The following is a 69,969-nucleotide window of genomic DNA, read 5'->3' on the forward strand; positions in this document are numbered from 1 at the left end:
GACTGCTCAGAGAGCCTTAGGAAGGGGCCTGGAGGGAATGCCCCATGGTGGCTCCAGGGGACGGCTGGACAGGCCAGGCCATCACTTTTCACAGCTGGGCAGGTCCCAGGATCTAGTATGTGTAGTTCAGGCTTTTGTGCTCACTTTTCCACTGGCTTGTTTAATGCCTGGGGGAGCCAAGTTGGGAGCTGAATTATTATTTGCATGAAATTAGAGCTAGAAGCACCAACTGAGATATGGCCCCATCTTGTTCTGGTCTTCACACACACAATGGGAGAGGGGGCCTGCTCCAAAGAGCGTCCAGGCTCACTGGCTGAACCAGCCAAAGGCTGGGAAAAAGAAAGGCTTATTCTGGCTCTTTTAGGGACGGGGAATCAGAGACACATGGGATTAAATGACTTGCCCAGGGTCACACACAGCCTCTGTGACAGCCAGGCATGGAACCTAGCTCCCCTGGGTGCCAGTCCACTGCCTTACGGTACAGTGCTTTTCTCTGTTGTTAGGGGGATGAGAGCGTGGGTTACGTCAGCCCCCAAATAGCATTAAAAAAGCCCAGTAAAATGGAAATGCAGATTGCAAACTATTCCCGCCCTTTCTCCACCGACTGCTCCTTTCAGCTTTGGTTAGCGCCCAGCGGCACAGGAATCCACAGCCCTTGTGCCAGCCAGCCTGAGGTGCCTGAAGTGGTTCAGTGCCTTGCAATTCTGTGAAACCCACATGCAAAGTGAACGTGAAGAGCAAAAACCAGTTTTGCAGTAAGAATAGTCTCAGCCGTCCACGTGCGCACACGCACACACACACGCAAACTCTCTCAAGTAAAAGACCCAGGGCTGAGGTTGAGCACCCATGACTCTGCTGCTCAGGCTCAATATGCCGAATCTAGTTCCCAAAATAGGAGACTCAGCTAAAGTGGTCAGGGGGACAAAGATGGTTCTGCTGCCTGCAGGCCGGGCGTATGATTCTGCAGGTGGGTGGAAGTAGGAAAGCCAGCTGGCGAGTCTGACCCAGCGCATAGTATAGCCAAGCTTTGGTTCGAGGGCTTAGTAGCGCCCAGGAAGGAGAAGCCAGGTTGCTAGCATGACTCAAACTCAAAATACTGAGGGAAACTAAAGCAGGGCTGTAAGATGAGAGACTGGTGTTGGTGAGGAATCCACTGAATGGGAGGGTTATTTTGCAGCATGAAAATAAGTGCCATGAAACATCCTGCCCCAGCACCCTTCTGCCCAAGTGCCCAGTGGATAAGCCCTCCCTCGTGGGACACGGGAGCAGGGTCAAAACCTCACTCTGCCTGATTGGGAGCAGAAACTTGTGCTTGAGCCTACTGCCGTGGAGACAAGGGGCCAGATCCTCAGCTGGTGTGACCTGGTGCAGCCCCACCGACACCTGTGAAGCAATGCAGAGGATCTCATACACAAGCTCAAAGCTTGCACAGTAATATACCTGGTGGTGCTCACTAGTGCAAAACCCCAAAGATCACTCTCTGCCCCAAACCAGCCCAGGCCCCCCAGCCTGGTGAGGACAGATGGTTTAATAGTGGAGGAGAGCACTCAGGGGACATGTGTTGTCTCTGTGCTACAACTCTAAGTGGTTTGTAACCAAGGCAGCCTGGGCTCCCAGCATGCCTGAGAAAACGCTGAAGCACAAACCCACAAGGGAAGCATCCAGTTTGCAGCAGTGCCCCAAACCAATAGCCAGCTGCAGAGCCAGGCTCTGCCCTTTGCCCCTGAAGGCAGAGATGACCCTCAAGCCCTGTTGAGACTGGCAGCTTCCCCAAAGGGATCTCTCTTCATAAGCAGCTGGGGGGGAGGGGGGGAAGAGACCCAGAGCCAAGGAATGAAATGCCAATTTCACAAAAAGCAGCTTTATTGAGGCACTTTGTGCTGACACAGCGAGGGAGAGAGACCCCCCCCCCGAGGATCCCGGCAGAGCACCCCGATTCAGCAGGGGTGCTCCCGATCCAACTGGCGGGAGGGAGAGGCTGCCCCTGCACTGGATAGCAGGGGTGTCAAACAGCATGGAACGTCACAGCGCAAGGGGAGGGCTTCACCAGCAGGGGGCTGGGCAGCACGAGAGCTACATGTCCCTGAAATACCCTGTGCCCCCAAGAGCCAACCCCATGGCCCCATCACCGCTCGGGTTCACTAGAGCCAACGCCAGCTGAATGCCAAGCCAGGGCTCAGCACGGCCTCCGGCTCAGACAGCACCATTCCCTGCAGCAAGGGCCCTCCCTTTGCTGTGCCAATGGGCCTTGCAGGATGAAGGGGATGTGTCCCAGACTTGGCTGGGAGGGACCCACTGTGCCCCCAGCTTTGGGGCCCCTCCCCATCTAGGGTGAAGTGTTCAGAGCTGGCTAGGGGATTAGCACATCTCCCACGTGTCAAAATCCCCTAGCCAGCTCTGAAATCCCAGCCTAGGGGCTTTCACAAAATACTGGCTGGCAGCAGGACAGGTGCTCATGTGAGGCTGGGGGCCAGTCAGTGCAGCTTTCCGAACAAACACTGCATGCTGTGAGGGAGCCCAGAGAGTCACCCGGCGCTCCCCACGAGGAGCAGGGGAGCCAGAGAGCACCGGGGCAGGACGCGGAAGGGGTCAGGTGTGGAGAGAGGCGCTCAAAGGGCACAGTGGGGGTGGGTAAGGAAAAGGCAGCCAGGTGCAGGGTGCTGAGGAGAAGGCAGTTGAAGAGCAGAGGCCAGCACGCGCCCCTGCTGAACCATCGGCCTAGAGGGCGAGGGGGCATGGAGAGGGCCAAGGGGGCCAGCCTCAGTTTGAAAACGGCCAAGTCTCCTCTCATCTGTGTATGGGGCCGGGGGTGGAGCAGACACACAGCTGCTCTGGGCGGATCTCAGTGCAACCTGGCCGGCCATACAAACACTGACAAGCCATGGGAAGGAAAGAGTCATTCCCCCATGGGGTCTCTCCAGGGGAACGGGGCTGGCCTGGCTCCCACACGCTGCTCGGGAGCTGGAGGGAGCCTGCAGCGCAGCGCTCGGATTCGCCATCCCGCTCGGTCTCCACGGCGACGGTGCCCCCCGCCTCCGCACCAGGCACTAGACGTTCAGCTTGCTGGCGACGGTCATGAGGACTTTCAGGATGGGCATGAAGCCAGACACCTCACTGAAGCTGCTGCTGCCCACCACCTGGGTGTGGACCAGCAGGGCCTGCTGGTAGCTGCGGGCCTCCATGCAGCGAGCCATCTCGTGCAGCCCCATCAGGATGTGAGGGGAGAGCTGCGGGAAGGAGCACTGCCGCCTCAGCCTCACGCTGTACCCGTAAGCCCCCCACGCCAGCCACACACCAGATGGGCACCTATAGCTGGGGTAGGCATTGCTCAGTGACGGGGCCTGAAGGGCCATCCCCACCCCTCAGCCTCACCACGGCCCTTGGGACCCTCTCCCTGCTCCTCTCTGGTGGATCAAGCTACCCAGTCCCAGCCTTAAGCCAAGACCCTGCTGAGTCACCTGTCAGGGAGTTTGCTTCCTGCCCAAGGGGAGGAGAGAGGCCAGTGGCCTCTGACTGGTCAGTGGCTGTCTGACATACACACGAGGAGTCTCTCCTGATGCTGTAACAGCAGCACGTTGCACCCCGCCCCAGCCACACGGCTCCTGCACCCCACGCTGGCCAGAGTTGGCGCCGTTGTGGGGGCGCTGGGGAAGAAGGGGAGCTCAGCTGGTTTGAGGGATGGGGTGAAGGAGTTAAAGGTCACGGATCTCTAGGGGGCCACGCAGAGAGCACAGCTCTTTGCAAAGGGGGCCAAGGATGGGCACGCAGGAGGGCGCTGGAGCCAGCGGAGGGGTTTGCACACTTACGGCCTGCTCCCGGAGCTTCTCGTACAAGCACTCCAGCCGCTGCGCCGCATCCTCCAGTTTCCTTTTGGTTTTCTGAAGTGAAGAGAAATCCTCACCACGGGCTCTGCCAGGGGCGAACCTTCCATGCCACATCTGCTCCCATCTCCTCCCAGGCTGCTCTGCAAACAGCTGCACCCCTGGCTCAGCTTGAAACAGTCCTGGCATGGACCGTGACAAGCACCGCCAGAGCACCCCCTGGCTGTGCCCCATGGGAAACATCCCCCCACTGCACCTGCCAACAATGCTGTGCCTGCAATGCCACTGGCCCATTCCACCCTCTCCAGAGATGCAGCCCAGACGGCCGCACTGCAAGCCCTGAGCAACCACCCTGTTCCACAGCACGCAGGCCACAGCAGCTGCTCGAGAAACAGTCCGGCGGGCCTGACGGCAAGGCTGGACAGGGGCAGCCTCTGCCCGGCTGCTCCCAGCAATATCCTGCCCTGGCCTCACTTCTCCCCTGCCCATTCCCCATCCCTTCTAGAGACCCGTGGGGAGACAAACAAGCCCCTGGGAAGGGCCTGTGTGGCAGAGGCTCAGCAGGGGCGGAAGTATCCGCTCTGCAGGAAAGGAGAAGGGCATAGAAAGACAGTAGAGCATGGGGGGGTGGGGGGGAGTGAAGAGGAAGAGGAAATCCCCTGGTAAGAGAAGCAGCACCAGTGGATGGAGTGAGGCAGGGAGAGAAGTCAGCGGCTGAGCTGGGACAAGACCCCAGTCCTGGCCCTGTGCTTTAGCTATGAGATCAACCCGGGAGGAAGAGCAGCTGCAAAGGCAACTCACGGGATCGGTGGCGACGGCACTGCAGCGCTGCACCAGCCCTTCGAAGGTGGTCTTCAGCCCCTGGTGCTCCGGGGGCAGCTCCTTCCTCTCGATTCTCTCTGTGGGCAGCTGGGGAAACTGACACCAAACGAAAAGCAGCCAACGGCAGCGTGCTGAGCCCAGGGCAGGTGAACTCCACACCCCATAGCTCACTCCCCTGCCACTGTGGGGAACACATGGCTGCACTTGCAGCTTGTTCCCCTACAGCCTGCAGCCCTCTGGGGTCCTCTTGACTTGCTTACGCAGCATGGCTCACTCCCTCCTCCCCTGCCCTGCCCGAACGCAGTCATTTCCTACAAAGCTCAGGGAGCGGTCCCTGGGGTCCTGGCCATGCTACGGTGGGGAAGAGACAGATCCAAGCCCCAGTGTCACCAAACGATAAAGCTCTTACAAGCCAGCTTGCTCCTCACACCTGCGAGGAGTCTGGGGTGTGAGTGATGCCCCTGGGTTACCTGCATGCTGCCTTCTTTGGGTGCTCCCGGGGGTGCCTGGCCAGGTTCCTGGGATCTGGGAACCTGAGGCAGCAGGGCCCGTGGCTCTGTAGGGAGGCTCATTACTGGAGCTGTGATTGGAGCTGGAGGGGTGAACTTCTCTGACAACTACCAGGGAACAGAAAACAGCAAAAGAGGATTCAGTGCTGCCACTGAACGACTTCAGAGAACCGGGGGGTTGCCTGCACTTTCCCAGGCCAAATTCATCATCTTTGCTAGCTCAAGAGCCTGGGAATCTGCAGAGCAATCCCAAACGAGGAAACAATGTGCACCTCTCTCTAAACCCCGAGGGCCCTCAGAATGAGAGCGGGAGGCCCCCAATGCCCAGCCGGTGACCAGGGCTGCACGGAGAAACCCCTTGGGCTCTCTGAAATCGTTCAAACGGATGTGCCGCAGCAGGCACCGCTGCTCCCCAGAAAGCCGACTCGGCTCTGCCGCGGCACGAGTCATGAATGCTGAGATTAGCCGCACAGAGCGCCAAGCCTCAGGGAAAATCCCAGGACCTGGGGTGGTGGGGGAGCGTCTCCTGCAGACACTTCACCCCACCCCCGGAAAGCCAGGGAGTCAGGACAGATTCGCTCCAACCAGGCTAGATCAAAAGGAGATGGCTTTAACGAGAGGCTAATCCTGTTGTAGTGAGCACAGCCTGAAGCAGGTTCCCAGCCAAGCTGCCAGAAAGCCCCCGGCATCTGCTCAGCACAAAAGGGGCGGGGGGGGGGAGTGTGCCAGAGGGCTGCTTATTGCACCAGCCAGCAGGAGGCAGCGATGGAAATGGTGTAGGAGCATTTGCTGTGGGGGATCTCAGCTCACAGATCCCGCTGAAGGAGTCACTGCAAGGGCCACTTGGCTGTGGGAGAGCTCACAGCAACTCCAGCCAAAGGTCTCCCGCAGAAGGCAGTAAACCGCACTGGTGACTGGGAGCTCAAGGTTACTCCAACAGGAGGTGCTGTAGGGGTGGTGCCGGGGCACAGCCAATCACCATGTTTAAATCTGGTGGTGCTAGCAGGCTTCTAGCCTGGTTTCTCTCGTGGACGCAGAGGGAGGGGCTTTGGTCTGAAAGCTGTGTTTTAGCGACAGCGCCATTCTCAGAAGAAGATCCTGGCTCCCACCGAGGCGGGAGACCGCGCTAGCAGCCTCCACCTTTCCACCCAGGTGCTATAGCAGAGCGGCACTCACAGCAGGGAGAGGGCCAGCAGAGAGGATGGTGTTCGAGGTGCCATTGTAGGGAAATGCACACTGCAAAAACACTTGTCCTGGGAAGCCAAGCGAAGACGGCTGGCACCCTGGTAGAGGAACTATGCGGGCAGCTGGGAGACCTGGGTCATTCACTGCATGACCTCAAGCAAATCAATTATGTCTCTGCTCCCCTATTTGCCAAGTGGGGACGGTGATAGTGACACAGGGACGTGGAGAGGGGCCATTCATTCATTCTGCGGTCCCTGGAGGTACAGTGAGGCAGATGCTTTGGCCAAGGCTTACCTTTTTTTTCTGAAGGCCTCCCCTGAGAGCAGAGGGATCGTTCCAAGATTCCTGACCTGTGGGGACAAAAAGCAAGACACAGGCATGAGACTAGATGAGAACTCCAAGGTGGTGGGGTTCAATCTCTTACTGCTCTGTAAGTGGAAGGGCCTGGGCCTAGACCCACCTCCCCTTTCAACCCCCATTGTTTGGGTTGCAGAACATTTCGTGGAAAGGCTTTGTGGTCAACTTTGGGTCCACAGGCCACAGTCTGAGATCCCCTGCTCCCCCCGGAGGAGTCCCTTAATTCTGGCTTCAGGCACTGGAGCACATGTGTGGGCTGTGGATTGTTTCCATGCTATGTCTCATGCCACTGGCGCAAGAAAAGCACTTCATAGACTCTCAGGGTTGGAAGGGACCTCAAGAGGTCATCTAGTCCAACCCCCTGCTCAAAGCAGGACCAGTCCCCAATGTTTGCCCCAGATCCCTAAATGGCTCCCTCAAGGATTGAACTCACAACCCTGGGTTTAGCAGGCCAATGCTCAAACCACTGAGCTATCCCTCCCCCCACTTCAACTGTCCGCAGCTTCCAAATCTCTACCCTGGCTTCAAACTTCTACCGCCAAGACTGAACCAACATGTGTGCAGTGTTCAAGGGCTCCAAGGTCCAGAGCCAAGTTCCAGGCTTCCCACAAAACCAGAACATGGCCTGTGCAGTACCGGGGACACAGCTCCATGCTGTGGGTGACAGCGACAGCAAAAGGAACACCACACAGGGGCAGTCCGGAGCACTGGCAGAAATGCGGGCAGGTGGGGGAAGAGAGATTTTCTTTTTCCGATAGCAGGCTCGGGACCAGCCCTTGGGAAAGTTTACCCGTTCCCACCCGCAGTGTAGATTTCACCTCAGTAGTACATTCCTGGGGCAGTCTCTCTTGATTAGTGATTGTACAGTAGCTATCCGGAAGGGGGCCAGAGAATTGACTGGAGCCCTTCAACATTACAAGCCAAATAGCCCTCCTACTAAGAGAAGAGCTGGTGTGGGTACAGCCTCGTTTTAAGGCACAAAATCGAAGGAGTCAGTGGAGTTAGAAATAAACGACAGCTTAGTAAATCACCCCAATCCTTATCTGCTCACAGGAGGTGGCTTGTTAATCACTTGGGAAAGATGCAAAGGTACTTAGTGCATTGAATGATTATTAGAATACTTCTGCAGCCATTCCTCCCGGCGGGTTTCAGGGATCACTCTCGGAGGAGTTCGGCTCAGTAGCTTAATTAAGTCTGCAATTATTTCTAGCTCTGGTGATTCCTAAGAGACCGTGTCTTAAAATGCTGCCATGCCCACAAGGACACTTGAGGCTAGCACATTCTGGCACTGCTCCAGGGCTTTAGACCAACCCGATTCTCAGCCCTTGCATGAACTCTGCTTTACCCAGAAGCCTTTTACTTCACTCTGGGCAACTTACAGTCAGCATCAGGCTCTTCTGGGTGCACCCTGACCACCTTGTTTCCTGCGGTCTTGGGAAGACTAACCCTGCCCAGGACGGGTCCAGGGATTCTCCTTTGCCATGAGCAGGCCCCCTCCAACAGGCTTGCAGCCCTCCCCCTGTTGCTGAGGAGCTCTGAGAGCAATGGAGATTTCTCCAAACGACAGTCTGGCGCTCTCTAAATCTAGTTCGGCCACCCTTCACTAGCCTAGGAATCGCTGGGTGAAACACTACCGCCAGTGTGACGCAGTAGCTCAGGCAGGATGATCCGACTGGGGTCTTTGGGCCCTAAAATGGGAGGGGGAAGCCATGGGGCACCGACTCCAGAAATCAGGAACACACTCTCCGGAAAGCGTATTTGTATGCTATCTGTGTACACCCCAGCCCCATTAGCACTAACCATCTGTGCCCTGAGATACGAGACCTCGCACACTTCATCCTCAGCCCAAATCCTGGGGCTTTCAGCCTGCGGATCTCAAATGGCCCAATGCCAAGCTTGGTGTTCCTATTTGTGCGAAGCCCCAGGGCTGTTTGTGCCTCTGTCGCAGGGACAGTAGTGGGGACCCTTTGTTCCTGCAGTTCTGCCCTACATACTGTACTGGCCATTGCACAAGAGCCCAATGCCCAGGCAGGCAAAGCCTCCCACTGCTAAGCTCCAGAGACTGGCCCAAGGGATTCTGGGCCCGCAGGCCCCTCTGTGCAGATGGCTCCTGCGGTCACCTAGCATTACACTCACTAGGGATGACTGGACAAGACCCCCTCCCCACAGCAAGAGCCGCAAAACAATGCCCAGGAATGCAGCAGGGGCTGACGCTTCACAGCAGATTGTACCCAGGAACAGCGACAGACATGGGACTGGGACTTAGACCTGCCATCACCCCCCGGCCATAGGCACCGACTCCGGGGTGCTCCAGGGCTGGAGCACCCACAGGGAAAGATTAGTGGGTGCTCTGCACTCACTGGCAGGCAAGCTCACCGGCAGGCAAGCTCCCCGCCCCGCCTCACCTTCTCCCCTGAGCGCACCGTGTCCCCACTCCTCAGCCTACCTCCCAGCACTTGCCGCCGCCAAACAGCTGTAGCAAGCTCCGGGAGGGATGGAGGAGGAGCGGGAACATGGCGCATCTGGGGGAAGAGGCGGGGCTGGGGGGCAGGGGATATGGGAAAGGAGTCAGAATAGGGGCAGGGAGGGGGCAGAGATTTTGGGGAAGGGGTTGGAGTGGGGGCAGGAAGGGGGTGGAGTCAGGGCAGGGTTGGAGTCAGGGCGGGGCCAGGGGCAAAGGGAGGTCGAGCACCCAGTGGTGCCAGTAGAAGTTGGCGCCTATGCCCACAGCCCAGTTCTCACTCCTGTCTGCTGATGGAGGGTGGGGAGCTGGCAAGCAGCTTTAAACTGGCTTTCAAATTCCCCTGGGAAACCAGCCCATCCATGCCTCCCTGACAGCCCTACCCACAGCAGAGACCTGCCTCCCCAGCACACCTGGGAAGAGCCTCGGGGAGCCTGAGATGCATAGTGCTGGGCTGGAAGGAAGATGAGGTGTGGTATCTGCTGTCAGCTGTGCAGGAGGACGAGGAGCTGCTCCCCAGCCCAGCTGACACCAGGGTGGGGAGAGGAGAGAGACAGAGGGGTCATGCTCCAATCCCTCCAGGGCTGGGTGGGAAGCCGTAGAGGGGCTGGAGGCCAAGAGCCCCTCTTTACATTCCTGGGCTCCAATTGCATTAGGTCTGCAGCATCTTAATTACATCTGCACCTCCCACAAACGCATGCCGGGCACTCCCAGCCGGCCCCTCGGTGCGGCTTTCCAGTGCCAAGCCGCAATGCTGACACCTAGGTTCCTGCACAGCCACTGGTACAACTGCCCAGGCGTGCGAGGCAGACACCGCACTGCGAGGGAGCACGCGCGCGTGCAATCTCATCATCTCACTGGAAGCAGCGGGACCACCTCCCCCCACGCAGAGGTAGGGGGCTGCTCTTCGTACTGCCTGCAGGATCTGGGTGGGGATCTAGCCAGGGGAAGACACCTGAAAATCAAGGCAGGTTTTGGAGTCAGAGTCACCATCAAGCTTCTAGTTCATCAGTAACATCCCAACAGCACCCAGTGACCATTTCAGAAGGTTTGGTCCATCCTGAGCTAAGGGGGCAAGAATCTAGCCGCTTACCCTAGAACTTTTCCCTTTCAGCTGAGGCTGGATGCCAGGTTAGGGGATCCAAGGAACCCCTCCTTCAGCACCCCAGGGTGAATTTGGTTCCGAGGAGCAGTGCTGGATTGACAGCTCTTGGAGGCCACGCTCCTGGCTCTAGCTCAACACAAGATACAGCTCAGGCACAAACACTGCAGCCTTCCCCTGGGCTCCAACAATGTGTTGCAGTCATGTCCTGCAGGGACTACCCCTAGGATGGTCTCCATGACCTTCATTCATCAGCCTCTCCTCTGAGGCTGCAACCCAGTGTGATGGTGTCACAGGCAATGCAAACATCTGTCCACCAGGGACCAGTCAAAGACCACCAGCTCGTTTCTCCTGGGCCAGCAGGTGGCAATGACTTCACATCACTCTCCAGCTGGGCTGGATTCAAACCAGCCACCTGGTGGGAAACAGCTCCATCCATAGGTGCTGGAGCACTCACGGGGAAAAATTGGTGGGTGCTCTGCACCCACTGGCAGCTTCCCGCCCTGCCCTGCCCCTGCTCACCTCCGCCTCCTCCCCTGAGCGCACCGCTGGGTCCTGCTTCTCCCCCCTCCCTCCCAGTGCTTGCGCCGCAAAACACCTGTTATGCACGGCAAGCCTGGGAGGGAGGGGGGAGGAGGGGGAACGTGGCACACTTGGGGGAGGAGGCAGAGCCGGGGTGGGGATTTGGAGAGGGATCCAATGGGGCAGGGAGGGGCGGAGTTGGGGTGAGAGCACCCACCAGCACCGACAAAAGTTGGTGCCTGTGGTTCCAGCACCAGAACCCACGAACAACCCTCAAGGCCCAGGATAGTCTGAAACAAGTGGAGAGCCCCTTGGAAATGGGGAGCGAGGGGAAGCTGGAGTGCCGCAGAAGGAAGCATTTTATCCCACAGCCAGGTGAGCGAAGATCTCTTCCTTGGAGAGAGAACCCACCACTCCCAGCACTTCTAAGGCACCCATCATCCTGATTAGCTAAGCAGGGATGCCAGTGGAGAGATGACCCCTCACCAGGGTCGGAGCATGAGTGTGGAGTGTCCCCATGGAAATGCAGCTGCCACCGAAGCAGTGGTTTCCCCAGCGCACACTGGGACCGTGCCGGGCCAGCTCCTCCCAAGGTTGTCGGGAGCAGGATGGAAACGCGGAGGAGCCTGAGTGAGTCAGTCTTCTTAACAGTGTTTCACCAGAACTGGGGGTCTCAGCACTTCAGCGACCCCAGCCCTAATGCCACGAGTTCTCTTAGCCCATTCAGGGAGCTCCAGCTGCCAACTTCCTGGTACAACAGACCCTCGTTACCAGATCCCATGTGGGATGGGCATGGACGAAGACACACAAACTATACTCACCGGTGGGAGGGGGAGGGATGCTAGGAGCTCCAGGGCCCCCCTGAGGGTAGCCCACACCCGGGGGGCAGCTGAAAGGAGCTGAAGGGAAAAGCATAGGGGACTGCCCCGCCATGGGGAGAGGACAGGCTGCAGCAGGATGCTGTGCAGGGACCGAGGCTGGAGGGAAGGAGGTTGATCCTGGTGGTGGAATGCCAGGGCGTGCAACAGGCCCAGGCTGTCCTGAAATAGGAGGCTGATTGGGAAAGGCAGCTGGTCCAGTGAATCTGGCTCCTGGCAGGCTCAATGGTGGAGGCTGGGACAATGCTGAAACCAAGGAGAACAGCATCAGCTGGCGGCCCCTCTCCTACCAGGAGGAGGGTGTTTCCCATGCCCTCCCTCCCGCTTTGGCAAGCGCCCTCCTCTCCCAAGCTATGCCCTCAGAAACATGCCCGGCCTTCTCCCACATGCCCATCCTCAAGCCTCATCCCACCCCGCAGCTTACCGGAGGCCTCTCCCTGGGCTCCTGACCGAGCCAGGAGCACATGGCCAAGCTGCAGCGAGGTCTGTGGGATTGGCAGTGCACGGGAACTCGGAGCAGCCTGCTCCCCAGCCAAGCTGCAAGCACTATGGCATGTACAGAACAGAGTCTGACATGGGCCCAAAGTGCACACCTGCCGCTCCCTGCCCTAATGGACACAATGGCTTTATAGGCTGTGCCTCTGGCGCATTCTCACCTGGCCCTGGAACCGTAGCTGGTGCTAAGCCAGAGGTGTACTGGCTGTAAGGGGGCTGGCCTCCTGCTCTGGAGTATATACTGGTAGGGGGGGCAGTGCTGGCCTGAGGAGGAGCCATGGGCACTGGCTGAGGCGTGAAGAGTGAAGGCACTGAAGACTGAACTGACCCTGGAAGGGTGAAGGATGGCTGGTACATGGGCTGTAATGGAAACAGAGACACTGCGGTGAGCCCCACCTGGCAGTCCCGCTTGAACAAGAGCTGTGGCCACTCCGGGCGCTGCCCCAGCTCTCTTGTGACTAGTGGCTAGTCACTAGCCTCTCCTGCCCAAAAAGGGCACACTGGAGACTCCAACAACGGCTGCCCTGCTCAGCCTGGTCGGGCAGCAGGCACTTGGCTTGGCTCCACTTTGCCAGCGCCGCGGCTGCTGGCCGTACCAGTGCAGGGCTTGGCTGCTTTCTTTCCCCATCAGAAGGCCCAGCTCTGCAATGGCACCACGCACTCATCCTTTGCCCTCTCTTAGATCCCCTTCCTTCAGGCTACGCTCCCCTGGGAGAGGGACCAGAGCAACCCCCTTAGCTACGGGCAGGGCCCTACGATCCCCCGGGAAAGGGACCAGAGTAACCCCCTTAGCCAGGGACGGGGACGCTGATTCCCTTCCGGCTGGGTTCCTGCTTTGACCTGGCTCTGGAGGACCTGGCTGCTGTGGAAGGCAGTATTTTCAGCCCGTGACAGGTGCACCCATCCTACTGAAAGCACAAAGGAGCCAGCTGCAGCCCCCCACATCTTCAACACAGAGGTGCAGCCTGCAGGACCCCAGGGCACTGCAGAAAACATGCTGTCTCAGGTCAGGAGGTCTGGACTAATGGGATCCAGATGGACCATTGCATGCTGGGTATGTCCTCTGTGCAGGCCACACTCCACGAGGAAGAGGACGCTGGGTGCGCGGGAGAGACCAGTGCCTTGTTCTTTGGTCACCCGTGTGCCCCAGAACTGTCGAGTCTTTCCCCAAACTCTCTTCAGCCCATCAGCACTAGGAAGAGCCCTCAGCTAACGCGGTTCGTACCATGGAGCTGGGGGTGCCCTATAGTCAGCTGCGCCAAGCTGCCCGAGGGCAGATGCCATCCCATCAGCCTCCTTTAGCCGTCTTCTTCCCTCTCCCCAGTGCTTCTCTGCCCTGGGCATGGCACTAGGCTTTGAGACTTACCTTCTCTGGATGCCTGGGACTTGGTCTTTGGGCCGACGCTTCCGGAGCTGAGCTGCTCTTGGCTGCTGGCAATGGGTGGCTAACTGGTCCGACGTGCACAGGAGCATAGGGGAAAGGAGGAGGCTGCTGAACGCCCATGCTCTCCCCTTGAGCATGGAAGAGACGGTCTCGGAGCTGCTGGATCAGAAACTGAAAAAATGAGACTTAATGAAGTGCCTCGGGAGCCACAGGTGGAAGGCTCCCTAGGGTTATGAATAACTCCTTAGGCCACTAGGTGCAATACACTGGCGGCGGCATGAAGCCTTCATCAATACACAGCAGCTGATAACCAATCCTGGGGGCCTAAAGAGAAGCTGCAAGCTTCAGGATCCAAGACACCACCCTGATCTCCGTTCGGAGAGCTCTCTGAAGCCGTGCCAAGGCTCCCCAACCTCCAGGGCTTTCTCCCTCTTGGGGGCCCACCAATTTTTTCCCTTCCTCCAAAGTGGATCACCAAACCCTGTGAAGCACCCTCCCACCCATGCCTGCCCCACCAGAGTGACAGCCTTTTGGTTATTAGCTGCCAAGAACTGCAAAGAGCAGCACGGAGATCCCCTCACCTGCCCTGGCCTCTAGGGCGCCAGAGGAGACTCTTTGAGGCAGATGATGCTCCCAAGGAAAACGGAGAGCACCACCCCCAAGGGAAAGATTCCACCTTACTCAGAATCGACAGCTTCCTGTTGGAAGTTGCGGTGTAGAGAGCCAGCATACAACACTCTCCAGCACCTTCTCCGCCTATCCATTTTTCACCTACCTCATCAGAGCTGCGGGGTAGATAGCTCATTGCTGCCGCCAAACACCCCTGTGATGCCAAGAGGCTGGCATATTGGGTGACCCGCTCTGCCAAGACAGGGCCCAGGGTTGGCCCCGCAGAGCCTCGGAGCATCTCAATGGACCTGCTCAGCACCATCACTTTCTCCACCAGGTCCTGACAGGGCGGGATGAAGACAACATATGCCATAAGCACTCCACTGAGCGTGAGCCTTGCTTTACTATCCATCTCGTTCGGACACACACCCCGAGGTGGCATAGGGCCAGAAGTCAGCCCAAGGGAGAGAAGGAAGGTCTCCTTGAACACGCTCGGGACAAGAATGAATTTCATTCAGCACCACCTATTTCAGAGCCAGGAACACAAGAGCAGCAGCACTGCTCGGGTGTGAGATCTGGGATGGGAAACTGACTGGGCTAGTTTCCTGGTAAGGAACCAAACCGCACCTGCCAGCATCTCTTTAATGGGCTTTCCTCAGGGCATCTCCATGAGACAGAAAATCCCACCTTGGGCATGAAAGCGTTAAACATTGTCCTGAGAAGGGCTCTCCAGGGCTACAGGACCCAGCAGCAGAGCCAGCTGCGGTGATCATCAGCTGGCCCTTCCTGGGACGTGAAGGGGTGTCCTGACTCCCAGTTCAGGAGGGGAAAGGCCAGCTCTGAACAGAACCAGATGAGGCACTGAAGACACACACACCACTATCCTATTTGTCGGGCACAGAGCAACAGGGCTGAGGGCCATTTTGGCAGAGGGGTGTCCGTGGGCGACTCACTGGATGACACCAAAGACACCGAGGGTTGCCCAGGTAGGAACGATGGTCTAGTGGACAGAGGTGCTGGGCTGGGACTTGGGAGACTGGTTTCCATTTCCAGCTCAGTCACAGACTTCCAGGGCTTCAGTTCCCCCCACACCAGGGAAAGCACGGCCCTGCCTCTCAGGGGGGAGAGGATGATGCGCAGAGGTGCTCAGAAACCATGCTGGTAAGTGACATCTAAGTTCCTAGACAGACAGATCACCACCACGCCCTGTCCATCGCACAGCAGCCCATCCTGCCACTGAGCACATGCTGATCCAGGCCCTCTCGTGCCAACAGACAACTCCTTGCAACTTAACACAAAGCTCCTTTAGCCAGAACCTAGGCTAGGAGGAGACAGCTGGAAGTTGCAGGACTGGAGAAGCTGGAGCTCAGGCTCCAATCTGTTTGGGAGCCTGCAGACAGATCCTAGCCTATAGAGGTTTCATGCCCACATCAAAGCATCTGTACCTGCAGAGCTAGGGGCGATGTGGTCTCATGGTTTTTTACCCAGCATTTTGCCAACCTCTCCACATTGCCAGATGAGATGTAACATAGGCAGGCTTCGCTGGACAGCAGCCCCTCGCCTTCTGACTCCAGACGGGCCCCCAGCATATCTAAAGGGAGGAGGAAAAGGGGCAGTTTCCACTTATTTGCTCCCATCAGCTCCTTCTCCCCTTGCCCAGCTCTTAGAAATCGTGCAATAGCTTTGCACACTGGCAACTTAGGAGCCACATGCAGAGAGCTAATGTGCCATGATGCAGAGGCTGGTGTCACCAATGAATCCATAGCCAAGAGCCTGGCTAAAGCTAAATAGGGAAGGAAACAATATAGCAAACCCCTGTCAGTCACCTACCGTTCACCGGCTGGTTCCCAGGTAATGGCCTCCAGAGCTTTTATACCCCGATCACTAGCTCATTCCTGGCTGGCCACATTTCCCACAGGCCAATCCTAGCCCTAAACAGGCTCTAAGAGGAAAACTACTGAGCCCTCACCAAGTGACTCTCAGCCTGTTCCCAGGCTTGCAAGTGTGTGAGGACTGCAAGCAGTAGGAAGAACCACTTGCAGGTGGGGTGCATCCCTCCTACCTTCCCTCTCCCCAGGAGCTCCGTCCCCTTCCCAGATGAGCCCTGTACATATACACACCTTTCTCAGGACCTAGGTCTGGGCAGCATTAGAAGTCACTGCCCTCTCTGCCCATAGCTCTTCCCAAGTCATGGATGCAGGCTGAAGGAGATATTGACACAGCCTTGTCTCATATCATGAGACTCTGCCCTGCCTTACCGTTCATATAGCCCACTTCCACTGATTCTGTCTCTCCTGCCTTAGCCCACAGATGGGTCACGCTCTCATTTGTCTTGTCTGGAAAGCCCTTAGCCCATTTTCGAAGTATTTCCTCCCAAGCTCCATCCATCTCTCTCTGTAGACAGTCTGGAGGCACTCTGCACCAAATGAAGCGTCCCACCTACCACAGAGCAGGGCATATTCCTCCTGTTTGGAGTACGTTAACAAGATGGCCAGTGCCTCCTTCCAGCTCTGCAGGTCACATGTGCAGATTACTTCTGGCCAGTTCTGCTGCACGATGGAGGAAAGAAGCTGCAGGAGAAGCAAACAGCCTGTCAGCCCGCAGGTTCAAACCTCAGATGCAGCTGTAAAGGTTCATACGTGCTCACACAGAGATCTATCTTGCACTTGGGTTAACAGTGTGACCCTGGGAGAACCCTTAGTGCCAGCTGGCAGAGGGCCCCCCATACCGTAACTCACATCAGGCCTGACATACTCATTCCCTCAACACACTGCTGTCAGAATATGCACCTCAAAGGTGTTCTATAAGGTATCGTATGTAAACTGGTGACAAGCTGGTCCTGAAAAATCATTGTGATGTATGTATGGGGTGTGTGCAAAGAGTTCTGTATGTGTGCTTAAGACCTGTTCAGCCAGCCCTAGACAGAGGAATGTGCCTTTACCAGTCTGACAAGCTTGGCTACAGGCAGAGTACAATGAAAGTACATTTACATAGAAGGTAAACAAAGCCATCAGGCTAAACAAGCTGGGGAGAAGACTGCTTAACAATCATAGCGGGGACAGAGTCTGCACACCAGCAAGCCTTCCTGGCTCTTGAGGCAGAGACAATGGACTTTGGGTAATACAAGAGGAGCGAAAAGACCTTTTAGTTACCCGTCACTTAGGGAACAGCACTGTTTGATTCAGTGAATGCTGGGTCCAGTGGGCTAGAGACGCTGGTAACTTGAGGTGAGCAAGGACTTGTCTACACTTAAAATGCTGCAGCAGTGCAGTTGCCCCACTGCAGTGAGTCAATGAAGACACTACATATGCCGATAGGAGGGGGTCTTCTATCAACACGGGTACTCCACCAGCCTGAGCGGCACTGGCCAGGGTGACGGGAGAATTCTCTCATTGACCTAGCACTCTCTACACTGGAGGTTAGGTCAGCTTAACTACGCCATGCAGGGGTGTGGATTTTTCACACCCTGAGCAATGTAGTTATACCAACCTAACTTCTCAGTGTAGACCAGGCTAAGAAAACTGCTTAGGCAGAGATTGTAACTTGCTAAGATTAAATGTTAGTCATAAAACTAGAATAACGTTTTTAAAGTACAAGGATTTAAGTGATACTAAGCCAGAGAACGAGACAGGCCTGGGTCCAAACAAAACACAGCACGCTTTCTAAGCTAACAGGCTGGCGTGTGCTCTGTCTCTTTGGAGGCAGCAAATGTGCTACCAGCTGTGAGTGCCCAAAGAGAGGGACCGGATGCGGCAGAGACACGTCTCGGGGGAACTCGGGCGAGGGGTTCACTGACTGTTCCCTGCAAGGCAAGGTTTAGATGGGCAGAGTCTTGACGAGCGTGCTGGCCAGGCAGCCAGGGAAGTGATGCACAGCTTCGCAGCAGCAGAGCGCTCACTCTTGCTATGGCAGAGTGGTAACACAGTGGCTCTCAGCTCTAGGTGGTCTGAGCAAGACATCACACAGAGTCACACTCGCATGCAGTGTCCACATCACGGCTGCTCACGTGAACTTGCCCCCATGGTCCACCACTGTGCCTCCAGCAGTAACTGGCTCTTAGTGCTTCCAAAGGCAAAAACCCACCCATGCCCTGTCTAGTAATGCTATGCTGTAGAAAGGAGGAGGAAAATTCTTTCCTGGTCCTTACAATGATCAGTTTATGCCATGCAGCATGGGATTCAAACAGTTCTGTGGTAACATAAGAAAAGGGTCATTAAGGCTCAGGGAACGTCGATGGGTTTCTAAAAGGGTTGGATAATTTAAACGGCAACCTCCTGAGGCAGAAGATACCAGAAGCTGGACACAAGCTGAAGAGAAGGGCGGAAATCCTGGCTCTGCAGGCAGAGATCATTTGTTGGATGAGAGCAAGTTTTATAAAGGTATCATGAGCACAGTGTAAATACCTAGACAGAGCTGGAAATTAGATGGACAGAGCCCTCGGTTCAGCATTTCACCCCTGCCAATGCACTCACAGGGGCATTCACAGCCACCTGCGTATACGCAGGCAAGCACACCGGCCCGGGCGCCATCCACCTCAGTCTGCTCTCTCCTGCCCTGCCCCGCCCATCTCTGCCTGGATATACACCGCTGGGCACTCACCTGAGAAATCTTTGTTTTCCGTTTGGCAAAGTACTGCATCTGGGTCTCCCGCAGTAGCGTCTCCCCCCCGGCGATAGCCAGAATGATGGCATCAGCAAAACGGTCAGCCCTCACGCACAGCTTCACAGCACCGGCAAAGTTCCCCACCAGGAGCGCCTGGCTGATCAGCCCATCCGTGTCTGGAGAGGGGGAAAGAAATGCACAGCACTATGGCGAGCAACTGAACAGTTCATCCAGGGGCCCCACCACCACCCTGGCTGCAATGAACCGTGGACACTAGTGGAATGGCAGCTCTGCAACAACTGCGATCCATCTCCAGGCCTTTCACTCCAGAAACCACGTGTGCTGAAAGTGGATCCTCATCCAGTATTAGGGTTTCTGTCCTCTGTGGGCCTCCCACTGCAAGTGCACTGGTCAATGCCAAGGGCACGGGGAGAGGAGGTGGGTTGAGGTACACTGCACAGCGCGTCAATGGGCCAGGCTGTGTACCTTATAGGGCAGAGGCTCCCTTCCCATAATGCGGGCCATGCAATACCTGTTGTGATTGGGATCTCCAGCGTGCTCATGTCCTGAGGGACAAGGCTGTCAAAGAACCCTGAAGAGGAGGAAGCAGTATCCACTTCGGTCACGCAGCGTCTTGAGCCCTGTGCAAAGAGAGCAGGGAGAGTGTACGTTGACGTGAGCCACGCCCAGAAGAATGAGCCTGACTAAGACAGTTTCAATGGATTACAGAGCTGGGTGAGGGTGGTTTGCGGCTGTTCCTCTCTATAGCTGATTTCAGCATGGAAGCCCACAGGCCACCTCCTTCATATCTCCTGCCACTGCACTATCACTAGTGCAGCTCCACCGGTGTAGCAATGACAGGAGTGCCAGCCTGCCCCAGAAGGTCCCAAGAGGACATCCAGAAGCTATGCCATGGAGTTAAGTTAGGGTTAAGGTTAACCCTCGCATTGAGTGCTGGGTTAACTGAGAGCTGCTCGAACAAGGCTTGCTGTAGTGTCATCAACAGCCTGCATGTCACCCTCCCTTGCTCTGACTGCCTAGTCCAGCCCAGGGAGTCCTGCACTGAGCCCCAGAACTTGTCGGAATTTGTCCTCCTCGTTCATTCTGCTCCCTGACTCCCACTTCTCAGTGACCAGTGAGGAGACCAGGGCCTACCTGAGCCGGCTGTGCAGCCTGAGCCAAGCCATCTGCCTCAGGAAAGTTCTGTTTCTCTGGGATACCGTTCCCCAAACAAGACGTGATCTGCGAAGAAACAGAGTTGCGGAGTCAAGCCTCTGTCACAAAGCTGAACGTGCGGGCAGCAAAAAGGCCAAGTCGCCTGAAGCCACAAACAACTCCATTGGCTTCCCCAAGCACATCAAAAGCCGGTTCAAAAATCACACTCTGTATTAACGCCCCCATCCTGCATCACAGGCACTATCTCTCCCGGCTCCCCTTGCTACTCAGCTAGTACAGGCCTCTCTGCCCCTTGCCATAACACTGTCCTCACTGGTGCAAGATCCCTCTCCTTTGCAGCTCTGTCGGTGCCACCTGGAGCAGTATTCCAGTAACGTACCACCTCATCCACTTTCCACCTATTTCCATACCTCACCCGGATCTCTCTCTTCTCGCCGAGTATTCGGAGGGGAGTTAATAACACGTGGCGCTTGCAGAGACAGTTTGGACAAAGCTGCATTGCCGTGATGCATCAGTTAAAGCTGCAGGAGAATTTTCCTTTTAATGGGACCTCTGTTTGTGCTGAACTCCTGAAATTTCCAGAGGCTGCTGGTACACTCCCTCAGAGTCACCTGCTTTGGGACTCGTTCATGAAATGAGTGAAGGTTTGAGTTAGGGGCTGGCATCTTGTAAAGCTACCCTGGGTAGGGCAGGAGCCTAGTGATCAGGAGAGATTAGAAGAGAGAGAAGGAAAACTTCCTAACTCCACCCTCCCCGTTGCTCCCACCTAGCAGCTCAGTGGGTTAAGTATATTAACCTTTCACCTCTGGAGACCAGGATTCAAGTCTCAGCTTAGATCACAAGTGGTGGTCTCATGATAGCTCCCATGTGCGTATCACGGACCCCCCACACAATTAGCCAGCATTCGACCAAGGCAGAGCCTGCCAGAGCGTTCTGCAGGCCACATCCAGACGTGCTGGAGGAGCTGCACAGGTGAGATGGAAGTCAGGATCAAGGTGCACTGGGAGAACTGGAGGCAGGGATTGAAACCTGAACTATGCCCCGCCCTAGCCAGCACATTGTAGCACTAGTCACATGGTCACAAATGAAACAAAACAAGCATGCACTTCTAAGTCCACAGGACCAGTCCTAGTTCAGGTGCAAAGATGTTCAAGCAACACCCCCAAGTGAAACCTTTCAGGAGGAATTGCTTATAAAATACATAGTGCAGCAGATACCTCTTTCCTGCACCCCCTGAATCTGTTCTTCACCCGTCCCCTAATTCACCAGTCACTGCCTCTGTTAAATAAAGACATTGCTTAGCAAAAAGGCCACTCACCTTCTTCTGCAGCTCCTCTTTACTATAACCCAGCAGCTTCAGGAGTTTAGTCCTGGATTCTGGTTCCATGTTCACCTGGGCCCCAAAAGGGATCGGAGACAAAGAGGTGCGTAAAACCAGGCATCTGCACAGAGACAACACCCAGCTGCCGATGGCAGTGCAAAATGTAGTGCTCAGTTTACAGATTAGCACCAGGGGACCCTGGGTGCTCCCTAGGAGCTGGAATAAGCTGCCCTTTGGAAGATGAAGGCTGAGACTTTGTTAACCTCATCTACCAGCAATGCAATAAAACCTGGTCATCGCATTCTGGCACAGACACTGATTAACTAACACAGGTACTGCTTCCTTTAATACACATCCTTTAGCCAGTTACACTATGGTAATGATCCCCACACTGCAGAATCACTCCTGCAAGCTGCCGTGATTTGGAACGGTACTTGAAAGTACAGCTGTTCTGTGATAAGAGATGCCTATAGCACCCATCAGGAAGCACAGTCCAGTGGACAGAGGACCGGGCTGGGAGTCAGGAGATCTGTGTCACTAAGTGACCCTGGGCAAGTCACGTCTCTCTATGCCTCAGTTTCTCCAAGTGTAAAACGGGACTTCTGTAAAGCTCTCTGAGATCTAGGCATGGAGAATTCTATATAAGAACTTAGTACTATCACTGCTCACGGACGTGTGTTACTGATTTCCTCTCTCACAACATGGCCTGCTTGCGCTCTACAGGCCACAGTCGGAGAAGGCAGTGCTGTCTACTAGAGAGAAAACTGGACTGGACCAGTGAATGGAGCAGGCTGCTATCTCCAATTGTAGTCTGTGGCCGACAGTGATACATGGAACACAGAGTTGTTTCTGTCCCAATGGATGAGAAGTTGGGTGGGATTCAAAGGTGATCACCCAATATAAGAAGGGACTAATCAAGCAGTTTACTCAGGGCCAGATTCTCACATCCTTACTTGTGTTGAGTAGGACTTAACTCCTCCAGCCAGCCTCATTTAAGTCAATGGGACTACTTGTGGAGTAAGGTACTGTTCCATTTGAGGAAGGGGATCAGATTCCAGCCCTCAGCCCATCTGAAGTCAAAGCTCCCAGTGATGTTGTCGGGAGTTCTGACCAAGTGTGGACAGAGGATTTAGCCCAACTATGTCCAAGCTAGACAGAAGCTGATCTAGTTCTTGCAGGCCCTGGCTAGAAAGTGAAGCACTCTTGGCTAGAGCACCTCTCTTTGGCTGTACTTGGAGGGAGCAGCAAGGCTGGCTGGGCCTCAAACACTAAGCAGGACCTCAAACTGATGGGCCTTAAGGACCTTAAACTGATGGGCCTTAAGGACCTTGGAGTCTGGCACGGAAGATAGAGGCAAAGCGCTCAATCACCTTCTGGATGGTCTACATGGCAAAAGGGTTGAGGGAGGGAGCAAACAATCCTGCTGACATCACAGGTGCCTCAACCCTTCCAGGCTGATCTCAGCCCGTTAGGGCTTTTGCCTGGGGAACGAGGGAGTGCACTCCACTGAGATCACTACAGGCCAAGAGGAGGCTGAGTGTCTGCCTGGCACTGCTGTGTACAATATCCTGACTGAGCCCCCGACACAGTCTGATGCCAGCACTGTACCTATGAAAAGGAGAGGAGGCCTCCAGCCCTATGTGTTTAGCTTTTAACCAAGGCTTTGCCCAAGCGGGTGGTTATGGGGTGTGTTTATAGCGAAACTCCCAGTCAGTCTGTTCTGTTTATTGCTGTCCCTTGAAGAGCTGGGAATACATGAGGCCAGGGACAAGTGTGATGGGCACGTGGAGAACCCATGCCAGGAATGCAGAGGCATTGGAATGAGGTCTCTGGCCTTCATCATGGCTGTCCTACCTTCAGGAAGTTCCAGAGATTCTCTTCAAACTGCAACTGGGCTGCCTGGATCTTGCTCTGGCAATAGTCCAGGAGGTTTCCCGACTGCAGGGCCATCTGCAGTTCTCTGGATCGGGCCAGGAACTCTGTCTCAGTAACGACCTGGCTGATGAACACCTGGCGTGGGGGACTCTGCTGCATTTGCGGTGCTGGGGCCTTGGAGAGGCCAAACGTGATTAATTTCCCCCCAAACTGAGAAGGAGAGAGGGAAAAAGTAAGTGTCCATACACGTGAGGGTAAAAACCAGCACACACTAATCTTGGGAGCTGGAGAGGCCTCAGCAGACGCCAATGGCCCTGAACAGGGTAATCACGAGGAACCCAGGCACACCATAGCTGCGCACACACAGATGCTGCTGTCTTCTGCAGGGATCAAACCCAGGACCTGCAGCATCAGAACCACAATCCTCAGTGACACCCACTGTGCGTATGCAGTCATATTGTAGCTCACTGCAAACGTCAACAGCACAGAGGACCAGATGCTGTTTGGAATGACTCTTCTCTGCAACAGAGGGGCCAACTGCAACAGACATCATCAAACTAATGGAGTACACTGGAGCCTTTACTTATTTAATTTAGTAATTTTGTATTATGCTACTGTGGGTTCACCTCCTGTTGCTACAGTTTCAAGCTTAACAGAGTGAAAATCACCACTGGTGCTTTTCTCAAATGTGGAGACTCTAGGAGCACACGAAGTCCAAGGATAGTGACCACAGACACAATGACCTTACTGGCATAGGGTTATTCCTAGGTCACCCACTCATGTCAAGCGTTCTTCAGCCTATGGCCTAGTAACATACATCTATTTAGCATACATTGATTATAGATGAAATAGCATATGAACTGATCATAACAGCACACAATACAATGCTAAATGGATAACAGAAGGAACAAACTGGCTACAACACTACTCTGAAATGGCACAAGCCAGGGCGGCGGATAAGAAAGCAGGGCAGCAGCACAATCTGGGAGAAAAGCGGGGAGGCAGAAGAGGAGAGGGAGACAATAAGGATATGGGGGAGAAGAGGGAATAGGGAAAGGGGAAAAGATGGACAATGGACTGGGAGGAAAGGCAGGAGAGAACAGACCTTGCCTACAAGGAAAGCGCTTCTGAGACTGGGCTAGTTTCATTAAATATCCAATGGGAAGGACATGGGAGTCAAACAGCAGTCCCTCCCTTCAGAGCAAGCCCCCATCACTGCTATAGGGACAGATGTTGTTGGCGAGGCCTCTGAACACCGCAGCAAAGGATTCCCTGCCAACGGAGCCACACAGCCCTCCATCAAAACTGCCAGCACCATAAAAATCACAACGGTTCCTAACATGGGAACCAGATCCCCTCTGAGCCCCCCATGGGGGCCATAACCACTCTCCTTTCCAGGCAAGGATGCGCTGCACACTTACTGCAAACGAGACCCCCACCGGCCTGCGAATCCACTTGGGGGGCTTTTTCAGTGGAGGGATCAAGGTGGTCTGAGCCACCTGCTCTGGCACCTGAAGAGGAGGAAGGGTCCGTCCCGTGCCGAAGGGGTCCAGGTTGTTAAAGGAGGAGGAGATCTGAGATCAGAGGAGGGAAATAAAAAAAGTTACATCTCACTCTCCAGGCAATAAGATCATTCAGCCCGGCCCAGTTGTTAGTTACCCTCCTCTGGTTATTCTCGGTGGTGAAGAAATAGGATATTAGCATGTTCCCAGGGGCAGTGACAGCACATCCTTATGAGCGACACAGCATACCTGGGATACACACCTTATACAAACCTCAGTGAGTTTTAGTTCTTAAATGGGTTTCAGCTTGAGAAGTTACTTCTCTCTATTAACATGAAAACTTCCAAAGGGAAGCTGTTTGTCCTACCACCTCACTCCTAAATAAAAAGATTACTAAATGTCATTGTCTCCCACAAAGAAGGCGAACAACTGGTCATAACTTGTCTGACTTGTTTTTAATTTTTGCTAATGGGGGACTGTTGAGTGGCTGTTTGTTGCGAGGGTCTTTTAAACCAGTTATTTTTATAGGATTGTGTGTTGAATGTTCTGTCAACTGGCGCTATGACGACATCTCACGACATTTTCACCCAGAGGACACTGTGGCAGCCTCCTCAAAAGTGTCCTGAGCTGTATTTTTTAAATATTTCTGGGAGATCACGGACATGCAGCCCCTGTGGCATGCAAACATTAACCATTTTTTTAAATTGCTGGCTTAAGCAGGTCCTTCCCCAGAACTGAAGTTCGCTATGCATGACCCAACTCGAACCTAACAGGACCAAATTGCATGGCTCCAAGATAGGCCTCGCACTAGATTTATCCAAAGATCCTGGAGGGAGGCAGGGAAGTCAGAGTGAGCGAAGATGACAAAGAATAAGAACCCAGGGTAAGGCTGAGAAGCTTCACCTTTTAGGTCAACAAGGCCGTTGGGGGAAGACTGACCTTCCAGAACCCCAAAACTGATCACCTCAGGGGAAGGCAGTCAGCACACCACCACACCGGCTATGCCAACCCTCCACCAGCCTCTCTACGCCCTGAAAAAGCCTGCTGACGTGAAGCACTGGGCCAGCCACAGGACCTGCTAACTCCTTGACGGCAGTTCTAGCTCCTATCTCCGAACAGTCCAGAACCCCACAAGAGCGGAGGAGTCTGTGACCTGCCTGTCGCTTTATTTCCCTTTTTTCTATTTTTGCCCTTGTTTGTATGAAGTGGAAGACATCCCAGATTAATATTAGAGAATAAAACAGCGTGGTTGGTTGCACATTTATGTGTATATGCACCAGTGACGTCTACACAGGGAAAGTGCCAGAAAGTTCACCAGGTTTACCATCTCTAAACAGCATCATAAAGATGCTCATTAAAGCATGTCCTGTCTTTTGAGAGTCCTAAGAAACTCCAAGCTGTCTGCCAAATAAGAGTTGACAAACTTTGGCTTATCAGAACATTCTGCTAAGGCCTGTATTGTAATATTTCTGTTGGGGGAAGGGAGAATTGAAATTTAAGAAGGAAACTTTGTAATTGGCTCAGAGGCTGTGTTCCTGACATTAGATGACAATTTGGTTTTAATACCAAAAACCTGCTCCAAGCTATAGATTAGGATGGCTTGGGTAAAATTCTTTAGTCGAGGTGATATGTTTACTTCATTTTATTTTTGTTTAATAGCTTTAATAAAATTGATAAAAGGATACTGAGTCAGATTTCTGTCAATCAGCAACGTTGGTCCAGAATCCTTGAGGCTCTGGCTGGACTTTAGCCGGCCAGCCTAAAGCCAGACCACCTCCCCACAATTAATCTTTGGTTTTCACAAACAGCGTGTGGACCAGAGACCCCCACACAGGTGGGCTCACTGCAGCACCTGTGGCCACAGTGAAACAACACTCTACCTTCCAGTGCCCCCTCAACCCAAGCACCAACTGCCACACCATCACTGGCCCAGCCAGCACGCCTGTTCTCTGTTCCATGGGACTCTACCTTGTCAGCTTGAGTCTTCTGCTGAGCTGCTAGGCTCCCACCCATAACAGAATAAACGTTGATCCACCCATCGAAAGAGGCAGCGGAGAAGACTGATGGATTCCGAGGGCACCACTGGACATCAAAGCACCACTGGCTCTGAGTGGGCAGCTCATAAATCACCTAACATGGATGGGGAGGAGGCAGAATGTTATAAGGAACAGTCACTTGTTTTCCCCCAAGCCACTTACGCATGGCAGGTCTGTCACACATTCCTGACATCTCACCATGCATAATGCACCTTGAGCACGATCAACTTCCTTGTAGTCCACCAGTTAGGACACACTGCAGGTGCAATATTTCAGAGTAACTAGCATCAACACCAGGAGGCCCCAGAGAGCTGCAGTGTGTAAGAGCAGAAGGGTTTGGGCTGCAGAGTGAAATTGATTTGGAATGTGGAACCCTAGTCAGCTTCACTCTGTTTTCAAAGGCTATGACTAGCCTTGGGGTGGCATGTATCCTGCAGGCACCACACCTGCAGCTACACACCACAACGGAAGCCTCCAGCAGCAGGGGGAGAGTCCGGAAGCAGAGAGACAGAGGGACACTATGCTGCAAAATCAGTGTAGATGTGGGGGTCATGGCTTGGGTACACAGAGAGCCCACATAGGGCATATACCTAGGGGTTCAGGTATAGGGCATTCTACTCTACTAGCCTAAGCTGCACCTCTCCAGCCACACTGCTATTTTTATCCATGCTAGCTGGGTGGGCAAGCGTCTATATGCGACACACCACCAGAAGTGTAGACAGACATACTTAAAGTGCTTCTGCTCCCAGCACTGTAATATGGTAGCACCTGCTGTCAAGGGAAGGAGATACCCCAGAAGAAAAATAGCAACAAAAAGGGAGAAATAAACCAACAAAAGAAAAGTCCTGGGGTAGACGGACAGACAGCGCACGTTCTCGCTCTCTCCAGAATGGGCATTGGAATGGTTTGGAAAATGCACCAAAGTGGGACAACATGTTAAATGACACACCCTCGGCACAGCATGCAAATACATACCAGGCAGAAAGTTTGTACTTACTGCCATGGAATCAAACCTGCAACGTACCTCACCAACGCAGGGGTTCCAGCACAAGATCTGGTTGTCTTTGGCACTACTGAGAAGGAGCTCAGGGTCAGCCTGGCACCAAGAGATAGACAGGACTCCCCTGAAACAGACCAGACGTAACAGTCGCTCCATGAAAGCAAGACGGCCCCGCTCCCTATTCCAGTCACACTGTAGCAGCTTATGTGGACACTTTAGCACAGCAGCAGCATTGCTACATCACTTCTCTGCCTCAGTCAGGCTAGAATGAAACTCAGACATCTCTGCTCCTCAATTCAAACGCCAGACAGCCGGACCCTGAAAGATGGGAATCCTCGGAGAGGCAGAGCAACAGCTAGGCTCCTACCTTGTGTGCCCCTCCAGCTGGCTCAAAGGAGAGGTGGCAAAGCGTAGGTCCCATATCTGGATCACCGGCATGCGGTCGTCCTCAGAGGAAAGGACCAGCTGGGTAGCAACTTCTGGGTGCCAGGCCATTCCCGAGCAGTGCATCTGAGGACACAACAGCATAGGCTGACAACACCGTAGAGCTGACTGACAACAAATGAAGGCTGGGTTTACACTAATCAGTTAGCTCAAGGTAAGGCAGCTCACCTCAACCTAATTATGTCAGTGTCCACACTACAGCCTTGTTCTGCCCATATAAGTGCCCCACTACAATGACATCATAAATCCATCTCCACAAGAGGCGTAGCGCTTATGTTGATGTAGTTAAGGCGATGCAGTGTCTGTGTAGACTGTTGGCTGTCTGGTCAATTTCAGGGCTGGAGCTGTGAAATTGACAGGAAAGCTGAGCACCTGGGTCCCCAACCAGACTGCTGCCAGGTCTCTGCTCCAAGCTGGGCTGCCACCCAGGCTCCCAGCTTGAGCTGCTGCCTGGGCTCCCTGCTGGGAGCCCTGCTGTCCCCTGGGGTCCTGACTCCATGCTTCTGGCGGGGAGCCCAGCTGACCCCCCCAGCTCCCTCCTGGCTGGGAGCCTGGCTGTCTCCTCTCTGGATCCCCCTCTGAGAGCATGACAACCAACTGGACTCTGGGCATGAATCTCCCCGCTGGAGGCGAGAAGCCCAGAGAACAGCTGGCCCCCAACACTGCCCCCTCTTCAGTTGGTGGGAGCGCTCCTGGTGAGGACACACATCACTGACAGAAGGAGGGTAGTGTGGACATTAGCCACCACAATAATTACTGCATGTAACCTGCAATGGCTGTAAATTGACTTAACATAGGTCGATTTAAGATTGTAGTGTAGACATGCCCTCGGTGGCCCAGAGACATAACACTTAATACTTAACTCTCCAGAGCACTAGAGACCAGCTAAATTTCGTAACACCCCCACGTGGAAGGTAAACATTGGTGCACCAGTTACACAGATGGGGAAACTAAGCAGACATATGTAGGGGCTGGCTCAGGGCCACACAGGAAATCAGTAGCAGAGCCAGGATTAAAACTCACAAGTACCCTGACCAGTCCACTAGACCACACTCCTCTTAGGAATGAGCTAAAACTCCAGGGCAAGCGCACCCTAGGCAAAGGGTCTCATTTCTCACTTGGTTAGTGTGCAGGGACTTTTTCTTTTCTTTCACCAGCCATGGAGCTTCTAACACAATCTTTGCTTAAGGAACAGTTTTCCTCATCTGCCTTGTAGATGGAGATCCCAGACTTGCCTCTGTAGCACACATCTCACCCCGGCAAGGTCATATGTTCACCTGACTGCTGGCCCAGACACACAAGAATCTGGCTCTCCCCTCCTCAGAGAAACATTTGTAACAGCAATGGGACATACAGAAACATCAGACATTTGGCTGCAGCTCCTCTGATCTCTGACAGATTGGTGACTTTATTCCTTTCCTTCGCTGCTTTAACGTGAACCTAGTGGTGGTGGAAGGTGCAGGTTCCCAGCCCAGTAGAGTGCTGCCCTGTGTTCACCCCATGTACAGCACAGCAGCAGCGTCAATTCCCCACACACCTCCCACATGCCTGTGTGCCTCAAAACTGATCTGGAGGGAGCACGCTAAGGAGCGGGCAGGTAGTTTGTTCCCATGGCCCATCTGATCCTTTGCCTCTCTCCTCAGCATGCTAAGAGGGACAAACAACAGGACCCTCTGGGCCACCGCAGTGGCACAGAATCCCTAAGGTGTAAGAATGCCCCGGCCAGGCTCTCTTGCACATCGTTGATAAACATTGCACATCAGATGCCCCGTGCAAAGGTGCATCCCATGGGAGGGGTAGGTACTGCAGAGTCATCCCTGCCATTTGCACAGAAGGCCTCTTGCTCCGGGGCTATTCCCCCAGGGTCCCATGCAGCCTGTTTGCACTGGTGGGCTGCAGGGCAACTGAGAGGCCAGCCCTGGGAGGCCAGCCCACAGTCCTTCCCCCACTCACTCTGCTGCTGTGGTCGCTGATTTTGATGATGGGCTCGTTCTTCCTGAGGTCCCACACGACGGCCTTCCCACTGGGGTGAGCAGAGGACAGGATGTGCTGCACCTGACGATTCCAGGACACCGCGCTGATGTCTTCTTGAGGCTGACGAGGTAAGAGAGGCCACAGATTCATTATACCCGTGTGGGAGAATGGGGTTCCCATCACTGGCTTGACTCAGAGTGCACTAAGGGCTCAGACGCATTCCCAGAGGATCTATAGATTCTGTGCCACAATCACTGATTGAGTGAGTTGCTGATCAGGTAGGAAAGATCAGCAGCACTGACAGCAACCGGCTAGGGTCGGGGAAGCCTTTAGGTGGAGAACACTAAGGAAAACGCCATTCTGAATGGGAACGTTCCCTAGGAAAGGCCATGAAGTTTAGGAAGCATGTACTGGATTCCACGCCACAGTCTGTATCGGCCACGTGTGTCATACACGATTAATGCCAACGTGAAGCAATGCAATCAGACAGGGCTGAAGGGCTCAGCAGCCTGGGATATACGGAGATTAGGCTGCAGACTAGAGACCTCAGTGAGAGAACGCACATGAGAAGAGGACCTGTTGCAGCATCTCAGGAGCGCACAGAATCAAGGGCTAACTCCCCTCACCCTATCATAATGCACAAGGCAGGAAAGGAGGGTGTTCTGTCCCAGGAGAGGCTCAGCAGTCTTTTCACTGAGTGAATGACAACAGCTAATTGTGTTGCTCACAAGGGGGAGCTTGCTCGCTTATAAATCACTATTGGAAAGGGCTGCTTCCCCTTTAAAGCCAAGGGACACCATCCAGGAGTGACAGATGAGCCCCGCCCCACCTATTGCTTGTTGGCTGCGCTGTGGTATTACGTTAATCGAAGCCTCTGGTGTCTCTCAAGATCGCTAGCAGAACCCTTATTTCCCCAGAAAGGCCCGATAAGCATATTACGGAGAGCCCGACCTGCCCAGCTAGAGGATGTAACACACTGATTGGTTATCTCATTCAAATCCACCTAGTGCAAAGTCTCCATAGAGAATTTATCCCCGCCCAGCAGCACACCCACCAACACCGCACAACCTCCCCCTTGCCACATGGACCACCTCTGCCATCTCCCAGAAAAGAGGCCTGCTCTTAGGTTCTGATCTATTTCCCCAGTGACTGATTGGGTCTGTTCCATGCCCCACCTATCAGATGGATCCCTGGCTGTTACTGGAGTGGGATCACTCCCCGCTCCCTCCAGTCTCAGGTAGCTGTCCAGGGACGCAGCACTTCTAGTGAACAAGGACCCTGACCACAGAGAAGCCCCTTTACCTGAGATTTAGCCCCTGGCGTCATTGGCACACTGAAATTATTCAAGTCCCAGATGTAAATTTCAGAATCGTTGGCCCCAGAGGCCAGGAGGTTACACTGCAGGGAAAGCAAAAGCACTGTTATCTCTCCACTCACGAGATCCATGGGGGCAGAGAACGGATATCCTTAGACTAACCACAATAAAAAAAAAAAACAAAACGAGAGGAGGTGTGAGCTAAGTGGAATCATACATCACTGGTTTTCGGCCCAGCCCAGAAAGCATCCCTGCTGGGGCAGTGGGCCCCCCCAGAAAACGTGCCCACAGTACAAAGGGGAAGGAGACGGAACCCCAAGTGGACCTTAGGGACTGGGGTGAGGGAGGAGAAGATTATTTTATATCTCTGGCACCTGCTACCCCAAAGGATCCCAAAATACTGAGCAGATTGGGCAGAGTGACCACAAACAGGGATCTCTGAAACGCAGCCATTGATAAGGTGGGAAAAGGCAGCTATTTAACAGTGCACCGTGACAACAGGATGGAGTTAGAAATGACGCCTGTACTCCACTGGGTCTGCAGGGGGAGTGTTGGGGAGCAGAGAAGAATTATCCAGGTTATGACTAGTCACGGTCCCGGACTCCTTTCCAGTCCTCCCCTCTTTGGCTGTGGATCACATCTACTTTTTTTGCCTAGTAAACTGCATGTTCAGAACACGTGTACAGCCTGACTCCCCCCAGCACACCCTGCCAAGGGGCAGAATGCCAAAGCTTCCCGGTCCAACTAAACACAGTCCAATGGCCGAGAGCCAAAGGCATTCCAAGCTCCAGGAAGGTGCAGGGCATCCACAAGGGCTGAGGCAAGCCCTGAACTGGCATCTAGGTCTCTGTGACCATCAGACACCTCAGTATTCAGACTATGATATATTTGTCTTACAATAGGGCCTAGATTCTCCAAACATGATCAAAGCCTCACTGTGCTAGGCACTGTACAAACACATACTAAGAGTATCCCTGCCACAGAGAACTAACTGTCTAACTAGACAAGACAAAGGGAGTATTAGCATCTCAGTTTTACAGATGGGCAACAGAGGCACAGAGAGATGAAGTGATCTGTACAAGGTCACACAGGGAGTCTGGAGCACTGAATCTAGATCTCCTGAGTCCCAGTTGAGTGCCTTTACAAGCAGCCCCTTCTTTGCTCCGGTCTACAGGCTGTCCACTCAAGACATAATCCCTCTGAACAAGGGAGCTAGTCAGTGTGGAAGCCAGGATGGCTGCGCCAGGTCATGATAGAAGGCAGCTGTAGCATTTCACGGGCTGCACACCTGGAAAGGATTAAAGTCAAGAGCTCGAACGGGGCCAGTGTGCTTCTCCCTCCGTCCGATCACAGGCTCTGTCCCTGATGTCAGAATCTGGGTTGCGCTGAATAGCGTTAGCACTCCATTATCCCCTCCACCAGCAATCACCCCAGAGGAATCAGAAGGCCCGTTTCCAAAGCTGCCCCAGATCAGCTTGTGAAACCTAAGGAGAAAAGAGAAACCTGGCCAGAGTAAAGTCAGGGCAGAGCAACAGCATCTGACATGAGTCAGTTCATGCTAACTCACGCACAGGCACTTTTGCTAAGAATCCCAGCACCAGGGGGTGATGCTCCCAGCTCACACCCATCAGACATCCCAAGTGGTATCCCATCACCCTCCATCTCAAAGGGCAGCTCCCTTTCTCAGAGGGCAATGGGTCCTCATCACCCAAGAGCTGTGCCTCCCCCCCAACACCTTCCAAGGCGGAGAATTGCAAAGGTCAGCCCAGTACAAGCACAGCTACATTAGGGACTTTGCACTGATGTAGCTACACCAATCTAAACACCCAGTTTAAATACACTGCCCCAACTGGCTGTGGGAATCAGTGGGTGAAATTCTCTGACCTGTGTTATACAGGAGGTCAGATTAGATGGTCATAATTGCTCCTTGTGGCCTTGAATTCTGTGAAAATATCCTGGGTGGAAACCAGGATATGTGGAACCACCGCAAGCCCTGCTTTATATCAGCGTTAGCATCTACACTGGGCGTCTGCACCGCTGTAGCTCTGTGGTGTAAATATCCCTGAACCCCAGGACTGCCGCCTATTAATAAATTATCTGGTGAATAGGTTTACCATCAGCCCCTTCCTGCCCAGTTTCACTACTTCATCTCATGACCTTTTAATTTCATATCCTCATCAAAATACTACATGGGATGTGGGCCAATAGTCACCACTCACCCACCCACCCCTAGCCACCCTATGGCACCTTCAGATTTCCCCACTGATCAATGTGGATGTACCATGGTCCTACATCTGAACAGATGAGTTGCCAAACTCTTCCCACCTTGCCAAGCTGTGCAATGAGCATGCATTGGAGGATTGGTGCTGGGCAGGATTCTTTCCAGGCCCCAACATGTGATCAGCTTCACCCTGAAGATCTGAACAACCCCCCCCAACCCCCCCCGCCTCGCCCTGCACTGGTCATTAGTCAGATCCAGCCACTGTACCAACACGTTAGCAGGAAGCGCCATTACCTGTTGGAAACAGGAAGGATTCCTCTGCACTTCATGTCCAGGGAAGGGTCCCTGAAGTCAATCTCAAAGATTTCCAGGGTGGCATTTGTACTGAAGGAGGCATCCAGCTGCTGAGCAGATGTTCCTACACAAAAGTACGCAGAGAGGGGACACAGGTGAGAACTCTCAATGGGCCCCGGGTACAGAAAGAACAAGGCTTTTGCAAGGCAAAATAAGCCAATTCTTTAAAGACGGTCAGCATTACCATGGTGTTGTGGGAGCATTCTGCCTGCACATACAGCTTAGAGAACCACACGTTAAGACAAAGGCTTTAAAAAGAGATCAGATCTTTCTCAAGAAATTCTGATCCTGAGAATTCTAATGAAATGTGCCTTTCCCTTTGAACAACACAAATAAAGTCCCTGTGTCCGCTCCCTACAATACTTCCAGCCTCACCCACAAAGGCCCTGTCTTCTGTACTAATGCAGCTATTTCAGGGACCCTGGTTACAATTAGGGTTCCAATTTGTACTGTAGACTGGGCCTTAATTGTGTTCATAAAGTCTTGGTCAGACCTTCGAGATCTAATTCACACCAGAGGTTCCTTAACTGGGGCTTCTCAAATACTTGCTGATGGTCCATGGAGAGTTGGCTGCTAATGTGGTGCTGGTTCTCTTCCCTGTTTCCGGCTGCTACATTCAAATAAAAGCAGCTAAAGATATATTGAGTAATTTCCTAATGTAACTTTCCCATGCAAGCAAGTGCTGTAGCTGCCACTGGAATGTTATTTGATTGCCAATGGGAAAGGAGGTGCACAGGAGACATACCCTATAGAAAAGTGATCCAAACTATGAAATTGTGCCACTCCTGATCTAGAGGGACTACAGCCAGTGCTCCTGGGCTGACCATGGATGTAGCCTGGTTACAAAACACAATTAAGGATCAGTCTAGATTGCAAATTGGAGCCATACTTATAATCAACTGAACTTTAGCCAGTTGCCCGGACCTGCTTGTGTCTGTCGTGTAGAGAGGCCCTGATAACCAGAACCGAAGAAAGTTTGTGAGAGTGAATAGGCAAGAAGGCAGACAAGATGGGAGCCCAGACTGTCCTAGACAGGAGACACAGCTCGCTTGTTGTCACAATGTAGCGATGTCAGGTCATCAGCTCCTCATTTACACCAGCCTGTACTGCTGCTAATCCAAGGAATTTGCAAACTCTGCAAATCAGATATTAAAAGGACATTGCTAAGTGTTTCAGTGAAACCTAAAGTTTGGGGGCTGAACAATGCAAATAGAAATGGCATGGAATTCCATTGACAACAACTTCATATTGAGTGTTCACTTTGCAGTGTTGGGCAAAAGCAATAGCGTCTGAAGACCAGGAAATGAAACTGACCATACTGAAAGAGAACATTAGTCTGTGGTCCAGCGTCTCAACTGAGTGAAGTGAGAAGAAATACATGGTGAAAAGCAAGCGCCTGATTTGTAAGGTCCTATCACGTTGAATAATTGGAGGTGTTTATGCAGTCAAATAAAGTGCAAAGTCATTTTAAAATATGTGGCACTAGATTTTTAAAAAGTGATCAGTTGTCCAAATTTATACATAAGAACAGCCATACTGGGTCTGACCAATGGTCCATCTAGCCCAGTATCCTGTCTTCTGACAGTAGCCAATGCCAGGTGCCTTTACGCTTTACATGGGCTCATTAAGACGTTACATCAGAAAGGTCTGAGAATTTACACTCTGAAAAGCAGTCTCCTTCAAGGTCTCAAGCTGGGCATCCAAAAGTCACTAGTCACCTTTTAAAAAATAGATCCTGATATTTATCTTGCCAATATCACTTTAATCAGCTCAAAAAAGAATTCAAGTGGTTCTTGATGGAATATAAGATAGTCCTGTCTCTCTGCACTGCATATAATGGATGGTTACACCACCTGTGTGGCTCCCACTTTCATTCTCACATGAAACCTACGGCTAGGGGAAGCTGTACCTGTCGCTAGGTAGATGGGGTGGTTGCTTGCTGGACTCCACACCTGAACAGCTGTTCGCTCAATTTCCTTTAGCTTCATTTTCTGGATTCTAGAAGAGATGTATACTGGGGTTAGCACAGTCTTGCAACGTCAGCATGGAAATTCACCAACCCAGCCACACAATCTACTTGCCTACCTGTAAAATGATAAAATAAATCCTGGTGGGTGAATAGCATTTAGCAGGGCTGAGCTGGGGTGTTTGGGAATTCATTAAAAAATCCAAATTAACCCAGGTTCCAGTATGTGACTCTACTTTGTGGCTTGAGCTCTTCCCATACTCTCATTACAGAGGACCCTCAGTTACAGGAAAGGGATCTAAATTACATACTTAAGTCTTCAGTCTGGGTTTGGTTTCATTTAGCTACAGAAGGGCATTCAAGCTAAGCTACTCACAGGGTTGTAAGCTCACTGAACATACTGATGTCAATACATACACAGAGTTAAAATGAGCAGGGAAAACTCAAAAGAGATGCGGTAACATAGAACAAGGCAAACTGCTACATTATCTGATTTAGCTAATGCATGTTATTCTCACTTCCATATCATTCAAAGGCCCAAAAGGAAATTCACTTGGAATTCTGCTTCAGTTTGTGAACAGTGAAATAAGTGGTCTCGTGCTCAAAATCATGAAGTGCTGAATTCCCATTCTGACAATGACTCCGTCAGCGACCCCAGGCAATTCACTCAGCATTTCAGTACAGGAGTTGCCCCTGCTTGCAAAATGGGAAAAAAGCTTCCCTAATTCTTGGGAAATGGGATTAGATATTACTGCAATACACATAGCACAGTAATATTCCAAACTCACCCATAGTCCACTGGCTATTGGAACACAGTTAGGACTGAGCTTTAGGATCAGGACTGAGTTAGGACTGAGCTCTAGAATCTGATCTGTGTTACAAGTTTCTATAGAATAGACACTGTAACACTCATTAGCATAGGCCAGACATAGGAAGTATCTGCATTCCATGCTTTGCCCTATCCATGCTAGAATTGGAATGATTATTCCTAGCAGAGTTCTCTGTCATGGATGCATTCTCTGATTTCAGGGGCCCATCCCCAAAGGCCAGTCAACGTGTATTAGACATCAGATTTGAAACCACTTCCAGCCTTAGTTCGGCCTATGTGTAACCAGGGCCACTGATTAGCTGAAGTGTGTGCAGAAGGGGAGTCTGGTAGGTATTCCCAGTGTACCTGGAGCTAGCAAGCGGTACGGTCTTCTTGTCCCTCTCCTCCACCAAAGGCCTTCCCCTTTCATTACAGGGCAGGCTGCTTGATCAGAATTTCTTTAATGCTGTGACTGTTAATCTGTTGTGGAATCTACTGAAGCTCATGCTACCTGCTGCCATTCTCATGCTAAGCTCACCCTAATTTATCAGAGGCCCAGGGGGGATCTGATCAGGGGCTATACAGCACAGATCACATGACCATTTCCCTAGGCATCCTAGGGCTCTGGGGTGGAAAGAGTCTCCCCCCAGCAGCAGCAGACAAAGCGGCTCATGGAAGACAGAGAGCTATATGTTTGTTCTCATGCCCTGAAGTGCATGCTCTGCCCCCTTTCCTTTTAGGCTCTATCAGACTCTCTGTCAGGCACCTCTCTCCGGCATGGCTCCAGAAAAACCCTCATGGTCAGCTCCGCATACTAGTCATGGGGAGTGAAACTGAGATCAGTTTAGCCTACTTTTGGCACATGAGGGAGAGGGAAGCAGCAGGCACTTCCTAGAGGCAGGTAGAGCTGCCAAGCCGCCCCCCCCCCAGTATGCTGAGCACTCACGGACCACACGGACGTTAGAGATTGGGACAGCAGCTGGGGGCTTCTTTGAAGCCGCCTTACCTGGCTCTCTGCTGGCTCCTGCTTCCTCAGTGCAATCAACACAGGAGCAGATTGTACACCTGGGGCTCCCTGTCTCCCGCCTAGTAAAGGAGCCCCTCTACCAAGCAACACCACCCCAAAGCAGCCAGGAGGTCTCTTCCCTCCAAACTAGATCACTGGAAGACGGGGAAGGGAATAGCAATCATTAGGAGAGAGAAGAAAGGGACCACGGGCCACCACCAGGGAAGCAGCTGGGGTGAGTGGCATCTGAATAACATTTTCAAGGTCTTCCTTGCCCTGTGTTGATTGCTGTTGCCTGGCATTTAACAGGCAAAAACAAAGAAAGCCCTGCTAGGAGGGGCTTACAATCTAAATTAGAGCAATGAAGCACAAATACACTATAAAAGAATCTACAGTCTTGAGCCTGGCCAGGGAGGACATCACATGTACCCACGAGTATGTCAAGGGAAGGTCTTGCAGCCAGTCCCCTAGAGACCACACCCAATACCTAGGACAGTCGGTAGTCCCAACCAGCTACCCCAGCAGGACACAGCACATCAAACAGTGCATTGTTTAGCCTGACTCTATATTGGCAATGCAGCTGCAAAGATCATTAACCTATGTCATTCCTGAATCCTCCAGTGGCTCCCCCTTCTGCAGGGCAGCAAACATAAGCTGCTGACATTCGCTTTCAAGGCCCTTCACCGTCAATCCCTACTCTACCTATCAGCTCTCATTAGCTACTGAGTTGTCAGTGCTCACCTTCGATCAGTCCCTGATGCCAGTACCCACTGCCCATTTGTTACATTTTCAAACACCTTCATTCTTTCTCCCCCAGTGCCCACATGCTTGGGAGGTTCGCTGCATAAACATCCACAAAACCAATGTGTAATCCACCTTCAAATCCCTCCTCTGAACGCTCCTTTGCCATGATGCCTACAAAACACTTGACCCAAGATGCTGGTCAATGTTCTCACTGTTTACCTGTACTCCCCCATCTGTCTGAATGCACCTGTTAGCTCTTGTGTTATACTTAGATATCAACTCCTTGGGGAAAGGACGGGTCTGTATAGAGAGCGAAATGAAGTCCACACCTGGACTTCTAGCTGCTACAGTAACATAAGTAATAATAATGGAGAGTGCGTCACTTGGACTAGCCAGATATTAACAATACTAAGAGAGAGACCCTGGACCATGCTGTTGAAGAGGCTGCCACTCCAGAACATGGGCATCCCTGGTTCTCAAGCCAGTGGAGTAGTTATGCTACCAAATTTTATGTCAGCAGAACAAAGGAAGGCCGAAATAAACTGGATTAGAGTGATCCAGCCAAGAGGTTACAATCTCACAGGCCTTCCAGGCACCTTCCATTTACTTTGGCTGAGAAATCAATTCAGGTCAAATGAATTGGCACTGGGGGCCTTTTGGGGACAACAGTGTCTCACTCCGCAATAGGAGGGGTTTTCGGGACACCAATCTGCTGTTTCAGGCTTGAAGGCAAAACCGCAGCTCTGAGCCCTACACTGATAGACAAGATCAAGGATAGTCAGTAACCAAGAGCCTTCAGAATTCCATGATGTTTCTGCACACTTTATCTCTCTGTGTCCAGGACAGGATTAATGACCCTCAAAGTAAGGAAACAGTCTTCTAGCTACCTCTTCTGGTTGCTGTAGGAAGAGCCAGACAGCTGTGAAATTATTAAATCAGCTGGATTCACAGGGAGAGTGCACCATCTGGCGTTCTATTTAGTTCTAGAAGTAACATCTCAGGTCATTGAGAAAGTTCAGGCTTCTTTCAAGATCTCTTTCATTAGTCATATCAATTCCTACACTATCTGCAGGAGGGGAGCAGTTGACAAATCCCAGATAGCAACAAGTCTCAGCTGCTATTGACACTCAGCACTCCCAGAAGCCTCTCTTAGCCACAATCTGTTGCAAAGTGTCCTGAGGGAAGTACTCTAGGAATGGGGGAACCTAGGCCTAGCAGGTCAGACAAGCCCCGTCCACCAGGGACATGAGGGAAGAGAAGGTACTGTATTGAGATACCCAGCTGTCAAAATTAAAACAATCTGTCTCATCTTCTTGATGGATCATACAGACACTGCTAAAGGAGGCAGCAATATGTCATCTACACAGGAAACACAGGTGCCCAGCTACTGTAGTGATGGAGGCATTATAAATAGCTACAACTGATACTGTAGTAACAGCAGCCAGAACCCAACTACTGGCCTGATAACAGCATTCCCAATCCCCCTTTAATAAGATCAACTCCCTCTTTTACAATCCCAACACTGTCAACCTGAAATCCCTTCCTACAGACCTCCCTACTCAACCCAAATCTCAAAACTTCCTCCTAGAATTAACAATACCTAGCTCTTACATTGTACTTTTTGTCTTTAGATCTCAAAGTGCTTTACTACAGAGGTCAGTACCCTAGCTCAATGTTACAGAAGGGAAAATAAGGCACAGAAAGGGAAGCCAATGACAGAACTGGGAATTAAGCCCAGGTCTCCTGAGTGCTAGTTCAGTGCCACACACACTAGGTTACCCTTAGGGCTTCTGTTTTTCTGGGCTTATTAATTTCATTTTTCAGAATTTATTTTTAGCAATTTTTGACTTCCAGGTAGATGTCCAAAAATCAGGGTTTTCTGGGGCTCTCTTTGTACATACACATAGTACTGTTTCAAACTGCACTGCACAGTGCACTAGGGAACCTTTAGTGTGCACCAGTAGGGTCTACACGGGCCTATTAATGTGCTGTTATTGCACTTCAGAAATCACACCTTTGCAGTCCACATTACAGCTCTGTGTACACAAGTGCTTAGCTACAAAACAGGAAGCATCGCCTGTATAAACAAACTGCACTGGGAAAGGGGTGAAGTCAGCATGAACTGAGTAATCATTTCCAGTGCCGATTGGATAAACACAGATTTTTTTTTTTAAATCGAGGGTGTGTTTTATTGGCATTTATCAATTAAAACCTAAAATCAGAAGCCCTCACTATACTACATGCTCCTCTGTTTGGATTCCCTGATCTCTCTCTCCCCTAATTCTCACTGTCCTAGATTGAGCCTATTTTAATAAATAAAAATAAACATCAGGCAGTAGGAACCCAAAGGGGAGACACTGGAATGGCTCTAACGCCAGTTGCAAAGCCACTGCAGCGTGCAAGGAGGGGTTTTTTTTTGGAAGGCAGGACTCAGCATAACACAGGGCAACCTACAAAAGGACTTCCTACCTTCCTTCAAGAATACAGGGCTAATACTCAGCCCTACATTGCACTGCGGTACACACAATGGACAGCTTAGTGATTACTGGACTGGGACACAGGAGAACTGGGATCACAATCCCAGCTCTGCCACTCGCTTCCCACCTACCCTTACACAACCTCACCAAGTTAAAAACACACTCCTATTCCTCCACCCTTTACCGGTGTCGCCTGACGACTCTAAGCTCCTGGGAGCAGGGACTGTCTCTCACTATGTGTCCGTACAGCGCCGAGCGCGGCTGGGCCCCTGGGTGCTGCTGTACTACAGAGGACTACTGACACTCCCAAGCCAGAGGGGCTCAGAGGGCTGCGGATGTGGCCACTAGCAGAGAGCTGTGCGACGACCCACGCGTGAAACCAGCCCGCAGGTCGGGGCCCAGACCCCAGAGCGCCCACGCCACCGATCTCCAGCCCGTCCGTGGGGCGGCCGCACTCAGACCCCCGGGCGGCCTTGTGGCTGCCTGGCGCGGCGCGGCGCGGCCCCTCCGGGCGGGGCCCCAGTCCTCAGAACCGGCCGGGGCGCGCGGAGGCTCGGGACTGGGCGCTCGGGGAGGGGGCTCCCTGTCAGTGGCCGCGCCAGAGCCGGGCCCGCGCCTGCGCGGGGGGATCGGCCGGCGGGGGCGTGCTGGGGCCGGGCCTGGGTGGGAAGGGCCCGCGCCCGGGTCAGAGCTGGGGGGGGGGGGGACAGGGGCCGGCGGAGCGGCCCTTACCGGCTCCGGTACCTTCCCTATCGCGACTCCTGACCCAGGGCGGCTGGGACTCCCTGCTCTATGGTGGCCGCCAGCAACCCAAAGAGCTCCGCCCGCGAAGCGTCTCCTGCCGATCAGCGTATAATATGACTCCTCCCCTCAGACACACACACTAACCCCGCCCCCAACTGGGGCATCAAACGCCTCCCCCCATCTCTGCCCCCACATGCGCTGCGGCATCAGCCCCCCCGGGTATCAACCCCCAGGGCCTAGGCTTTCCAACTCATTGCCCAAAGGGGGAACATCCCTGCCTCGCCCCTTCCCCGAGGCCCCGCCCCCGCTCGCTCCCTTCCCCCTCCCTCAGTCTCTCCCACCCTCACTCACTTTCACCAGGCTGGAGTTTGGGGAGCGTGAGGGCTCCAGCTGGGGGTGCAGGCTCTGGGGTGGGGCCAAGGATGAGGGGTTTGGGATGCAGGAGGGGGCTCCAGGCTGGGGTGAGGGTGTTGGGGGAGTTTGGGATGCAGGAGGGGGCTCCAGGCTGGGGTGAGGGTGTTGGGGGAGTTTGGGTGCGGGAGGGGGCTCCAGGCTGGGGTGAGGGTGTTGGGGGAGTTTGGGATGCAGGAGGGGGCTCCAGGCTGGGGTGAGGGTGTTGGGGGAGTTTGGGTGCGGGAGGGGGCTCCAGGCTGGGGTGAGGGTGTTGGGGGAGTTTGGGTGCGGGAGGGGGCTCCAGGCTGGGTAGAGGGTTGGAGTGTTGAGGCGGGCTCCGAGAGGGAGTTTGGGTGAGGCAGGTTCCACCCCCACAGCTCCAATTACTTGTGGTTCCCAGCCAATGGGAGCTGCAGAGCCGGCCCTCAGGGAGGGGTCAGTGCACTGAGCCTCCCTGAATGTGCATGCGCCTAGGGGCCACAAGGACCTGGCAGCTGCTTCCCAGAGCTGCGCTGAGCTAGGGTAGGCAGGCAGGGAGCCTGCCTTGGCCCCAGGCCCCCACTGTGTCGTCACCCGGACTTTTAACAGCCTGGTTAGCGGTGCTGACCGGAGCCACCAGGGTCCCTTTCTGACCGAGCATCCGGACAAAAACTGGATGCCTGGCAACCCTACCAAGGGCCTCCCTCTACTGGGGCATCAACTCCCGCACTGCCTCCCTCTACTGAGGCATCAACCCTCCACTGGGGCATCAACCCCCCTAGGTATCTACCCAACAGGACTCTGCTCCACTGGGGCATCACCCCCCCCCGCACTGCCTCCCTCCACTGAGGCATGAACCCCCCACTACTTGCCCCCCAGGTATCAACCCCTCCACCCCACTGGGGCACTCCCCCTTTCCCTTTGTTGTAGTATCTCACACTCTGGCTTTAACCACATCTCCACTATCCCCCTCCCACACTGGGACATTTAGTCACTACACTCTACCCCACCCCATATTAACCCCCTGCTCCCTTCTTGTATTCCACACAACACTGGAGCATTCAATTACTGTGCCAGGTAAGAGAAGGGGGAACAACCAGGGCTTTAGCCCAGTATTGGCTATGCCTGTATCTTTCAGCTGTTCCTTGGACCCCAAACTATCCCTCTATGTGCTTCCTCAAAGACCTCCACTGTATGTGACACTTCCAGTGAGATACTAACATGAGGATGTGTCCCTGATCATCTTGGCTAATAGCCAATGTAATGTAACATGAGGATGTGTCCCTGATCATCTTGGCTAATAGTCATTGACTGACCTATCCTCTATGAACGTATCTACTTCTTTTTTGAACCTAGATATATTTTTGGCCTTCATAACATCCCCTGGCAACAAGTTCCACAGGTTGATTGTATGTTAGATGAAGAAGTACTTCCTTATATTTGTTTTAAACCTGCTGCCTATTCATTTAATTGGGTAAGTCCTGGTTCTTGTGTTATGCAAAGGGGCAAAAACACTTCCTTATTCACTTTCTCCCCACCAGTCATCATTTCAGACCTCTATCATATCCCTCTGTCATCTTTTCTAAGATGAACAGTCCCAGTCTTTTTAATCTCTCTTCATATGGAAGCTCTTCCATACCCCTAATCATTGTTGTCCTTCTCTGTATGTTTTCTAATTCCAATATATCTTTCTTGCGATGAGGCGACCAGAACTGTATGCCGTATTGAAGGTGTAAGTATACCATGAATTTATATAATAGAGCTATATTTTCTGTCTTATCTATCCCTTTCCTAATGGATCCTAACTTTGTTAGCTTTTTTGACTACCACTGCACCTTGAATAGATGTTTTCAGAAACCTACTCACAATGACTCCAAGATCTCTTTCTTGAGTGGTAAGAGCTAATTTAGACTCCATTATTTTGTGTGTATAGTTGGGATTGTGTTTTTCAGTGTGCATTACTTTGCATTTATCAACATTCAATTTCATCTGCCATTTTGTTGCCTAAGCACCCAGTTTAGGGAGATCTCCATCTTTGCAGTCTGCTTTGGACTTAACTATTTTGGTTAATTTTGTATTGTCTACAAACTTGGCCACCTCATTGTTTCACCCCTTTTCCAGATCATCTATGAATACATTGATCAGCACAGGTCCCAGTACAGATCCTTGGGAGGACTCCTCTATTTACCTCTCCCCACTGTGAAAACTGACCATTTATTCCCTATTTTTTAACCAGGTACTGATCCAGGAAAGGACCTTCCCTCTTATCCCATGACTGCTTAGTTTGCTTGAGAGCCTTTGGTGTGGGACCTTGTCAAAAGCTTTCTGGAAGTCCAAGTATACTATATAAACTAGATCACCCTTGTCTACATGCTTGTTGACATCCTTAAAGAATTCTAATAGTTTGGTGAGGCATGATTTCCCTTTACAAATGCTATGTTGACTCTTCCCCCACATATTGTGTTCATCTATGTGTTTGATAATTCTGTTCTTTACTATAGTTTCAAACACCTGCTGAACACTTACTGCAGCTTTGAGGTCTAAGAACTTTAGAAAATGCTTTTGTTTACTTCTAGGCAAAAGGCAACACACTGAAATTATTTAAGGAAAGTAACATACTGCTACTTTCAGAGTAGCAGCCATGTTAGTCTGTATTCACAAAAAGGAGTACTTGTGGCACCTTAGAGACTAACAAATTTATCTGAGCATAAGCTTTCATGAGCTACAGCTCACTTCATCGGATGAAGTATGCTACTACATACACTCCTTAAACTCTCTAAAACATTGGGGAATAACTGTTGAGTTCAGAAGACCAACCATGCCCTCAACAGCCAAGGTCAATAAGACACAGCAATAGGTTACTCCTACACTAACGTGGCAGACTGTGGTAAGCAGCACTACTGCTCAAAAATGGGTATAAGAGTAGAGGGAGATTTTGTCCTGTGTGAGGGATGGAAGGTTTATCTAAAGTGAGATGTATCACTTCAAAGGCTAGGTTCTTCTGTGGTCCTAATCCACCAGTACATAAGGCAACTCTTAAACTTTGATTGCAGCTACTGCCTGAGGAGGGGTGAGAAAGAAGAGCCAACCCAATGAGGAAGTAGAATTATTCATAGTATAGATGGCATCATGGAAGACTTGAATAACCCAAAGGAGTTGTGTCCATCTTTGAACATAATAGAATTCTGTTTTACTTTCTTCTCCTTCCAACAGCTGCAAGGACAACCTTGGTAGCTGGCACTGGAATCAGACTTATCTAAAGAATTCCAGTGTCCATCTTACACACAGATTCAAAAGGATCAACACCCCTGGCCTTCTTCTTGAAGCACCATCCTATACACAAGGGAATTCGACCCACGCTCAGAGACAATGGTGGAGTCACTGTAACGTCACTGCCCACTTTATAGCCTCTTCAAAGAAAAGAAATCCACCACAAGAGTTTTCACAATATATTTCATTAAGAGTAAATGTCTCAGAGAACAAGTGTTTAGTGCATCCTGCAGTGAACATTCTGGAGGACCCCCAGAGTAAATGTCCCAGGAGAAGAGCTACATTTCCATGCATCTTTCAGATTTCATAGTTCTTCACCTCTGGATGCTCTTTGCTGGGATCGCCCCCTCGCTCCAGGTACAGGTTATTGTAGGGATATTGCTTCGGTCCCTGCAGAGGAACATAACTGTGAAGCAGCAAGCTCAACACATTCAAACAGGCAACTTAGAAAACCTGTGGGCAAATACTTCACACTCACAGAGTGTTTTGTCTCTTTGATGCACCATGCAACACTCACAGCACCACTCTGAAGCAAAATGTTCTACCACTATTACAGATGGAGACAGTGGGGCCCTGAGACACTAAGGCCAACAGCCTGAAAGGTATTTTAGCATCTAATTCCTATTGATTTCTACAGGAATTAAATGCCTAAGTACCTCTGAGGACTTGGGCCTAAGTGACTTGTCCAAAGCCACACCGCTGGCGCAGCGGGTCTTTCGTATCCCAAGTTATTCAACCTCAAGAGGACACTGCTCTGGGCATCTGGCAACGGCATGCAGCAACAGTTCTTAGGAGACCTATTCCCCCTGCCCCACCTCATTACTCACCACAGGCATGTAGGATGGGTACATTTCTCCAAGCCAGAACATAAACAGCATGAAGCCAATAAAGAAGAAGAACTGATTGCGCATGGTGTGCCAGGATACCACAGTGGGGGACGTGTCAACACGGGTCCGGAGAAACATGTCAAAGTGCCAGTGCATCTAAACAATAAAGGGAGAGGCTCGGTTACATTATTCCAGTAGCACTCTACAATTCTCTGGCTCTTCATCCGAGAAACTTAATGCAATTTGCAGACATTAGACATCACAACACTGCCAGAAGGAAAATGTTACCCTCATTTTACAGATGGGGATACAGTCACAGAGAAAATAAGTGACTTGTCCAAGGTCATGGTGAGTTGCTGGTGGTCAAGGACAGAATTCAGGAACCCTGAGTTCCAGCTTTCTGCTCAAACAATTAAACGATATTACTTCAATTTTTGTTTATTTTTCAAAAAATACTATGAACCTACATTTATCCACCCACAACCACTTCAACTGTGTCTCCAAACCTCTTGTTCTCATGGTGCTTCACAAAAAGGCACAGCAGGAATTAGTACAATGGTTTGTGAGGAGTTCCTGGCATCCGAGGACCCCACAGATGTATATTGCTGAGTGGAGTTAGAACAGCAAAAAAATCGCAAGTGATTTCCTGCTACTTTGGAACAGGTTCCTTATCTACATACTTGTCTATAATGCACCAGGCACCATTATTTAACTCTAACAGATTAAAGATGGGATGGGAGTTATCCTATGACCTCCACAGGTTGAATACAATTGCTTGAACAGATGCACATTTAAGCTTCTCATTCACAAGGGGCTTTCAGCCTAGAAGCTAAAAGTCAAGCATCTTAAACATGAGCAGCTAAGCAGAACACATAACCAGAATGCAGACAACTCAATATTTCTGATCACATACTGTCTTCACTTTCCCAGTTCATTACTTCAGATGGTGGCTGATGGTGGGTCTGACTGCACAGCTGTTTGATCTAACACCAGGGGAGCCATACTCTCACCATTACAAACGAAACCATCTCTTACAAGCAAAGAGGGCAGTTTTTACTATTTCCAACACTTCTCACTGAAAGAACTTGTGCTCCACTGTGACCAAGAGACAGTACGTGCAACGGGAAATTACCACAACCCCAAATCACCCCAGGGACAGCAAATATTAATACAGAGCCTTCTCAGCATTAGAGAGAGCCAAAGCACATAGGTATCTTGAATCACTGCAACACTTCTCATGCACCATTGCTTTTAAAAGCTCAATAGCCAAGCTGACGATTCCCAAGCCTTTCTATACTGCACCTATGATCCTCGCTACATGAGAGAATGTACTGAGAGAGATTAGATAACTACTCAACGTAAATTCAAGTCGCAGCATTACTACAGGGTAAAAACACTGCCTTGAGTTCCTTTTAGTTATCCCTCCGCTATAATCAATTTCTTCAGCCGGGCACTTTGGAATCCCCAGTACGCACTCAAAAGCTTGTTTTCCCTCTAGTTCTGTTGCTTAGGGACAGCTCATGTCATCCACCAAGTGAAATAATTATGGTTCAGTTTCAACCACCTACAGAAACCCCACATTCTCTTACCAGCAAAAGTTACTAGTCATTAGGAGTTGGCTCTTAAGTCTACTTTTCTAGTGTCAGAAAGGAAGTTTCAAGCAGTTTCTAGGGAAAAGGCCACCCAGCACCCATTCCATTGGGAAGCAACCCCAGAACCAGTGACAGCAGTGGCAGGACCCACTGGGCTGAGAGGGCGTGAACTTCTGTGATCTAGCAGAAAGGATGGTTTAGTGATGCAGACATCGGATCTGAAGCATTTAAGATTCTTCGATACACGTTCAAATCCCAGTATGATTGACTCAGCCCTTCAACTTACTGTGGAAGATACTAAGGTACAGATGCCCTGTCTCATCTGTATGGACACTGAAAATCCTTTGGCCTTTTTTGGGGTGGATGGGAAAGGGGGCAGAATAGGGATTTACCCTGACTTTCTTGGCCTAAGATTTCCTTTCCAAACATCGGTGTGAGATGGTAAAGTATTACATAAATATTATTTTAGTTGAACATTAATGCTCAGTAGAAACAAAAAGATCCACCATCCCTACCGGCTCTCCCCAGTTTTGTCTCAGGCCGGGGTAGTCCCACTGATACCAGGGGTCTCTCTCATGATGAGATCGGTCAGGAAGTTTGGGATAATCACCATACCTATTGGAAACATACAAATAAAACAGAAATTATTTATATCCATTGTATGGTACAGATCATTAGGAAAATCTATTAAAATGGAATAACAGAGCAAGAAAATTATTAGCTATAGTAGCTCTTGAACCTACAGTATTTTGTAAACACCTTTTAAAAACACATTAACTGCTTGCCTTCATACTGATGACTTTGCTTATATGGTGTATCCTCTTCCCCTGGTTTATTTATTTTGTCTTTATACGGGCAAATTGCAAGTGCTACTGGAATATGCTCAGCTTCTCCTCCTCTCTCCTTGTGACTATCTCAAGCCATCCCTCCCCATATTTAAAGCATTTAACTTGAAAGGCATTTTGCAGTTAGATCACCATTAACACCATATTCCAGATATTTGTGTCCCCATTGTCATAGTAACTGAGCACCTCACAAATGTTAATTTAGCCACACAAGACCCCTCTGAAGAAGGGACATATCATCCCCATTTCACAGGGAACTAAGGCATAGAAAATGACCTGCTCAAGGTCATAAAGTCTGTGGCAGAGCCTGGAATTGAACCCAGGCCTTCTGCATCCCAGTCCAGTGCCTATACAACCATCCTCCATCCCAACATTATTTCTCCGCCCTCCATAATGTGTTGCATACTCAGCTTCAGTGACTTGTTTTTAATTTAACCTTTTAGAGAACACTGCCTTTCTGGAGTGTTGAGGGGTACATGAAGTGTTTTAATATTGCAGCAGCATACCACAAGCACTTCAGTTGTAAGTTTCAGAGGTAGTCGTGTTAGCCTGAATCAGTAAAACAAAACAAAACAAAACAAAAAAACGAGGAGTCCTTGTGACACCTTAGAAACTAACTAATTTATTTGGGCATAAGCTTTCGTGGGCTAGAACCCACTTCATCAGATGTATGAAGTAAAAGATACAGGAGCAGGTATAAATACATGAAAGGACGTGGGTTGCTTTACCAAGTGTTAGGTCAGTCTAATGAGATAAAACTTCAAAAACAGACTCCAACATGAAGCTGCAGAACTGGAATTAATTTGCAAACTAGATACCATCAGATTAGGCCTGAATAAGGACTGGGAGTGGTTGGGTCATTACAAAACCGAAACTTAATTTCTCCAATACTAAATTTCTCCCTACTGTTACTCACACCTTCTTGTCAACTGTCTGTAATAGGCCACTCTCTTACCACTTCAAAAAGTTATTTCTCCTCCCTTGGTATCCTGCTGTTAATTGATTTATCGCAGGCTCAGCGGGTAGTGATCAATGGCTCTTTGTCTAGTTGGCAGCTGGTATCAAGTGGAGTGCCCCAAGGATCAGTCCTGGGGCCGGTTTTGTTCAATATCTTCATTAATGATCTGGAGGATGGTGTGGATTGCACCCTCAGCAAGTTTGCAGATGACACTAAACTGGGAGGCGAGGTAGATATGCTGGAAGGTAGGGATAGTATACAAAGGGCCCGAGACAAATTAGAGGATTGGACCAAAAGAAATCTGATGAGGTTCAACAAGGACAAGTGCAGAATTCCACTTAGGATGGAAGAATCCCATGCACCACTACAGATTAGGGACTGAATGGCTAGGCAGCAGTTCTGCAGAAAAGGACCTAGGAGTTACAGTGGATGAGAAGCTGGATACGAGTCAACAGTGTGCCGTTGTTGCCAAGAGGGCCAATGGCATTTTGGGCTGTATAAGTAGGGGCATTGCCAGCAGATCTAGGGACGTGATCATTCCCCTCTATTCGACATTGGTGAGGCCTCATCTGGAGTATTGCGTCCAGTTTTGGGCCCCACACTACAAGAAGGATGTGAAAAAAATGGAAAATGTCCACCGGAGGGCAACAAAAATGATTAGGGGACTAGAACACATGATTTATGCGGAGAGGCTGAGGGAACTGGGATTGTTTAGTCTGCGGAAGAGAAGAATGAGGGGGGATTTGATAGCTGCTTTCAACTACCTGAATGGGGGTTCCAAAGAGGATGGATCTAGACTGTTCTCAGTGGTAGAGAATGACAGAACGAGGAGTAATGGTCTCAAGTTGCAGTGGGGAAGGTTTAGGTTGAATATTAGGAAAAACTTTTTCACTAGGAGGGTTGGTGAAGCACTGGTGGTGAAGAACTGGTACCTAGGGAGGTGGTGGAATCTCCTTCCTCTGAAGTTTTTAAGGTCAGGCTTGACAAAGCCCTGGCTGGGATGATTTAGTTGGGGCTTGGTCTTGCTTTGAGCAGGGGGTTGGACTAGAACTAGATGACCTCCTGAGGTCCCTTCCAACCCTGATATTCTATGATTCTATGATCTCATTAGACTGACCTAACACTTGGTAAAGCAACCCACATCCTTTCATGTATTTATACCTGCTCCTGTATCTTTTACTTCATATATCTGATGAAGTGGGTTCTAGCCCACGAAAGCTTATGCCCAAATAAATTTGCTAGTCTCTAAGGTGCCACAAGGACCCCTCAGTTTTTTTCAGTTAAATAGATCCTCCCTGCAGCCGGGTACCAGCTGATACCTGCCTCTGCCTTTCTTCAAGGGTCTAATAATCTCAGTGCCTTATGTAGCTCACCCCATGCCATCATCCGGATGTGGCTCATAGTCCTCCACCCTCATATTGTATTTCTTAGCAGCAGCTGCCCTTTCCTCTGGGGTCTTCGGGTAAGGTCCAGGCATCAAGTGCTTGGGCAAGCCCGAAGCTGAAGGCAGAAAACACAAGTCAGAGCTCTTTGGGAGTCTCATCGTAACAGGGTAAATTCACGGATAATAGGTCCACCAATGGCTATTAGCCAGGACTGGCACGGATAGTGTCACTAGCCTGTTTGCCAGAAGTTGGGAATGGGCGACAGGAGATGGATCACTTGATGATTACCTGTACTGTTCATTCCCTCTGAGGCACCTGGTATTGGCCACCGTCAGAAAACAGGATACTGGACTAGGTGGACCTTTGGTATGACCCAGTATGGCCATGCTTATGTTCAGGGCAGAGCACAGCTGGGAGCAGCCGATGATGGTTGCACCCCAATACATGGCAGACAATGAAAGGAGAGACTGCTTCACAGGATCACCCCCAGGATAGGGAGCAAATCACCTGCATTGGGGTCATCAGACACAAGAATCCAGGGTCTGTGTGCGGGGGGCGGGGCTCCTCCTCCTCCCCACCTGATTCTGCAATTCCTGAATCACAGACAAGGATCCAGAGATGCACAAGAGACTGCCCCAAGTAAAGGGCGCCCAACCCCCTCCCCACCGAGCCCTCTCCCCCAATTAGCCCCCAACCCCCTCCCCCAGGGGCACCCAGAGCCCCAAGCCGGCCCCGTCCCTCCACTGAGCCCGGCGCCGCAGACGCCCAAGGACACGGCCCCCCAGGCCTGCCTCGGGGCTGCGCTGCCCCGTCACCCGCGGCGCAGGACGCCGCTCGCTCGCTGACCTGCTCGGGCCCCCGCCGCCCGTAGCAAGGCCGCCGCCCGCAGCCAGCGGACACCGCGCAGCCCCGCAGCCGCCATCAGCTGCCCTCTGCCCACAGTGCGCAGGCGCTAAAAGGACGGCGGCCGGGTAGGGTCAATAGCGCGGAGGGGCGGATTCGGTTTACTAGGCTAGACGGGGCGGAGCTGGGCTGGAGCGAAGTCAGAGGCTCGGGGGCTTAGGGGAGGTGGGGGGCTCAAATGGGGGGGTTAGAGGCGTTTGAGAGGAGGGGGGTTTGAGAGGAAGGGGGTTGAGAGGTGGGGGGGTTAGAGGCGTTTGAGAGGTGGGGGTGTTGAGAGGAGGGGGGTTGAGAGGTGGGGGGTTAGAGGGGTTTGGGAAGATGTGGGGGCTCAGAGAGGTTTGGGGAGGGAAGTTAGAGGGGTTTGGAGAGGTTGGGGGTTGGCAGCATTAGGATGGTGGGGCCTAGAGGGGGTTGGGGGACAGGATGGGTTAGGTATGTGGGAGGTCTGGGGCCCAATGGAAGGGATGGGTTAGGTTAGAGGGGCGGTGGGGTGGGATGGGGCAGGGAACTCCGGTGATTTGAGGTGAGATGGGGATTTAGGTGAGGGGTTAAAGAGGTGGGGGCCTCAGAGAAGGGATTAAAGAGGCCTGGGTGAGCTGGTGGCTCTTGGGGTGCCAGCTGCCCTGCAGCCCTTTCCTGCCCTGGGCTGTGGCTGGTTGGCAGGTATCTCACAGCTCTGTGCCCCTAACCTGGCAGTGATGCCTCTCCCTCTCCTTTTGCCCTTCTCCAGGGGATGGAGCACTTAACTGCTCAGTTGCTCTCCCAAATGGCACTCTACAAACCTAATCCTGTGTGGTATAGGGAATGGGCTGTTTTACTGGCAGCTCTACAGAGCCAGAGAGAGACTCATACCAATTAAAGGCATCTGTTTCCAGGGAGGTCATATGGAAAACTAAACCAGCCCTAATCAGTGTGGTTACCTGGATTACTGCCAGTTTTGGGATAGCTCTTCCACAATGCAAACTGCAAAAACCTTCTCTGCCTTCCCGGTACAGCCCTGTCCTGCAGCATTACAGGAGCGGCCATGCTTTCTTACCTCTCTCTGTGTTCTTATTCCCTGTCTCACATCCATGTTGCAGTATTATAAGATGCCTTCTCATTCCTCTAGTTCCATCGGCTCCCCACCATAGCATTACAGGAGCTTTCCTGTTTTCCCATTTCCCCTTTGCCATCCTCTCCAGCTCACGCTTATCCAGCTACTTTACAGGACTTCCTCTGCTTTCTTTTTCTTCCGTCCCCGTGGCTCAGAGCTGCAAGTTGTCATTACAAGAGTTCACCCACCATTATCTTGTTAGGGAAAGGTTTCAGAGTAACAGCCGTGTTAGTCTGTATTCGCAAAAAGAAAAGGAGTACTTGTGGCACCTTAGAGACTAACCAATTTATTTGAGCATAAGCTTTCGTGAGCTACAGCTCACTTCATTGGATGCATACTGTGGAAAATACAGAAGATGTTTTTATACACACAAACCATGAAAAAATGGGTGTTTATCACTACAAAAGGTTTTCTCTCCCCTCACCCCACTCTCCTGTTGGTAATAGCTTATCTAAAGTGATCACTCTCCTTACAATGTGTGTGATAATCAAGGTGGGCCATTTCCAGCACAAATCCAGGGTTTAACAAGAACAGTCTGAGGAATGGGGGGGTTAGGAAAAAACAAGGGGAAATAGGTTACCATGCATAATGACTTAGCCACTCCCAGTCTCTATTCAAGCCTAAGTTAATTGTATCCAATTTGCAAATGAATTCCAATTCTGCAGTGTCTCGCTGGAGTCTGGTTTTGAAGTTTTTCTGTTGTAATATCGCAACTTTCATGTCTGTAATCGCGTGACCAGAGAGATTGAAGTGTTCTCCAACTGTTTTATGAATGTTATAATTCTTGACATCTGATTTGTGTCCATTTATTCTTTTACGTAGAGACTGTCCAGTTTGACCAATGTACATGGCAGAGGGGCATTGCTGGCACATTATGGCATATATCACATTGGTAGATGTGCAGGTGAACGAGCCTCTGATAGTGTGGCTGATGTTATTAGGCCCTGTGATGGTGTCCCCTGAATAGATATGTGGGCACAGTTGGCAACAGGCTTTGTTGCAAGGATAGGTTCCTGGGTTAGTGGTTCTGTTGTGTGGTATGTGGTTGCTGGTGAGTATTCGCTTCAGGTTGGGGGGCTGTCTGTAGGCAAGGACAGGCCTGTCTCCCAAGATCTGTGAGAGTGTTGGGTCATCCTTCAGGATAGGTTGTAGATCCTTGATAATGCGTTGGAGGAGTTTTAGTTGGGGGGCTGAAGGTGACAGCTAGTGGCGTTCTGTTATTTTTTTTGTTAGGCCTGTCCTGTAGTAGTGACCAGAAGTAGTGTAGTAGTGACCAGAAGTCACTGATAAGTGGTACTGATAAGAGGTTAGGCTTCATTCCACAATGAATTGTGCATTCGTCAGCACCCACTGATTCTGCTCACATGCTGCTGCTGGTTAGACCAGGCCTCTGGTTCAGTGGAATGGTTCACATGTGTAAGTCTTTGCGGGATCAGAGCCTTAGTCTGAAATGGGTTTGAGCAACACTGTCTTTTTGTTTTGATTTGTTCATGAGCTTCTCTCAAAAGTTCATAGTTGTCTGTATCAGTGTTATTAGTTTATGCCAAAATTGCTTTCCTTTAATAGTGAATCTCACAAATGGATAGAAATGCCTTAGACCTAGTTTATGCTACAAAGTTTTGCTGGAATAGCTCATATCAATTTGGTGTGTGAAATAAACTATCCCAGCAAGAGCCCTTTTATGCCTGTATAAGTGCACGTACACTAAGGCTTTTGCTGCATAGAAATATTGCACGCACAAAAATCACACATCGAACTGACATTGCAATGCTGGCAAAGTGACTAGTATAAACCTGGCCTTAGATTCTCATTTGACAAATATAGCAAAGGGAACGAAATTAGGTGTCAACCCTTTTGTTTCTGCCCATTCTGTTGCTCAAGGACGCAACATACACACTCTTGCAACTTGAGAGAATTGCATTTTCAGTTTGTGCCTACCCATCAAAAACCTACTCTCAAGAAGCAAACTCTCACATCTAAAAATATTATTTAATAAACTATTGTTATTATAATATTGATTTAAAAGCTAATACATGAAAAGGGCATGGATGTGATATTTCTCTCTGGATGTCATCATCTGCTATATGTTAATGAGAATTTATTACAGATATTATCTTTCGAATACAGGGCAGCATCTTATTGGAAAAATAGGATCAATACTAAATAAGATCAATTCTGCAGTTGGCTCTATTATGCAGATTGCCTTTTCTGTATCAGTATCAATATTATTAAAGTTAATACAGGAATGTAATTGTCTTATCTTGGTAGAGCCAGGAAAATATGAACAGCTGAAAAAGTATGTTAATTTACTGATGTTATTTTTCAAATGTAGGCCATATATTATTGTAGATAAGATCGATATTAACATTAACAGATTCTACAGTTTACTTCATTATGTAAACTCGGTGGTAGTTGAACTCATTTTCCTTCAGTTATTCACATCAGCCATAACGGGTAATGTCTCTATAACGATCTACATTATAAACCTTTGCAGATCAAAACTTATCACAGATAATTTGTCATAAAACTCATTTGTTCTAATAACAACATTAATTATAAACCTACTAATTTAATGAAAAGGAGTACTTGTGGCACCTTAGAGACTAACAAATTTATTCGAGCATAAGCTTTCGTGAGCTACAGCTCAGACAGCGATAAACTGCGTAGATGTATCTGAAATACAGTGCAAGTGTGTGGATGGGGGTGGGGAGGTTGAAATTTGAACCTATGTAATTTTTTTCTAAAATGTCTTGTCTTGTTTAGATGTTGGTAGCTGAGCCCTGCCAAGTCCTTTGTAGTTAACAAACAAGCATGCAGTGAAGTTCCTAAGTCAATTTGGCACAGATCCAGAAAGGTATTTAGGCTCCTAGCTTCCATTTGTCTCAGGGTATGTCTACACTACGAAATTAGGTCGAATTTATAGAAGTCGGTTTTTTTGAAATCGGTTTTATATATTCGAGTGTGTGTGTCCCCACAGAAAATGCTCTAAGTGCATTAAGTGCATTAACTCGGCGGAGCGCTTCCACAGTACCGAGGCAAGCGTCGACTTCTGGAGCGTTGCACTGTGGGTAGCTATCCCACAGTTCCCGCAGTCTCCGCTGCCCATTGGAATTCTGGGTTGATATCCCAATGCCTGATGGGGCTAAAACATTGTCGCGGGTGGTTCTGGGTACATATCGTCAGGACCCCGTTCCCACCCTCCCTCCCCCCGTGAAAGCAAGGGCAGACAATCATTTCGCGCCTTTTTTGTCTGCTGCCAGCCAAAGATGTAAAGGATAGATGGAGTGGGTCAGAACAAGAAATAGACCAGATTTGTTTTGTACTCATTTTCCTCCTCCCCTGTCTAGATCACACTGCAGTCAGTCACAGAGAAGGCGCAGCGAGGTTAATCTAGCCATGTATCAATCAGAGGCCAGGCTAACCTCCTTGTTCCAATAACAACGATAACTTTGGTGCACCATTTCTTATTGGAACCCTCCGTGCAGTCCTGCCTGAAATACTCCTTGATGTACAGGCACACCCTTTGTTGATTTTAGCTCCCTGAAGCCAACCCTGTAAGCCGTGTCGTCAGTCGCCCCTCCCTCCGTCAGAGCAACGGCAGACAATCGTTCCGCGCCTTCTTTCTGTGCGGACGCCATACCAAGGCAAGCATGGAGGCCGCTGAGCTCATTTTGGCAATTAGGAGCACATCAACCACCACACGCATTATCCAGCAGTATATGCAGCACCAGAACATGGCAACGCGATACCGGGCGAGGAGGCGACGTCAGCGCGGTCCCGTGAGTGATCAGGACATGGACACAGATTTCTCTGAAAGCATGGGCCCTGCCAATGCATGCATCATGGTGCTAATGGGGCAGATTCAAGCTGTGGAACACCGATTCTGGGCTCGGGAAACAAGCACAGACTGGTGGGACCGCATAGTGTTGCAGGTCTGGGACGATTCCCAGTGGCTGCGAAACTTTCGCATGCGTAAGGGCACTTTCATGGAACTTTGTGACTTGCTTTCCCCTGCCCTGAAGCGCATGAATACCAGGATGAGAGCAGCCCTCACAGTTGAGAAGCGAGTGGCGATAGCCCTGTGGAAGCTTGCAATGCCAGACAGCTACCGGTCAGTTGGGAATCAATTTGGAGTGGGCAAATCTACTGTGGGGGCTGCTGTGATGCAAGTAGCTCACGCAATCAAAGATCTGCTGATATCAAGGGTAGTGACCCTGGGAAATGTGCAGGTCATAGTGGATGGCTTTGCTGCAATGGGATTCCCTAACTGTGGTGGGGCCATAGACGGAACCCATATCCCTATCTTGGCACCGGAGCACCAAGCCGCCGAGTACATAAACCGCAAGGGGTACTTTTCGATAGTGCTGCAAGCTCTGGTGGATCACAAGGGACGTTTCACCAACATCAACGTGGGATGGCCGGGAAAGGTGCATGACGCTCGCATCTTCAGGAACTCTGGTCTGTTTCAAAAGCTGCAGGAAGGGACTTTCTTCCCAGACCAGAAAATAACTGTTGGGGATGTTGAAATGCCTATATGTATCCTTGGGGACCCAGCCTACCCCTTAATGCCATGGCTCATGAAGCCGTACACAGGCAGCCTGGACAGTGGTCAGGAGCTGTTCAACTACAGGCTGAGCAAGTGCAGAATGGTGGTAGAATGTGCATTTGGACGTTTAAAGGCGCGCTGGCGCAGTTTACTGACTCGCTTAGACCTCAGCGAAACCAATATTCCCACTGTTATTACTGCTTGCTGTGTGCTCCACAATATCTGTGAGAGTAAGGGGGAGACGTTTATGGCGGGGTGGGAGATTGAGGCAAATCGCCTGGCTGCTGGTTACGCGCAGCCAGACACCAGGGCGGTTAGAAGAGCTCAGGAGGGCGCGGTACGCATCAGAGAAGCTTTGAAAACCAGTTTCATGACTGGCCAGGCTACAGTGTGAAAGTTCTGTTTGTTTCTCCTTGATGAAACCCCCCGCCCCTTGGTTCACTCTACTTCCCTGTAAGCTAACCACCCTCCCCTCCTCCCTTTAATCACCGCTTGCAGAGGCAATAAAGTCATTGCTGCTTCACAGTCATGCATTCGTTATTCATTCATCACACAAATAGGGAGATGACTACCAAGGTATCCCAGGAGGGGTGGTGGAGGAGGGAAGGAAAATGCCACACAGCACTTTAAGCACAGCACTTTAAAAGTTTACAACTTTAAAATTTATTGAATGACAGCCTTCTTTTTTTTGGGCAATCCTCTGTTGTGGAGTGGCTGGTTGGCCGGAGGCCCCCCCACCGCATTCTTGGGCGTCTGGGTGTGGAGGCTATGGAACTTGGGGAGGAGGGCGGTTGGTTACAGAGGGGCAGCAGTGGCAGTCTGTGCTCCAGCTGCCTTTGCTGCAGCTCAACCATACACTGGAGCATTCTTGTTTGGTCCTGCAGCAGCCTCAGCATTGAATCCTGCCTCCTCTCATCACGCTGCCGCCACATTTGAGCTTCAGCCCTGTCTTCAGCCCGCCACTTACTCTCTTCAGCCCGCCACTTACTCTCTTCAGCCCTCCACCTCTCCTCCCGGTCATTTTGTGCTTTCCTGCACTCTGACATTATTTGCCTCCACGCATTCGTCTGTGCTCTGTCAGTGTGGGAGGACAGCATTAGCTCGGAGAACATTTCATCTCGAGTGCGTTTTTTTTCTTTCTAAGCTTCACTAGCCTCTGGGAAGGAGAAGATCCTGTGATCATTGAAACACATCCAGCTGGTGGAGAAAAAAAAAGGGACAGCGGTATTTAAAAAGACACATTTTATAAAACAGTCGCTACACTCTTTCAGGGTAAACCTTGCTGTTAACATTACATACATAGCACATGTGCTTTCGTTACAAGGTCGCATTTTGCCTCCTCCCACCGCGTGACTACCCCCTCAACCTTCCCCCCTCCCTGTGGCTAACAGCGGGGAACATTTCTGTTCAGCCACAGGCAAACAGCCCAGCAGGAATGGGCTATACTGAGTGTCCCTGAAGAAAAGCACCCTATTTCAACCAGGTGACCATGAATTATATCTCACTCTCCTGAGGATAACACAGAGAGAGAAAGAACGGATTTTGGTTGAATGCCAGCAAACATACACTGCAATGCTTTGTTCTACAGTGATTCCCGAGTATGTGTTACTGGCCTGGAGTGATAAAGTGTCCTACCATGAAGGACGAAATAAGGCTGCCCTCCCCAGAAACCTTTTGCAAAGGCTTTAGGACTACATCTAGGAGAACTGCAAATGCCAGGGCAAAGTAATCCTTTCACATGCTTGCTTTTAAACCATGTATAGCATTTTAAAAGGTACACTCACCAGAGGTCCCTTCTCCGCCTGCTGGGTCCAGGAGGCAGCCTTGGGTGGGTTCGGGGGGTACTGGCTCCAGGTCTAGGGTGAGAAACAGTTCCTGGCTGTCGGGAAAACCGGTTTCTCCGCTTGCTTGCTGTGAGCTATCTACAACCTCCTCCTCCTCCTCATCTTCTTCGTCCCCAAAACCTGCTTCCGTATTGCCTCCATCTCCATTGAAGGAGTCAAACAACACGGCTGGGGTAGTGGTGGCTGAACCCCCTAAAATGGCATGCAGCTCATCATAGAAGCGGCATGTTTGGGGCTCTGACCCAGAGCGGCTGTTCGCCTCTCTGGTTTTCTGGTAGGCTTGCCTCAGCTCCTTCAGTTTCACGCGGCACTGCTTCGGGTCCCTGTTATGGCCTCTGTCCTTCATGCCCTGGGAGATTTTCACAAAGGTTTTGGCATTTCGAAAACTGGAACGGAGTTCTGATAGCACGGATTCCTCTCCCCAAACAGCGATCAGATCCCGTACCTCCCGTTCGGTCCATGCTGGAGCTCTTTTGCGATTCTGGGACTCCATCATGGTCACCTGTGCTGATGAGCTCTGCATGGTCACCTGCAGCTTGCCACGCTGGCCAAACAGGAAATGAGATTCAAAAGTTCGCGGTTCTTTTCCTGTCTACCTGGCCAGTGCATCTGAGTTGAGAGTGCTGTCCAGAGCGGTCAGAATGGAGCACTCTGGGATAGCTCCCGGAGGCCAATACCATCGAATTGTGTCCACAGTACCCCAAATTCGAGCTGGGAACGTCGATTTAAGCGCTAATCCACTTGTCAGGGGTGGAGTAAGGAAATCGATTTTAAGAGCCCTTTAAGTCGAAATAAAGGGTTTCACTGTGTGGACGGGTGCAGGTTTAAATCGATTTAACGTTGCTAAATTCGACCTAAAGTCCTAGTGTAGACCAGGGCTCAATGGAAGTTAGGAGTGTAAATATCTTTGGATTCTGGACCTAAATTATTTAGTATAGTTGTTAATTTAGGGCCCAATCCTGCACCACTGAAGTCAGCTGAAGTTTTGCCGTTAACTTCAGTGTGAGCAGGATCAAAGCGTATGTCCCAGTTTTGAAAACGCTAAGGCCCAGATACTCAGAGGTAGTTAGAAGCCTTACTCCCACTGAAATCATTGGGAGCTAGGCACCTAGATACCTTAAAGGATTCTTTACTTTAAGTATACGTGAGTAATTGCATTGATTTAAGAGGGACTATGACAGGCTGAGAATATCCTGCATAAACCTTACGGAATTAAGATAAATTCTGTTGAATGAAGTTAAACCTCATTGAATTAGGTTTAATATCTTTGGGGTCCATTGCATTAAAATTGCAATTGTGTATGAATAACTCCTCTAGGAGGAGGGGGATGCTAATGTAATTCTCCAGTTATCCTCTTTTGAAGCAGGAGAGGTTTGCATAAACTAGTTCAAACTGGATTCTCCAGGGAACAACACACAAAGAAAGAATTTTTAGATAAGTAGCCTGGCTTTAAAGGGGCTCAAGGCCTTCTTCCAGGTCTAGCAAATGGACAGGAATCCTGGTCCACACCCGAGAGATGGGTTGGAAGGACTGGTCCTATTTAGGCCCCATAAGACTGTGAGCTTGTTCTGAGCTGAAGCTATGATGGAGTATCGAAGGCCTGCTCATGCCAGACTCTGTGTTAGGATTGGGGTGATCTTTGGTAAGCTTGCATGTAGTTTTTAATATGTTTTCTCAGTAGTGCTTTTACCTTAAGAATAGAGTTGGCTTACATAGGAAGAACTGTGTGGTAATTTATAACTGGGCAGTCACACTGTTATCAGTCTCGGAAGAGAAACCAAGCAGGTCTGTTCAGACAGACTCTTTTTGCTGAGAAGAACACTGTGAAGGCAGGGAACTGTTTGGCCTTAAAATACCCTGGTGTCATTGGACCTTAGTGGGTCACAGTTGAGGATGCCAAATGCAGGACAGACCACTGAGAAATAGGGCAGATTACAAGATGGTATATTCCTGGGGAACAAGGCTGGAAGCTGGGGGGATTTGGCTGGTGCCTTTTTCTGTGTGATTCATGAGTGGTTCTGGGAGCATTCATGCAATCTAGCTGGGTGTGGGGCTTCACATGCGATTGTGCTGAGTGATAACAGCACCTGGAAGAGTTTGCTGCTTGTCACTAGCAAAGCATTGTGAGAGACAGCCCAGGCTGGAGAGTTAAGGGTACACAGTGGTCCCACAATCCCAGGCTGCACCCCAGGGATCCCGTCACAAGATCATATACATACAATTGATTTTCAGTGTTCATAGATCAGCATCACAGCAGTCATGGAATAAATTGCTAGCTCACAAACAGATTGGTATTCATCAGTCCTTGTTCAAAGCTGTCTTAGAAATCCAGTCCAGAGAAATAAGCAGTAAATGAAGACAAAATGGAGAGCTCTCAGGGGTTCTTTGACATCCTCTGCCGTGTGCATGGAATTTTACTGTCCCAAACAAAGCCCACAGCCCAGATGCATGGAAAATTACTGGCCCAAGATGGAATCCAGGGTCACATGATCATATCACATGCCCTTACATGCTTTGATGACCCACAGGACTAGCTGTTATCCATATTCTTTCTGAGGCCATCCACAGGAAAGGCTTACTGGGCAGGATGAACTTCTTCTATGGCCCGTTGTGAGCTGAGTGTCCTTAATGGGCCATCAACACATAGCTGACTGACCCTAATGTAAATTCTGGGGGTTGGGGAGGGTTGTTACAACATATGCATAACATACCAGTACGTGGCCAATATTCATAACTTCAGAAACAAAGACGATACATGTTTATAAACAGGATAATCATAGTTAGCTACTCATAATTTTTCCATTGATGCCTGACATGATATACTTTGTACAAGATATGTTGCAATTGTATAACAGTGGTGATATCAATGGTATAAATGATCATATTCAATTATACTGCATCACACCTGGTCAGGAGCGAGAGAGAGAGATTCAGGTCACTACCCAAGAGAGGCGATGGCTTGGCAGCCAGAAGCCTAAGGGTAGGTGCCTTTGCTGAACTACAGAGGAAACTGTGACAGGTACTACTCACGTGATTAAAGTTAAGCATATGCATCAGGACTGTCAAATGATTAAAAAAATTAATTGTGATTAATCATACTGTTAATAATAGAATACAATTTATTTAAATATTTGTTGATGTTTTCTACATTTTCAAATATATTGATTTCAATTACAATACAGAATACAAAGTGTACAGTGCTCACTTTATATTTATTTTTTATTACAAATATTTGCACTGTAAAAAAACAAAAGAAAGTATTTTTCATTTCACTTAATACAAGTACTGTAGTGTAATCTCTTTATTATGAAAGTTGAACTTCTGAATGTAGAATTATGTACAAAAATAACTGCATTAAAAATAAAGCAATGTAAAATTTTAGATCCTGCAAGTTCACTCAGTCCTACTTGTTCAGCCAATCGCTCACACAAACAAGTTTGTTTACATTTGTAGGAGATAATGCTGCCCACTTCTTGTGTACAATGTCACCTGAAAGTGAGAACAGGTGTTCTCATGGCACTGTTGTAGCAGACATCACAAGATATTTATGTGCCAGATGCGCTAAAGATTCATATGTCCCTTCATGCTTCAACCACCATTCCAGGGGACATGCGTCCATGCTGATGACGGGTTCTGCTCGATAACAATCCAAAGCAGTGCAGACCGATGCATGTTCATTTCCATTATCTGAGTAAGGTGCCACCAGCAGAAAGTTGATTTTCTCTTTTGGTGGTTCGGGTTCTGTAGTTACAGCATTGGAGTGTTGCTCTTTTAGGACTTCCGAAAGCATGCTCCACACCTTGTCCCTTTCCAATTTTGGAAGGCACTTCCAATTCTTAAACCTTGGGTCTTGTGCTGTAGCTATCTTTAGAAATCTCACATTGGTACCTTCTTTGCGTTTTGTCATATCTGCAGTGAAAGTGTTCTTAAAATGAACAACGTGTGCTGGGTCATCATCTGAGACTGCTGTAACTTGAAATATATGGCAGAATTCAGGTAAAACAGAGCAAGGGACATACAATTCTCCTCCAAGGAGTTTAGTCACAAATTTAATTAATGCATTCTTTTTTTAACAAGCGTCATCAGCATGGAATCATGTCCTCTGGAATGGTGGCCGAAGCATGAAGGGGCATATGAATGTTTAGCACAGGGGTCGGCAACCTATGGCACACGTGCCAAAGACAGCACGCAAGCCGATTTTTAATGGCACACTGTGGCCTGCCGGGTCCCAGCCGCGCCCCGCTCAGCCCGCTGCGAACCCAGGCCTGGACCTCGGCAGGCAGTAGCGTGCCACGAAAAATCCTGCCTGCCCTGGCTTGCTGTTCTCCACCCCCCCACGGGGGCAGGGTGAAGAAGCTTGTGCAAGCTCCCTCCTCCCCTGCCTCTTCCCCCAGTGTGCTGGGTTCCTGCCCCTCCTCCTCTCCCTCCCTGCTGCCAATCAGCTGATGGCCCTAGCTAGGGAGGGGGAGAAGCAGAGCCGCAGGGGGCTCGCTGCTACTGGGAGGAGGCGGAGAAGAGGTGGGGACGGGGCCTTGGGGAAGGGGGGTGGAATCAGGGCATATACCCTCCACCCCCACGACCCCAGCCCTCTGCCCTGACCCCTGCACCCCCTGACATACTCCCAGCCCTCTGCCCTGACCCCTGCACCCCCCCCCACACTCCCAGCCCTCTGCCCTGACCTCTGCATCCCCCTCACACACACACACCCAGCCCTCTGCCCTGACCCCTGCACCCTCTCACACCCCTGTGCCCTGACCCCTGCACCCCCCACAACCCCAGCCCTGCCTCCAGCACTCCCCACACATACCTAGTCCCCCCACACCCCATGCCCTGACTCCTGCACCCCCCTCACATGCCCCCAGCCCTCTGCCCTGACTCCTGCACCCTCCTCACATACACGCAGCCCCCTGCCCTGACTTCTGCACACCCCATGCCTTGACTCTTGCACCCCCCACATTCCCACCCCCAGCCTGAGAACCAAACGGGAGCTCCTGCAAACCCCCCACCCCCCGCACATTACCACCTGAACCCCTCGCACCAAATGGGAGCTGCCCAGGTAAGTACTCCACACCCAAACCTCCTGCCCCAACCCTGAGCCCCCTTCCTCATTCTAGCTCCACGCCAGACCCTGCACCCTAACCCCCAGCCTGCTCCTTCACCCCCAGCCCTGTGCTCAGTGCACTCCCACCCTCAGCTCAGTGCAGAGAGAGAGGAAGAGAATGGGCTAGAACTAGGGAGAAGATAGGTACCCACTCTATGTGGGCAGGGCCGGGATCCCAGACTGGCAGCGGGCTGAGAGGGGCCGGCAGCCGGGACTCTGGCTGGCAGGAGTCAGCGGATGGAATCCCAGACCAGCAGCGGGCTGAGCTGCTCAGCCCGCTGCCAGTCTGGGGTCCCAGCTGCCGGCCCCACTCAGCCCACTGCTGGTCTGGGGTTCTGGCTTTCGGCCCCTTACCAGCTGGGGTCCCGGCTGCAGGCTCCGCTCAGCCTGCTGCCAGTCTAGGTGAACGGAACCCCAGACTGGCAGCAGGCTGAGCGGGCCAGCGGCGTAAGATCAGCATTTTAATTTAATTTTAAATGAAGCTTCTTAAACATTTTGAAAACCTTGTTTACTTTACATACGACAATAGTTTAGTTATATAATATATAGACTTATAGAGAGAGACCTTCTAAAAAACATTAAAATGTATTACTGGCACGCAAAACCTTAAATTAAAGTGAATAAATGAAGACTCGGCACACCACTTCTGAAAGGTTGCTGACCCCTGGCTTAGCCTATCTGGCACGTAAATACCTTGCAATGCTGGCTACAAAAGTGCTACACAAATGCCTGCTTTCACTTTCTGGTGATGTAAATAAGAAGAGGGCAGTATAAATGTAAACAAATGTATTTGTTTTTTTACAAACCTGTAAATGTAAACAAACCTATTTGTCTTAGGACTTGTCTATACGGGCATTTTACAGTGCTGCAACTTTCTCGCTCAGGGGTATGAAAAAACACACCCCTGAGTGCTGCAAGTTTCAGTGCTGTAAAGTGCCAATGTAGACAGTGCACCGCCCCTCACGGAGGGGGGTTTTTTTAGAGCGCTGGGAGAGCTCTCTCCCAGCACTATGCCACAACTACACAAGCCACGTTAAAGTGACATGCAACATTTTAATCCAGTGAAACCTGTGCGTGGAGCCATCCTATCCAGCCCAAAGAAACCTCAGCCCTAGGCCCTAGTTCTGCTGTTGACCCCTATTCAGTAAAGCACTCAAGTATGTGTTTAATTTGACTTCGGTGGTATTGAAGCATGCACTTTGTAGAACATGGACAGAGTTATGTCCTTGAAGGCTTTGCACCCACTTCCTGAAGGTATTCCCACCCACTTCCCACAGAAATCAATAGGAGTTTAATACTCGCTGGAAGGTGACTTTGAAAGAGACAGGGGAGACTTTGCTTCGCTGTGGACTTGTGCCCACAATGCTATGTGACGACTGGAGAAGCGTATTGGCTGCCACTAGATGTCGTGCGAGGAAAGCCAGGAGCTGGGAGTCCTGGTGTCACAGGTGAAGAATACAAATCACACTATCATCATTACAAGAGCTAGAACCATGCTGGAGAGGACCCTGAAGGATGCCATCCGCTGCCAATATGTGGAAATCCTGAAACGGAAGCCAGACCAGGGAAGGCGTTCGAGGTGACATGCAAGGGGGATGCCAGCAACCACTTCCTCCCCGGGGGCAGCTTCACCCGATTTGCCGACTGGAGGTTCATCCACAGGGCCCAGCTCAACTGCATCCCACTGAACGGAGCCGTCCGCTACGGGAATCGGGACAAGTGATGCAGGAAGTGTGGCTATGTCAACGAGACACTACCCCATGTCCTGTGTAGCTGCAAGCCCCACTCAAGAGGTTGGCAGCTGCGACACAATGCCATCCAAGATCACTTGGCCAGAGCCGTCCCGTCCCCCGTGGGGAAGGTTGCTGTAAACTCCACCATCTCCGGAACTGACAGCCAACTGTGACTGGACATCGTCATCACCAACGAGGACCGGAAGAAGATCATCATGGTGGACGTCACAGTGTCCTTCGAGAACAGGACCCCGGCCTTCTATGATGCCCAAGCTTGAAAGGTAGAGAAATATGCCCCTCTGGCCGAAACCTTGAGAGCTAAGGGTTACCAGTCCAGACACGCTCACTGATCGTTGGAACCGTAGGCACATGGGACCCCAGTAACAAGTGACTACTGAGAGAATGTGGAATCGGTCAATGCTACGCTCGGCTGATGCGGCAACTTATGGTGTCGGACAGCATCAGGTGGTTGAGGGACACCTACATAGAACACATCACTGGACATCAGCAATACTAGGAAGGATGAGCTGGAGTGCTGATGAGAAGCACAGTCTGGAAAGTAACAAATACTTTCCTCATGGATTGTATTTTCTAAATGGACAACCAACCCAGTGGCAGATTTAGAGTTAGTGGGGCCCTGTGTGCAGCTTCATTTTTGCCCCCCCCCCACCCCCCGGCCCTTCTCCTAGGACCCAGCCAAGAAGAAGAACATTCTCTTATCTCTCCTCCACCCCATTTTTCATTATTTTTTTCTTCATCCTCCTCCTATATGATAAATAATAGGAAGTAAATGAAAATAAAGTGAGGTACCTTGATTGGGGCAGGGGCTTGGAGTGCAGGAGGGGGTGTGGACTCTGGGAGGCTGTTTGGGTGCTGGGTGCGAGCTCTGGGCTGGGACGGGGTTGGGAGGTGCTGAGGACTCTGGGAGGAAGTTTGGGTGCAGGGTGTGGGCTATGGGCTAGGGCAGGAGGTTGGGGTGTGGGAGGGGTCAGGGGGCGGCACTTACCTTGGGGGGCATGGCTCCCAAAGCGACCGGCACATCCCTCTGGTAGTGGCTCCTAAGTGGAGGAGGGCAGGGGATCTCTGCATGCCACTGCCTGCAGGCACCGCCCCAGCAGCTCCTATTGGCTGCAGTTCCCAGCCAGTGGGAGCTGCGGAGTAAGGGCGGTGGCAACACACGGAGAGACACACACACAGAGACCCCCGGGGGCTGCGGGGACATGCCGGCCACTTCCAGGAGCGGCGCAGAGGGAGGGAGGCAAAGCGAGCTGGGAGCCACCTTAGCCCTGCGGCTGGCATGTCTCTGCACACTGCTTGTGAGGACGGGGACAGCGGGTCTCCTGCTGCGCTGCCGGCTGGGACTCGGGGGCAGGTTGTCAGATGAGATTTGTCCTGCGTTTTGGGGGCCCCACTGTCATTGGGGGCCCAGTGCCACTGCGCTGTTTGTTTCATGGTAAATCTGCCTCTGAACCAACCTAATTCTCAACTACTGAGCAGACAATCTCCACGCAGTGGTATATTTTGCTTTCCACAACCAAATTTCCGTACAACTTTTCATGAGTGATGTATCGGAGTATTCAGATGCTGATATCTAAACTGTATTGTTAATCTATTCACCTAAATTTGGGTTATTGCTGATTATGTACTCTAGGTATCATGAAAGCAGCAAAGAGTCCTCTGGCACCTTGTAGACGAACAGATGTATTGGAGCATAAGCTTTCGTGGGTGAATACCCACTTCTTGCATCTGAGGAAGTGGGTATTCACCCACGAAAGCTTATGCTCCAATACGTCTGTTAGTCTATAAGGTGCCACAGGACTCTTTGCCGCTTTCTCAGATCCAGACTAACATGGCTACCCCTCTGATTCTAGGTATCATATGACTTTTAAAAATTAACTTTGTATTTGTGGATAATCTAAGCACCATACCCAGATGTACAGACACTCTTTTCCCAACCTGTGTATTATATATATTTTTTAACATTAGCTTTAATAAAATTTTAAAATATCCTTGGGGATCTGGGCCTTCCTCGACTGGGGGCTTACATTATTGAATACAATCCTGAGGTTCCCAATCCTCTCCCTGCTACTATCTCATTTTGTACCGCTGGGGGCGCTGTAGCCTCTCCCCAGGGCAATTCTCCCACCCGTGCTGCTGGGGGCGCCGCTCCCACTTCGGAGCCCCCCAGGCTTCTCCTCTCTATGGCTTTCCTTCTGTTTCCGGCGTCACTATGGAGGTGAAGTCGGGTATTTCCGGTTCTGGGTTCCATTTCCGGTGTAGGCGGCGATGGCGGCGGCCTCCTCCTCCTCGTCCGCGGAGGCGGGGGGCTCCGGGGCCCGGGAGGAGGCCGAGGAGACGGCGGGGCCCGGCTGGAGCGAGTCGCAGTTCCGCCATTACACCTTCCGGACGCAGCCCATCCCCCGGCTCAGCCACAGCGACCCCCGCGCCGAGGAGCTGATCGAGAACGAGGTGCCCGGGCCGCGGGGGCTGACGCCTGCGTGACAAGGGGCGTGAGGTGGGGAGCGCTGGGTGTGGGGAGGGCTCTGCGGGGCGAGAGGGGCCGCGGGGCTGCTGAGCCTCTGCCCCACCAGCCTGGGGCATCCCTCACAGGGTGAGGCTGTGTCAAGCGAGGCAGCTCTGGCGGGTGCTGGGCTTACGCAAACGTGGACAGGACACACCCAGCTGAGTTACGTGAATGCTCGTCCCAGACGCTCATGAGCCAACAACACAGAGGCTCCATCCAGTTCCCCCCAGCCTCGGGCCTCAGAGCTGTGAGGTCCTGCCCCGGTCAGAAGCCTGCCCGGTGTAAGGTTCATTACCCACTTGGCCCCTCCCTCGACTGGAGGGGACACACACTAGCCTTTGTAAACTGAGCACCAAGTACTTCAACCAAAACACACTGTTTTAGGTAAAATATGACAGATTTATTAACTACAGAAAGATAATTTTAAGTTATTATAAATAGCTAGCATAGAGATCAAAGTTGGTTACCTAAGAAATGAAATAAAATAAATTTGCAGTCTAAGTTTTATAAGCTAAACAGGATTTGAATCAAGCAATGTCTTGCCCTGACAGACAGTATAGTTCCTCAGTACACAGCCTGGGACTCTCCTCCAGCCAGAGGTGCTGACTTTGTGATTTGCCCAGGGTGGGGCGGGTATGCTCAGCTCCCGCTATGCCCCAGGCCCTGCCCCCACTCCATCCCTTCCCCCAAGCTCCCACCCACTCCCTGCCTCTTCCTGCCCTTTTCCTATCCCCATCCTGCCTCTTCTCACCCCATTCCACCCTCTACCCCAAGCACACCCCACTCCTGCTTCTCCTTCCCCTCCTGCACGCTGCTGAACAGCTGATTGTGGTGGGCAGGAGGTGCTGCTCCATGGGGCTGCCAGTGGGTGCTGAGCTCCCCCTATTTTTTTCCTGTGGGTGCTCTGGGGCTGGAGCACGTCCGGAGTTGGCGCTTATGCCTCCAGCCCAGGACCACCCTCCCCAATTCAAAGTCTTTGTCCTCTAGATGTTTCTTCCAGGTGTTGAGTTGTTGGGGGAGTTAGGCTAAATGATGATGTTACTTCCACAAGTTTGCTGGAAAGATTTTTTGCTATGATGTGGGTCAAGCAGTCGCCATTGTATATGTGGTTTCTCTGAGATGGTTGTTGGGAAAGTGGATTCTCTTCAATGGGCCATCAATACTTCTGGATACAACATTGTTGTATCTAAAAAGCTGGTTGTGGGTCTTCCCAACCTCACAACATATTTCAGTAACACACACATAGCAAAACTTCATAACCTCACA

At 51.1% G+C, this 69,969-nt stretch overlaps 3 protein-coding genes across 11 annotated transcripts in view; 1 reads left to right on the plus strand and 2 right to left on the minus strand.

The window, feature by feature from the left end:
- Positions 1-1,860: 1,860 nt before the first annotated feature.
- Positions 1,861-41,822, minus strand: SEC31B (SEC31 homolog B, COPII coat complex component). 8 transcript variants are annotated; one of them, XR_012159925.1, is made up of 27 exons: positions 41,699-41,822; positions 35,875-35,963; positions 33,906-34,029; positions 32,679-32,874; positions 31,378-31,473; positions 30,055-30,195; positions 28,025-28,167; positions 27,682-27,781; positions 26,590-26,751; positions 24,541-24,693; positions 23,099-23,329; positions 21,242-21,316; positions 19,903-19,989; positions 19,280-19,388; positions 18,745-18,923; positions 16,589-16,715; positions 15,591-15,736; positions 14,312-14,485; positions 13,519-13,707; positions 12,314-12,512; positions 11,601-11,903; positions 6,632-6,687; positions 5,114-5,260; positions 4,623-4,739; positions 3,807-3,878; positions 2,411-3,227; positions 1,861-2,350 (listed from the first exon to the last, which is right to left on the minus strand). XR_012159925.1 is itself a non-coding variant. In XM_073352908.1 (27 exons), exons 3-27 carry the CDS (start codon positions 35,951-35,953, stop codon positions 3,048-3,050), a joined length of 3,585 nt encoding a protein of 1,194 aa, XP_073209009.1. In that variant the 5' UTR covers positions 35,954-35,963; positions 37,746-37,900; positions 41,699-41,822; the 3' UTR covers positions 1,861-3,047. The 8 variants fall into 8 exon arrangements, 7 of the variants coding, with proteins under 7 accessions (XP_073209009.1, XP_073209010.1, XP_073209008.1 ...); XM_073352908.1 differs by adding an exon at positions 37,746-37,900 and having other exon boundaries at positions 1,861-3,227; XM_073352909.1 differs by having other exon boundaries at positions 1,861-3,227; positions 41,711-41,822.
- Positions 41,823-45,521: 3,699 nt separating this feature from the next.
- NDUFB8 (NADH:ubiquinone oxidoreductase subunit B8) lies at positions 45,522-51,904 on the minus strand. 2 transcript variants are annotated; one of them, XM_073352915.1, is made up of 5 exons: positions 51,806-51,904; positions 50,948-51,074; positions 48,287-48,386; positions 46,180-46,335; positions 45,522-45,742 (listed from the first exon to the last, which is right to left on the minus strand). In XM_073352915.1, exons 1-5 carry the CDS (start codon positions 51,879-51,881, stop codon positions 45,650-45,652), a joined length of 552 nt encoding a protein of 183 aa, XP_073209016.1. In that variant the 5' UTR covers positions 51,882-51,904; the 3' UTR covers positions 45,522-45,649. The 2 variants fall into 2 exon arrangements, with proteins under 2 accessions (XP_073209016.1, XP_073209017.1); XM_073352916.1 differs by lacking the exon at positions 51,806-51,904 and adding an exon at positions 51,248-51,566.
- Positions 51,905-68,430: 16,526 nt separating this feature from the next.
- The window catches only part of HIF1AN (hypoxia inducible factor 1 subunit alpha inhibitor), an 18,498-nt gene continuing 16,959 nt past the window's right edge, over positions 68,431-69,969 (plus strand). Inside the window, exon 1 of the mRNA XM_073352917.1 lies at positions 68,431-68,648. Within this exon, the coding sequence (XP_073209018.1) occupies positions 68,466-68,648 (183 nt within the window). The 5' untranslated portion in view covers positions 68,431-68,465. The remainder of the gene's footprint in view (positions 68,649-69,969) is intronic.

The sequence above is a fragment of the Lepidochelys kempii genome, chromosome 7 (genome assembly GCF_965140265.1).
Source record: "Lepidochelys kempii isolate rLepKem1 chromosome 7, rLepKem1.hap2, whole genome shotgun sequence".
Lineage (NCBI taxonomy): Eukaryota > Metazoa > Chordata > Testudines > Cheloniidae > Lepidochelys > Lepidochelys kempii.

What these genes read in the sequence shown, in the direction of transcription:
- SEC31B (XM_073352909.1), bottom strand. Translation starts at nt 35,953, where the DNA reads ATGAAGCTAAAGGAAATTGAGCGAACAGCTGTTCAGGTGTGGAGTCCA. An exon ending in GGAAAACAAAGATTTCTCAG is followed by an intron (nt 16,716 to 18,744) that starts GTGAGTGCCCAG and finishes CTTCTCCTGCAG; the next exon opens with CTTCTTTCCTCCATCGTGCA. An exon ending in GTGCCGTCGCCACCGATCCC is followed by an intron (nt 3,879 to 4,622) that starts GTGAGTTGCCTT and finishes TCTTCACTTCAG; the next exon opens with AAAACCAAAAGGAAACTGGA.
- NDUFB8 (XM_073352915.1), bottom strand. Translation starts at nt 51,881, where the DNA reads ATGGCGGCTGCGGGGCTGCGCGGTGTCCGCTGGCTGCGGGCGGCGGCC. An exon ending in CATCCGGATGATGGCATGGG is followed by an intron (nt 48,387 to 50,947) that starts GTGAGCTACATA and finishes TGTTTCCAATAG; the next exon opens with GTATGGTGATTATCCCAAAC. An exon ending in GACAAAACTGGGGAGAGCCG is followed by an intron (nt 46,336 to 48,286) that starts GTAGGGATGGTG and finishes TTTATTGTTTAG; the next exon opens with ATGCACTGGCACTTTGACAT.